We start from the raw sequence: 72,089 nt of genomic DNA on the forward strand, positions 1-72,089 counted from the left end.
AGGCCGAGGCAGCTGAAAGATGGCTGCCAATCAGTGAGAGGAAGTGGGCGAAACACAAGGAGCCAGAATTGGAGCAGTGCAGAGAACTCTGTTGATATTAAGGCTGACAATGAAAGAGATAGGGAGGGGTGAGGCCACGCACTGTTGGATTTGAAACTAGTAAAAAATTAATTTTAAAACTGAGACACCCAGATTGGAAACCAACATAAGTCAGTGAGCACAGGGGGTATAGGTTGTGGTGAATGCGATTCACACTATATATAGTTGCCAATATCTCCATGTATATATGTTCGTTATCTACCCATTGTAAGATCAATGCTGTATATAGTTGCCAATATAACTCCGTGTATATATGTTCACTATCCACCATTGTAAGTGCAGTTGCACTATCCAACCACCAGGGGGAGTCGCTCTGGGAGTACGCGAGAGTTTGTACTGGGCTCCACCCTTGTCTCCGCCCAGGGCTCCTCCCCCTGGGACCGATGTATAAAGATCAGTGCCTTAGAGCCAGCCTGCCAGTTCATCTGAAGTTCAACGATTAATAGGCTGGCTCTGTTGTAAGTGTATTAAAGCCTCTGTTCAGATCCAACTACACGTGTTCGCTGAATTGATGGTTCCATCATAGATGAATAACACTTACTACATTTTCAAGTTGGGGATGAGCTCAGATGTGAAGAGGGGCACATGGGAGGCCGGGCATGAGAGCATTGGAATAGTTAAGGTTAGAGATAACGAATGTCTGAACAAGGTTTCAGCAGCAGATGGGCTGAGGCCGGGGTGGAGGCGTTTTGTTTGGTGTACTGGCTAGATGGCACTGGCTGTGACTCGACAACCTGGACTTATGTTCCCTTGACTATAGAAGACTGAGGGGGTGATCTGATCAAAGTACTTGACACGTTAAAAAGATTCGATAGAATAGATAGAAAATATTCCCTATGGCAGGGGAATTGTCAACATTTCAAATTGAAGCGAGGCCATGTAGGGGATAACTAACGGAGCACTTTTTGAAACAAAAATCGCTTATTGTCACGAGTAGGCTTCAATGAAGTTACTGTGAAAAGCCCCTAGTCACCACATTCCGGCGCCTGTTCGGGGAGGCTGCTACGGGAATTTAACCGTGCTGCTGGCCTGCTTGGTCTGCTTTCAAAGCCAGTGATTTAGCCCAGTGTGCTAAACCACACAGAGGGTGGTGGGAATCTAGGATTCTCTTCCCCAAAAGAATGTAGGTGCCGGGAGACGATTGGAGCTGTGAAGAGCCATGGATAGACGTTTTGCTCAGTAAAGGTATCAAGGGCTAAGGAATAAAGGAGGAATTCGGGGAGGTAACTTGAACATGCCTGTGACAGTGAACATGGGAAATGGACACCTCATTCAGTACAGGGAGAGGGGAAAGAACCGACCGGACAATGAAAATCATTGAATCCCTACAATGCAGAAGGAGGCCATTTGTCCCATCGAGTCTGCATTCTTTGAATGAGCACTCTATCCATGTCCATTCCCCCTATCCCTATAACCAACATGTTTTACAACCAATGAAGTGTTTTTCAGTTATAGTCACTGCTCACTAAAGGTTGGTGGAGGTTTTGCACCATTGTTAGTCTGTTTGCCTACAGCTCAAAAAAATTGATACACAGATTGGACACAGTCCAAGGAAGAACTGATTCATTTTTGGTGCATTTCCGGATCCTGGCCTTTTTTTAAAGGTTTGTTAACATTGGGAGATAGTGTTGCTCTTTCATCTTTATTAATAATAACCACAAGACACAAGTACATTCTGTGTACTGGGCATAATTACCACACAACCAGTATATTAATTCAATTATTGTTTATTATTAAACACAGGCTTGGTTCTATGCGTAATAATCTACACGCGGCTACACATTAAACTATACCTAACATATAAATGACCTTTAGTTAACTGTTAAGTGTCCGGCTCTGTGCAGGTTAGACAAGGCCTTTGTCTGAATCCCCACGTGTGGCGGCTGGAAGTTGTCAGGTGTGGTGGTATGAATGGGAGCACTGCCATTGGTGCAGAGCACTGGTTCCCCATTGGCTCTGGCTGGTCATGTGCCTCTCATCTGATTGGCTGGGACTAGTCATGTGACTGCTCATCAATTGGTCGAGAGGCAAGTAGGCCCCGCCTCTGAGGTGGGGTATAAGTACCCAGAGCTCCCGGCAGTCGGCCTTTCTCTGTAGTCGACCACCGGGCTAACATCTAGCTGATTAAAGCCTAAGTCTGGACCTTCATCATGCCTCGCGTCCAATTGATGGTACATCAATTTAATCAGCTAGAATTTTGAAATGAAGCTACGCATCAAGCCTGACTGCCTCCGCACCAGCCCGCATGCTTCAAATGCGTCTGCAATCTTTAAACATTGGCAGGCGTGTTTCAACAGTTACCTGACGACTGCAGCCGGCAAACCCTCTAAGGAGCAGAAACTCCACATCCTTCCTCGTACGTGGGCACAGCGATATACTCAATGATTGAGGACGAAAATGATTATGACGCGGCCATGGATATCCTGAGAGGACACTTTCTCCGGCCGGTCAACGAAGTATATGCACGGCATCTCCTGACGACTAGACAACAGTTCCCTGGTGAGTCCCTCGACGAGTTTTACCAGGCCCTCACGGCTCTAGGGACAATTTGCGCCTGTTCCTAAATTTCTGCGACTGAGCACATGGAACTTTTAATCAGAGACGCTTACGTTGCTGGCATGCAGTCCCCTTCTATCCGCCAATGATTGCTGGAGAAGAACGCCCTCAGCCTAGCTGAGGCACGGACTCTTGCAACCTCCCTGGAGGTCGCCGACCTGAACGCCCGCGCATATGCCCCCGGCCGCGAAGCAACCCCTTGGACTTCATGGCATGCGCCACCTTCGTCCTCCGCTGACCCCGACCCCCCCCAGGCCTGCGCTGCGGGACGCTCCGACAAGCTATTGCGGCCCCGCTGCTATTTTTGTGGCCTCTCCAAGCACCCCCACCTGCGCTGCCCAGCCCGCTCCGCTCTGTGTAAGAGCTGCGGGAAGAAGGGCCATTACGCTGTGGTCTGCCAGACCAAGTCGGTCGCTGCTGTTCCGCGCAGCGACCGCGGATCGCCCCCCCCGGACCCTCCCAGGGCCCAGCGCCACGCACCGACCTCTCCAGCCTGCCTCCCGGCCCCCGCAACAGGCCCACGGTCCTCCATATCCCCGCTCCCAGCTGCCCTGACCGGCCCGCAGATGCCGCTGACATTGCCCCCAGCCGCCACGAGGTTCCCACGGGCGCCGCCATCTTGGGCCCCGGATGCCACGTGCAGGTAATGGACGCCACCATCTTGGGACCCCGGCTCCACATGCGGGTCCTGGGCGCCGCCATCTTGGGGCCCCGATCCCACGTGCGGGTCCTGGGCGCCGCCATCTTGGGATTACACGGAAGGCCCTGCCAGCGATTACTCTGCCACCGAGGAGGATCTGGAACTCTTGCCACGACTTGCTTCCATCACACTCGACCAGTCGTGACCACGCACGCTCGCCAAGACTACGACAATGATCCAGCTCAACGGGCATGAGACGAAATGCCTACTGGACTCCGGGAGCACGGAAAGTTTTGTCCACCCCGACACGGTAAGACGCTGTGCGCTCCCCATCCACCCAGTCAAACATAAGATCGATTTAGCCTCGGGTTCGCACTCCGTCCAGATCACCGGGTGTTGCATAGCAGACCTCACAGTCCAGGGGAGGGTTTTCAAAAACTACAAACTCCTCATTCTCCCCCGTCTATGCGCTCCAGCACTCTTGGGCCTGGACTTCCAGTGCAACCTGCAGAGCTTGACCTTCCAATTCGGTGGCCCTATCCCCCCCCTTACTGTCTGCAGCCTCACGTCCCTCAAAGTGGACCCCCCTTCCTTGTTTGCTAATCTCACCCCAGATTGTAAACCTGTCGCCACTCGGAGCAGACGATACAGTGCCCAGGACCGGACCTTCATCGGGTCCGAGGTCCAGAGGCTCATTAAGGAAGGAGTCATCGAGGCCGGCAACAGTCCCTGGCGAGCCCAAGTGCTGGTAGTTCGGACTGGGGAGAAAAACCGGATGGTCATTGATTACAGTCAGATCATCAACAGGTTTACGCAGCTGGACGCGTATCCTCTCCCCCGTATTTCCAACCTGGTTAACAGGATCGCAAAGTACAAAGTTTTTTCCACGGTGGACCTTAAGTCTGCCTACCACCAGCTCCCCATCCGCGCGAGTAACCAAAAGTACACCGCGTTTGAGGCAGATGGATGCCTCTACCACTTCCTCAGGGTTCCATTCGCTGTCACAAATGGGGTCTCGGTCTTCCAACGGGAGATGGACCGAATGGTCGACAAGTACCGTTTACGGGCTACCTTCCCGTACCTCAATAACGTCACCATCTGCGGCCACAACCAGCAGGACCATGACATCAACCTCCAAAAATTCCTCCGAACCGCGAAACTCCTTAATTTAACTTACAATAAGGATAAGTGCGTGTTTAGCACCGACCGTCTAGCCATCCTTGGCTACGTAGTGCGTAACGGAGTGATAGGCCCCGATCCCGAACGCATGCGCCCCCTGATGGAACTCCCTCTCCCCAACACCCTCAAATCCCTCAAACACTGCCTGGGCTTCTTCTCCTATTACGCCCAGTGGATCCCCAATTACGCCGACAAAGTCCGCCCCCTCATTCAGTCCACCTCCTTTCCCCTGTCGATGGAGGCCCGCCAGGCCTTTAGCCGCATCAAAGTGGATATCGCAACGGCCACGATCCATGCTATCGACGCGTCCCTCCCATTCCAGGTCGAGAGCGACGCGTCTGACGTACCTCTGGCGGCCACCCTGAACCAAGCGGACAGACCCGTGGCTTTCTTCTCCCGGACCCTCCACGCTTCCGAAATCCGCCACTCCTCAGTGGAAAAGGAGGCACAGGCCATAGTTGAAGCTGTGCGATATTGGAGGCACTATCTGGCCGGCAGGAGGTTTACCCTCCTCACAGACCAACGGTCAGTAGCTTTCATGTTCGATAATGCACAGAGGGGCAAGATCAAGAACGACAAGACCTTGCGGTGGCGGATCGAGTTGTCCACGTACAACGACGATATCTTGTATCGTCCTGGGAAGCTCAACGAGCCTCCCGATGCCCTATCCCGCGGTACCTGCGCCAGCGCGCAGATTGACCGCCTCCGCTCCCTCCACAAGGACCTCTGCCATTCAGGGGTCACCCGTTTTTACCATTTTATTAAGACCCGCAACCTGCCCTACTCCGTTGAGGAAGTCAGGACCGTCACCAGGGACTGCCACGTCTGCGCCGAGTGCAAACCGCACTTCTACTGCCCCGAACGAGCGCATCTGATCAAGGCGTCCCGCCCCTTCGAACGTCTCAGTATAGACTTCAAGGGTCCCCTCCCCTCCAACAACCGCAACATATATTTCTTGAGTGTTATTGACGAATACTCCCGCTTCCCTTTCGCCATTCCCTGTCCCGACATGACCACAACAACCGTCATAAAAGCCCTCCTATCCATCTTCTCCCTGTTCGGTTACCCCGCGTACATCCACAGCGACCGGGGGTCCTCCTTTATGAGTGACGAGCTGCGTCAATTCCTGCTCAGCGGGGGCATAGCCTCTAGCAGGAGGACCAGTTATAACCCCCGGGGTAACGGGCAGGTTGAGCGGGAGAATGGCACCATTTGGAAGACCATCCTGTTGGCCCTACAGTCCAGAGATCTCCCTCTCCCCCGTTGGCAAGAGGTCATCCCCGACGCCCTTCACTCAATCCGGTCTCTCCTCTGAACTACCACTAATCAAACACCTCATGAACGTCTTCTTGTTTTCCCTAGGAAGTCGTCCTCAGGATCCCCTCTCCCGACCTGGCTGGCCACCCCCGGGCCCATCTTGCTCCGGAAGCATGTGCGGGTGCACAAGTCCGACCCGTTGGTTGAGCGAGTCCAGTTACTCCACGCCAACCCGCAGTATGCGTACGTGGAGTATCCCGACGGTCGGCAGGATACGGTCTCGCTTCGGAACCTGGCAACCGCTGGCGTGCGGCCTTCTCTCCCTACATCAACACCCCCCAACCCCAATTCCCCCCAGCGCCCCCTGCGCCCCCACGACCCAGCGCACAGACCCCCTCTTCCCCGATCACAGCGTCTCCACCACCGGCCCGGGGTACGGAGACACATTTACGACCAACGCTCCCGGAGGCAAGGACGACCATCGGCCCGACGTCACCGGCTCCACTGTGACGGTCCAACAGAACACCACGGGCACCCGACTGGTTGATCGTGTCCATCTGATGCAACCATGGGACTTTATTGGACTCTAGTGTAATTTGTTTTGCACCCTACTGTATTTAGTTTTGTTCATTTTGCCATGAGCCAGTGGGCAGCCCCATCTTCTCGATTGTCTCTACTCATACCACCAGTCCTTGCCCCCCCCCTCTCTCTTCCCCTTACAACACCCCCCCCCGCCTTCTTTCTCCACAAGGGGTGAATATGGTGGTATGAATGGGAGCACTGCCATTGGTGCAGAGCACTGGTTCCCCATTGGCTCTGGCTGGTCATGTGCCTCTCGTCTGATTGGCTGGGACTAGTCATGTGACTGCTCACCAATTGGTCGAGTGGCAAGTAGACCCCGCCTCCGAGGGGTGTATAAGTACCCAGAGTTCCCGGTGGTCGGCCTTTCTCTGTAGTCGACCACTGGGCTAACATCTAGCTGATTAAAGCCACAGTTTGGACCTTCATCATGCCTCGCGTCCAATTGATGGTACATCATCAGGTACGTCTAGGCTGTGGCTCGTCCTTCAGGTACCAGGTCCTTGAACTTGGCTGGCCGATGTGCTGCAGTTGGTGGGGCAGAGGCCGGTCCTAAAAGGGGCAGAGCGTTGGTCGCGCCGTTCCTCTTATCCTCCGATCTTTTGCGTTCTTTTGGGCAGTCCCAACTCGGATTCAATTATTGTATTTACTCATGGCTGTTGTATATATTATTGTATTTACTCACTGTTACTGTTGTTGTGTTGATGTTGTTGTTGGCTCCGCCTGTGGCTCCGCCCCTCTGAGAAGGTATATAACCCATTGATCTGGGACAGCCTCTCAGTGTGGGAGGAGCTACTGGTGGGCACATTCTAGCTGATTAAGACCATAGTTCTTGCTAACTATCGTTTCGACTGGATTGATTGGTATCAATATTGAAGTAGCATTTGAACACGCCGACTCCAGAGCCAGAGGCACAGTGGACACCACAGTACACTAAAATATTCCGAGGTACTTAGCAGAAACATTGGGCCTGAATATCCATGGGGTGGCAACCACTGCCCCACTGCCATTCTGTTCCTTTTTACTTGCCCAGGTCGGGAGCTGCACATTTCCCACTCACGCTCCCCTCCTGGTCAGAAACGTATAGCACTGTAGCCCCAGACTCCTGGCAGCAGCGCTAAGGAGGGTGAAGCCACGCACCTTTTTTATGTCCCTAGCTGCCGTGAACCAGATAGGTTTCAGCCCTCGGCCACTTTGAGACGGCAAGGTGAAACCCAGGAGAAGGTAAGTGTGTGAGGTAGAAGGGTGAGGGGTTAAAGGGTGGGTGGTCACGCTTCGGTGGTTGGGAGAGATTACTGGGTGGTGCGAAGGAATGGGTGGTCAAGAGAGTGGGGGGCGGGGGGGGGGGGGGGGCGGGGGGCGGGAGCACCTCATGAGTGAAGCTAATGTACAGCACTCCCAGGGCAAGCGAATGGACGGACACCACCTGCTCTGGATATTTCCGGCTGCACAAAAGCATGAGATGAGACAGGGGATACCCGATTTCTACACTACTATTTGCCCTGGCAATTGAGCCACTGGCCATCGCCCTCAGATCAGTGAAGGGGTGGAGGGGCATTCAGAGGGGAGACAGGGAGCATAGAGTCTCACTCTACACAGATGTCCTGCTCCTCTGGGTCTCAAACCCCTAGCCATGGGAGGGGGAGGGGAAGGATTATCACAGCTGGGAAACTTCAAGCTGGCCCAAATCAAATTTGGTACTTGGGGATCCAAATAGCCCACAACTGGACACGATCCACAAATGGAACCTGTCGAGTCTGATGGAGAGATACCTAAAGAGATGGGATTCACCCTACTCTCCCTGGTGGGGAGAGTGCAGATGATCATGGTGAAATGCTGCTCAGATTCCTCTTCCTATTCAGATCCCTCCCGATCTTCATCCCCAAGGTCTTCTTTACTAAACTGGACAGATCGGACATGTTGTTTATGTAGGGGGTGGAAGAACCCCAGAATCCACAAAAACATACTGTGAAGAAGGAGAAACATGGGAGGCCTGGCCTTTCCAAACCTCCAATCCTACCATTGGGCAGCAACCCTAGCGAGAGTATGGGGCTATGTCAGAAAGCCGGGAGCCGAATGGGTAAAGACGAAGGAGAGTTCCTGCACAGGAACATAACTCCAGGTACTGGCCAAGGCCCCACTCCCATTTCCCCCAGCCAAATACTCAAGGAGCTCAGTGGTGGTGGAGTTCGGAGCCTTCTCAGGTTACAAACTCAACCTGAGCAAGAGTGAGGTATTCCCCATGAACCCACAAGTGGGGGGGGGGGGGGGGGGGGGGGGGGGGGGGGTGGCAATCAGAGCTGGGAAACTGGTAAGTGTGTGAGGAGTATGTGGAACCAGCCCAGCACCACTTCAGACTGAGAGCAATGTATGCCATGGCCCCCGTCTGCAAGAGATAGGGGAGGACTCTGGAACGAAGTACTGCACAGGCCGAACTCCACTTCCTCGCAGCTGGAGGTGGAGGATAAATGTGAAAGGTGCCAAGGAGGCCCGGCCAACCACACCCACATGTTCTGGTCCTGCCCCAGACTGATCGGGTACTGGACTGCCTTCTTTGAGGCCATGTCCAGGGTTGTGGGAGTGAGGGTGGAGCCGTGCCTACTAGTGGCGGTCTTTGGGATCTCGGAACAGCGAGAATTGTTCATGGGGAGAGGGGCAGACGCCCTGGCCGTTGCCTCCCTGATCGGCCACCGGAGACTCCTGCTCGGCTGGAGAGCAGCAGAGCCACCCAGGACCATAGACTGGCTATCTGACCCAGCGGAATTCCTCAAACTGGAAAAAACATTCGGGGATCGGAGGAAGGCTTCCATAATAACACGTGGAAGCAATTCACCAGCCTGTTCCAACACCTGTTCGTAACCAGCAACCAGTGTGGGGGGCGGGGGAGGGGCAGATCAGAAGTTCTGGACCAATCGATCAAACCATTACACTGATCCATGCAGGGAGAATTCAAGGTAAATAACAAAATAGCTTGAACAAAGATCTAGACTTTAACGAGTGTCCTCAAGGAGAGAGATGCAGCGAGGGCCTTCCAGTATGGACCAAGGCCAGTTAAAGTCGCAGCTGCAATGGTGGGTTGAAGAAATTCAGGAATGCTCAAGAGGTCGGATTTGCGCAGGGAATTGGGAGGGCTGTCGGTCTGGAGGAGTTTACAGAGATAGGGAGGGGCATTACAATGGAGAGACAAGGCTGACAATTTTGAAATCGAGGTTTTGCTTAACCGGGAGCCAAAATAGATCCCCTGTCAGGTGATGGGAGCATGTGAATTGGTACGAGTTTGGTTTCAGGCAACAGAGTTCTGACAGACTCTGGCTTACCGGAGGGGGCGAATGTGAGAAACTGGCCAGGAGTGCATTGGAATCATCAAGTCTAGAAATCGGAGCTTTCATCTCCAATTGCCCATACTCTCTCTGGCCTGGGACGAGGAGACATCAAATAAGCCAGAGTTCCCACTCCTGCTCACTGTGCATTTATCAAGAGGATAAATTTTTTTTTTTTTTTTAAATTTTAGATTAGCCAATTATTTTTTCCAATTAAGGGGCAATTTAGCGTGGCCAATCCACCTACTCTGCACATTTTGGGTTGTGGGGGCGAAACCCACGCAGACACGGGGAGAACGTGCAAACTCCACACGGACAGTGACCCAGAGCCGGGATCGAACCTGGGACCTCAGCGCCGTGAGGCGGTCGTGCTAACCACTAGGCCACCGTGCTGCCCTATCAAGAGGATAAATTGAGGTCAACTGTGATGCCTCCTGTAGCTGAACATCTGCCAACTCTGCATACCTTGGCTTACATGCAAACGATACTCAATTGGGTTGGGTGGCAGAGGTTGGCGAGGGTCTGTGGCATTGGACCAGTGCTACTTGCTCTCCTCCTTCGAGGAAGTGCGGGGTGAGGGGTGGCAAGGTTAGATGGGAAATTCAAGGAACCACCTTCAGGCTGAGAGGGCCAGGTTACCTGATGCCATGGGGTGGTCACGTTGAAGAGAAAATTGATCTCTGAGCTCCGAGTTAATGAAACTAAACAAAGGAGGCCTGTGAAAGGCCAGGGAACAATTAAAACATCAAAGGCAGCAATTTGTAAAGCACCGCTTTAACATAATTTTTATTTCTGTACAGTCAAGGAACAGTCAGGCACCAGTGAGAGCCAAGCCCATTGCTCCAGTAAGCCTCTGTGAATGGTGGTGAAACAGTTCAGTGAGCAATTTATGATAGAAACACTACTGCGTCACCCCTTGAATGAATGTTTCCCAAGGACTATCTAATACCAAGGATTTACAGTCAACCTCAAAAGGTACATATTGAGTCAAAAGCTAATTAATTGTTCTGGGGACATTGTGACTGATACCGAGATTGGGGGAGTTTCAATGAATCAGCCTGTGAGTAATTTAGATTTTGACCGAATGTGAACCATGGACAATGTTCTCCTTGATTCATAGCCCTCAGCTGCAGGTGACTTAATAGAAGCATGTTTGAGCTCTCACGTTGTCAACCCTTGTCCCTCTCTTAGCCCCGGCTCTCTCAGAGCTGGAGGTCATGGGTTCAGGCCCCACGATAGAGGGACATAAGCTGGTCTGACATTCCCCAGTGCCAGGAAGTGCTGCATCGTGGGAGGGCCTACTCTTATTCTGAAATGTTCACCTGAGGCCTTCAACTGCCATCCACCTTCAGCTGGATGTTAAAGATCGCATGGAAGAGCTGGGGCGAGGTGGGGGAGGTGGGGGGGAGGGGGGAGGGGGGAGGGGGGGTTGTAGGTCACCTTGATATCATGGCCAATATTCAACTATTAACCAACCTCACTGAAAAAAAAAATGATTATCCGACTCTTTATCTCACTGCTCTTTGTGGGATCTTTGCTGTTTTGTGGGATCTTGCTGTGTGCAAATTGGCTGCTAAACTTCCTGCATGACAACAGCGAGGACAGGTGGGATTTTTTGACCACTCCCACTGGTGGGGTCTTCAAATCCTGTCAGATTCAACAGGGATTGAAGTGGATCGCCGCATCCGTTATGGAAAAAAACGGCCTCAACAGGGCTGGAACGTCTCGCTGCACACTTCAAAAGTACATCGTCATTTGCAAAGTCCTTTAGGATGTCCTGTGGTGTGAAATGTGCTCCCAAAGTGCCAGGCTTTTTTCTTTCTCCAGAGAGCAGAGGGCAGCACGGTAGCAGGGCAGCACGGTAGCATGGTGGTTAGCATAAATGCTTCACAGCTCCAGGGTCCCAGGTTCGATTCCCGGCTGGGTCACTGTCTGTGCGGAGTCTGCACGTCCTCCCCGTGTGTGCGTGGATTTCCTCCGGGTGCTCCGGTTTCCTCCCACAGTCCAAAGATGTGCGGGTTAGGTGGATTGGACATGCTAAATTGCCCGTAGTGTCCTAAAAAGTAAGGTTAAGGGGAGGGGGGGGGGGGTTGTTGGGTTACGGGTATACGGTGGATACGTGGGTTTGAATAGGGTGATCATGGCTCGGCACAACAACGAGGGCCGAAGGGCCTGTTCTGTGCTGTACTGTTCTATGTTCTATGTTCTAGATGGCCATTGAGATGAAAGCCGGGTGCAGTGGGAAATGGGTCAGCCCTGCCCATAGCCACTGAGCCATGAGATGAACATCATGCCCTGAGTGTGAGGCAAAAGGATAACGCAAGGATTTCCTCCTGAGGCTATTCATCTATCGCCTCTGAGAGAGCAATGCAAAGACGAAGTCAACAAGTACCAAGCAAGGTATCCATGACTGCCTTCGACTGTTTCTTAAAGGATCACTCAGCTGCCTCGGGAAATCTTTGGGCTGCATTCCCCTATGGAGGTATGCTGCGGCTGGATTCTACTCACTGCCCTGACCCCAAGTGACCCTGTGCCCTGTGCCACTTAACCATTTCGAGGCAGGGGAGGAGGTCATTACAGTGCAGGGTGAGTTCTCCTGGCAGTATCTCTACCTCAGAGGCGGAACCCACCATTGGCTGTCAGCAAGATTTAATAGGATACTCAGTGCTGTCCCAGGAGCAAGAGCAACATTTGAAAGGTTGCAGGAGAGTTTCATCTGCATTTTCATAAAGGTCTCAGAATGAGCCATGATCCTTGTAACTGAGGTCACGAGAAGTCAGTAGAAGAAGGAGATTGAGAGCCTCTCCCTCCATTGGGGCCATCAATGGTCTACCTGTTTCTATCCTGCCGCTCCTCACAATGCAGCACAGCAGCACAGTGTGTAGCACTGTTGCTTCACAGCTCCAGGGTCCCAGGTTTGATACCCAAACATACGCCGGAATGTGTCGCCTAGGGGCTTTTCCCGGTAACTTCATTACAGTGTTAATGTAAGGCTACTTGTGACAATAAAGATTATTATTATTGTGTTGCCGACTGTCATTGATACTTCGGCAAGAAGCCAGCCAGCCTGTTTCCCTAGTCCACTCCCACCACCCCCCTCCACCAACACCACCACCACCCCCGCACCCTCTCAAACACCACAACCCGCGACCCCAATCCGCAGTCCAATCGTGCATCATGTCTTCTGTCTTGCAGGGTCTCCTGGTGATGAAACGGGGGATGAAACGGGCCCTCCTGGTCCATCCCCGCACCCCCATCCTCACCCACAACCTCAGGAGGGGAGCAGTGAGGAAGAGGAGGGCACAGACACGGACGGAAGCCCTCGGCCCGCAGCCAGTACAGAACACCAGTCCAGGGACGACACTGACTTCCCGTCACAGCTGTCTCCAACACCCTGCACCATCCCAGAGACACACATCAGTTGGGCAGGTTAGTGAAGAAGCTCCTGTGCCCTCTCTGGTGCACACCACACACGTGCAGTTAGTGGTGCATCAGGTGGAACCCTGAGGAGGTGGCTGGTCAGAGGGCAGCCCGACCCCAGGGACTAGCTGCCACCTGGACGGGTTTCGGGCTTCTGGAAAGGTGGTCTATAGCGGAGATGCAGTCTCAGAGCCAGGTACTACATGAGGGGGTGTCGGCTACCATCCAGTGCCTGCAGGTGCAGTTGAAGGGCTCTAACTGCCTGTAGGGACAGGAGGTCCCTATTGTGCCGACCATGCATGCCACCCAGGCCAACACCGCACAGGTAGCGTCCATTTGCAGGCATTGAGGGCCATGGTTTCGGCCATGGGTCAAGACGTCCAAGGCCTAGGGCAATCTGTGGTAGTGGCCAAGTCCCAAGGCTGGACTGCACAGCCAGGGGCCACAGTATGCGGTCAATGGGGTGCACAGCAAGATGGCTGCCTTGCAGGCCGTACCAATGGTGGTCAGTGCCTGGACACCCTGATACCATGTCCCATCCCCTGGTCACCCCCCGTTGTTCCACCCCGGGGCCTGCCAGCAAACCCTGCCAGCAGCAGGACAAGTGAAACATGCCGTGGAGCACCGCGGACGTCATGGAGAATACCGGGTTTGGCCTGCTAATGATATGCGGACAGCATTTACTGGACGTATGGAGTAGAACGCATTGACGCCGCTGTCGAGGCACCGGAGCATGGCACTATGGCATGCGCCTGGCACCCGTCACGATTTTGGCATCATAACCGATTCTCTGCCCAATCGCGTTTCGCAATTTCGGTGTTGGCTGACGAAGAAACCCGCCCAGAGAATCCCGTCCATTGTGTTTATTTAATTACAGGCATAAATGACAATACAAATGGTGCTGAGGAGGAACGTGTGCTATTGACCAGATGGGACCTCAGTCTTTGGGACCAGCCTGTCACTGTCAAAACTCAAGGGTAACACAATCCCTCAGAATCAGCCTGCACACAAGAGATTTTCAAATTTCAGCTCAGTTTAATCTCTCAGAGTTTCAGAGCCTTATTACAGATATGGAAGTTTATTAACCCTTCGAGGATCAATGGAATGAAACACAAGTTCCACTTTTTCAGAGTAAACAAAGAGTCTTGATCAGAAGGTCTTTGATCCCAGGCCCAATGCCTTTTGCACCAACCAGCCTTCTCCATTTGGATTAATTAGATCACATTAAAGGGATACTTATAACCACAGGCCTGTGGATCTTGATTACATTTAATCTACGTGCCACTTCAATCTACCTGGTCAATCCAGGAACAACATATCATCCCATACTGCCTTCCCGAGAAAGGTGATAATTCAGTTGCTGCCTCTCACTGTCTGGCTGAGAACTGAGCTTCCTCATCCCAGGACTGCCTCTCAATCTATTCTAACCTGTGGAGTCATTTCTTTGGTTCCCAGTTGAAAGAAAATACGTTGCAGTATTCTCAAGGTCGCGGCTAGGTCTTTCTCTGTCAGATCCACAGAGAAGTCTGCCATGCCACCTCAAAGCAGGCATACGCCCACATCCGCGGCAGTGATCATCTCACACCAGGTGAACCCAGTTTTGGGCCTGCGCATCCATTATGCCTTCAGCACAGCAAGACAGAGGATGAAGATCTGCTTGACATCGCCACGGGCAAGCCAGCCAATCGGCAAATGGCGATGCCCTGGAAATTATTGTCAAGGTGTTACCTGCCGTATGTCTTTTCCTAATGTCTTTGCCCTGTCTGGTGTTCGATCTTTTGTCTAATACTTTTCCCAGCCCTTTGCCCAATTCCGATGAGTCAGTTGGTAGCACTCTAACATTTGGGTCAGAAGGTTCAGGGTTTTGAGCTCCAGTCGAGGGTCAGAGCATAAAAATCTAGTCTGACCTTCCAGTACAATATTGCGGAAGTGTCTTTTGGATGAGATGTTAAACCGTGGTCCGACCTGCCGTCTCATGCGGATGTGAAAGATTCCATGGAACTATTTAATGGAAGAGCAGGGGAGCACTTCCCAATGTCCTGGCCAAGATTTAACCTTCAACCAATATCGCCGTAATATATTATCTGGTCATTATCACATTTCCTACATCACAACAGTGATGGAATGGCAAAAGTACTTCACGGGCTATAAAACACGTTGGGGTACACTGTGGCCATGAAATGCACTATACAAGCGCGACTCTGTCTTTGGTTTCTTCACCCATTCCTTTCTTAAATCCTATTCCCATTTTTTTGCACCAGTTTTCATCCAGTTCTCTTCCCAATCCATTTCCCGGTCCATTTCCCAATCCCAGTCCTGTACCCGGTTATTTGTTCAATTCTTTTTCCAGTCTTTTGCTCAGACCTTTACCCAATCCATTTCCCAGTCCTTTGCCTGTGCAGGTACTTTTTAAAAAATTTTAAATTTCCTTATAAATTTAGTGTATCCAATTAATTTTTTCCAATTAAGGGGCAATTTAGCATGGCTAATCCACCTTGCCTGCACATCTTTTGGGTTGTGGGACGAAACCCACGCAAACACAGGGAGAATGTGCAAACTCCACATGGACCCAGTCGGGATCGAATCTTGAGGCAGAGCTAACCCACTGTGCCACCGTGCTGCCCTTGCCTGTGCAGGTATGATGGTTGTTCAATCTAACCACAGCTGAACAGAAGGCAAAACAAATCTAATCGCATTTGCACAGGTGCGTTCAGGAATTTAGAACTCGACCATGGAGTTCTGAAGCCCAAGCTGAGCTTACCCATGGAGCAGTGAGTTTATCATTCCTGATGTTTAAAGAACAGAGTGTAAATGGACAAAATCCATCAGTTGCCATCACCTCTGATCCATATTCGAAAATGCCAAACTGATTAACTGAAGTAGGCCTATGGCCCTCTGCTGGAGAGAGTGGCTTGGTACTGCTCATATATGACCAAACCCTGTGGTCAACTGACCAATGTAGAAGGTCAAATTGATAGCACTAAAGATAGTAAAAATAGGAAGAACTTGTATTTCCATAGCATCTTTCCTACTCTTAGGATACCCTGGATTGCTTTACACTCAGTGAAGTACTTTTAGAAAGGTAGCCATTAGGAAAGATGGCAATCAATTTACATTCAGCAAAACATCACCAACAACAAAGAGATAAATGCCCAGATAATCTGAATTATTTTAAAGTGATTGCTTGAGGGACAGGAATTGGCCAAGACACTGGCCATGCTTTGGGGAGAACTCTCTGTTCCCCATCCAATAGCCCTACAGAATGTTTATGTTCTAGGTTTTCAATATCTCAACTAGTTGGAGGATTTAGCAGCGGTGAATGGAGTTTAATGTGGTCAGATGTATTTGAGCAGAAGAAATGCCACCTTGGTGAGTCACGGGAAAGATGGAGTAGGAGGACAGCATCAGTACTTCTTATCTATCCAAAGTATTCAGCAAATGTGAGGCCCTTTGTTTTCTGTATATATGACATATATATCATTGGCATTAAATTATAAATCAAAACTGGGTAGCTTAACCCCATGTAACTTATTGACACGAGCAGATATGAACCAATGGGAGTCCTACTCAGGAATCTTTCCTCAAACCAATTCCAGGCACTGGGGCAAAGTTTGGTACTGTTGTTCCAAGCAAAAAGCAAAGTTACTGATCCCCATCTGAAAAACCCTGAGTTTCACCTTCAATCACTTTGAACATCCCAAACCTCGATAAGAGCTCGGATCAACGGACCTCAAGTGAGAAATGAGGTAATAAGATTTGCCTGTCCAACAAACTGACAGAAGCAGCTAAGGATGTCGCGCTGTGAAAATACAGTGCTGCCACATTTGGGGTGCTGCGCCCGGTTCTGATTTCCCTATTAGTGAAAGGGGTAGAAAGGCCGGCAAGGTAGCACAGTGGTTAGCACTGTTGCTTCACAGCGCCAGTGTCCCAGGTTCGATTCCCGGCTTGGGTCACTGTCTGTGTGGAATCTGCACATCCTCCCCGTGTCTCCGTGGGCTTCCTCCGGGTGCTCAGGTTTCCTCCCACAAGTTCCGAAAGACGTGCTTGTTAGGTGAATTGGACACTCTGAATTCTCCCTCTGTGTACCCGGAGAGGCGTCGGGATGTGGTGCCTCGGGGCATTGCAGTGTTTAGGTAAGCATACTTGATATTATTATAAAGATTATTGTTAAAAAAAAGCACTGAGGAGGTGCAAAAATGATGGGCGAGAGGGAGGGGGAGGGGCAGGCTACCGGGGTGATGTAGAGTGTCTGACCTGGGGGCACCAGCCTGCGACCATTCATTCACCCATCTCTCCCCCACCCCCACCACCCCCCACCTCCCCCCCCCCCCCCCTGCCCCCCCCCCCCCCCCCCCCCCTCCTCCCCCACCACTCCATTGCTCCTCCTCTGGCCAGCCCAGCTCAACCCATCTCTCACACCCTTCTGAACAAGCATCGAGGCCGTCTGGAAATCTTTTGCCTGGTGTTTAATTCACAAAATACGATGAACATCAATATAAAGGTTTGTGCCCAGCCCCTTTTTTGATTTCGATTTGATTTATTGTCACATGTACCAAAGTACAGTGAAAAGTATTTTTCTGCGGCCGAGGAAACGTACACAATCGTGTCGCGTCTTTTCGTCCGACGTCACTTCGTCCAACGACACTTCGTCCACGTCTTTTGGTCCAACGTCTTTTTGTCCGCCCGTCTTTTGGTCCAACGTCACTTCGTCCAATTATCCAATTACAAATTAACTCCGTATAAAACCATTTAATTGATAGAATGCAAGTACAATACAGCAAGTGAATTTAATTGCTAAAATGCAAGTAATTGATAAAATGCAAGTAAAATGCAAGCTGAAAAATGCAGTTAAAAAGTTAAAAAATCTAAACATGCAGTTAAAAAGATCTAAAAGTTTACTAAGGATGAATTCCCGAAATTACTTAAAATTGATGTAAATTGTAAGCAACATTCCTCAAGAAATCAACGTACATAGTAGACAAAAAGAATAATCAACAGAGAACATTGACAAATGGTACATCGACAAACAGTGATTGGTTACAGTGCGGAACAAGGGGCCAAACAAAGCAAATACATGAGCAAGAGCAGCATAGGGCATCATGAATGGTGTTCTTACAGGGAACAGATCAGTCCGAGGGGGAGTCGTTGAGGAGTCTTGTAGCTGTGGGGAAGAAGCTGTTCCTATGTCTAGATATGCGGGTCTTCAGACGTCTGGATCTTTTGCCTGATGGAAGGGTCTGGAAGAAGGCAATGCCTGGGTGGGAGGGGTCTCTGATAATGCTGTCTGCCTTCCTGAGGCAGCGGGAGGTGTATATAGAATCAATGTGAGGGTGGCAAGCTTGTGTGGTGCATTTGTCCCTAATACTGTCCTAAGTGATGCACCTGTGACTTCTTAACTGGTGTCTACCTTTCTGGCCTTATGGGCCCTAATGCATCTTGGTGGATCCCCAGATGGTATGTCAGGAGTGGAGGCGGCCTGCTGTAAATTCTACCCTGTGACCTGGGTCCCTTTTGGCGGCCATCCTCTGGAGTGACAGGGCCTGGATGGGCCCGGCTGTTGCTCGGGTGTCCCAGGTGCTGCCACCCTGTTCTGCCCATTGGATGCTCCAGTCACAGGAGGGGAGAGTCTGAGGCACTGTTCCAGCACCCCCCCCCCCCCCCCACCGCGGGGGTCACAGGCATGGTCCCCATCACCTCCTCCTCCCTCAGGGTGTCCGGTGGCCTCTGGAGCAAACTCCGGGGACGCCCCTGCCAACCGGCACCGTCAGTCCTGCAGGCCCGTCTGAACCAGGGTCTCCATGCTAGCGACCATGGGCCACAAGGTCTGGGCCACCTCCCTTTGGGACTGTGCCACCTCACGCATTGACTGTTCCATCTCCCTCCAGGACTGGCACAGGTCAACCAAGTTCTGGGCAATGCTGACGATGCCCTCAGCCATAATCCACTGTGACTGGACCAAGCTCAGGAGCGCCGCCACAATGTCCAGATGGTCCTGGTACACTGCTGCCTGTGACAGGGCAGCCCTGTCCTGTGTCTCGACCACTGCCAGCACAGAGTTTCCTAGACCTTCATCCCCAAGGCTTCCACCTCCTGTTCATTGTTGGCTTGGGTAGCACACATGGTCGGCGCCACCTCCTGCACCTGCACCCAATTGGACACCTCCAACTGCACTTGCAGGTGCTGGACAACCCCTCATGTAGTCCCTGGCTCTGTGTCTACATTTCCATTATCGATGGGACTGCCCTTTCCTGAAGCCTGAGACCCTTCCAGATGGCAGCTAGTCCCTGGAATTGGGCTGCCCTCCGACTGTCCTCCCACTTGGGAATTCCTACTTCCACCTGATGTACCGCAGCACGTGTGTGATCTGTACCAGATAGTGCCCCAGGAGCCTCTTCACTAAAGTGCTGAACTGAGTTGAGCGTCTCTAGGATGGTGGAAGGTGTTGGATACAACTGTGATGGGAAGTCAGTAATGTCCCTAGGCTGGTGCTCTGGGGTGTCTTGGACTGGTGTTTGGGGCCTCTCTTTAATGTTGTGTCCTCCTCAAAGCTGGTATACACTTGTGGTTAGGGTCGGGGATGGGGGACATCAAAAGAACCCGCCTCATCGCCATGTGATCTTACAAGACACAAGACATGACGCATGATTGGATTGCAGGTTGGGGTGGTGGTGGTGTGGGGTGGTGAGAGGGTGGGGGTGATGGTGGGGGGGGGGGGAGGGTAGGATAGATGTGGTGAGAGGGGACATGGGTGGTGCGGGGATGGGTGGTGAGGGTGTGTGTGAAGGTGGTCAGGGGTTGGTAAAGCAGGTGTGGTTGTGGTGAGGGGGGTAGTGAGGGGGTGGTGATGGGTGTGGGGTAGATGTGGCGAGAAGGGGTGCGGGTGGTGAGGGGGCAGGGTGGTAATGGGAGGGTGGGGATAGAGGTGGTGAGGGGTGTGGTGGAGTGGTGATGGGGGCTGGAGGTGGTGAGCGGGGTGTGGGGTGGTCAGGAGGGGTGGTGTGGGGATGGTGATGGGGGTTGGGATAGAAGCGATGAGGGGTGTGGTGTGGTGGGGTGGTGAGGAGGGCTGGGGGTGGTGTGAGGGGTGAGGGGATGGGGTGCTGAGGGGGTGGAGGTGGTGAGCGGGGTGTGGGGTTGGTCAGGAAGGGTGGTGTGGGGATGGTGATGGGGTTGGGATAGAGGTGGTGAGGGGTGTGGTGGGGTGGTGAGGTGGGCTGGGGGTGGTGTGGGGGGTGAGGGGATGGGGTGCTGAGGGGGTGGAGGTGGTGAGCGGGGTGTGGAGTTGGTCAGGAAGGGTGGTGTGGGGGTAGTGAGGGGGTGGGGTGGTGCCATGCATGCTATGGAGAACCATAATGCAGCGGGGTTTGTAACCAATCACTGTTTGTCGATGTCCCATTTATCAATGTACTCATGCAGCTTCTTCCTGCACCACTGTCTGGTCCTGGCGGTGGGACCCAGCATGCTCACGGCCTCTTCCACCAGGCCCGATGTACGGCGGCAGGTGGCAGTCTCCTTCCCACCCTGGGGAACATCCTCTCCTCCATGGCATCCAGCAAGGTCTCCAGCTCCACATCCACAAACTGGGGTGCCACTCTCTGTGCTGCCATCTTCTTGGCTGGATTGAGTGTGTGTGGGGAATGAAGTGCTCATGTGCTTGTCAGCCTCCCAAGTGTCAATCCTGTTGCCGGCGAATCGGACACCATTTTTGATTGGAATGGCTCGAGTTCCACATAGTGCCTATTCTAGCCCATTAATGGATTCTTAATTGCTCCTGGACCGGTGCCAATTTAGTTGTCGTGGAAGTCCAGCAATTCAGTCCCTTTCTGAAACGGAGAATCCCACCTAAATTCTCCCAAATGGAGAATCTCTCCCGAGGTGGTCACTTATTAACCCAATAGCAATCAGCAGAAACTTCCTTAATTAGTGTGGTTAAAATGTGAAACTCGCTATTCTGGGATACAATTAGTATAGGTCCATTTAAGGGAAAGCTGAATGATCACATGAAATGAAATGAAAATCGCTTATTGTCACAAGTAGGCTTCAATGGAGTTACTGTGAAAAGCCCCTAGTCGCCACATTCCGGCGCCTGTCCGGGGAGGCTGGTACATGAGGGAGAAAGGAATAGAAGGATATGTTGATGAGGTGAGGGGAAGTTTGTGTGGAGCCGAACACCAGGGTGGACCAGATGTGTTTCTGTTCTGCAAATTCAATGTAATTCTGGATGAAAAAGCTGCAGAAAGATCTGCTGAGGAAGGAGACAGAAGGTTGGATGTACAGATTAGAGCCACTTCTGCTGGGACTATTACAAGTTTTATCTGTGGAATGTGACTAGTCAGGGCGGAATAATGTAACTCATAATTTGGGTTATCTGCATGGTTGCCACTGGAGACGAGGTTGCGTTTCGTAATTATATTTCCTAAGAGGCATTATCTACTGTTCTTCAGCTCCCCCAGGATACTAAATAAACCCGGTAGACACCATAACAATGGAGCTTTATTTGGCATGTTGGAAAACATTTTGTTTTCATTCTTAGGATGTGGGAATCGTCGGCAAGGTCAATGTTTGTTGTCCATTCCCAAATGTCCTTGAGAAGGTGCTGGTGTGTCGTCTATGTGAATTGCTGCTCTCCACATTGTCTAGTTCCTCCTGTTGTGCTATTAGGAAGGGAGTTCCAAGATTTTGACTTAGTGGGCATGATAGAATGACCACGTCGCACTGGCATGAGTCTGCCTGAGCCGGTTAGATCGCAGGAGAGGCTGAAATTGGGAACCGTGCTGGGCGCCAATTGGTTTCCAATCTATCCGGCCCACTTCCTCTGGCAAGATCCGGATCCCGCTGCGACCAATAATCACCAATTAAGGCCAATCTCCATCCGGGATGGACCCCCTATCAAACGGCCTCCCGTGAGCTAACCGGCTCCCCAGTGAGTGGTCATGCGGGAGCCCTTCGTACACCTATTTAAAACCGTGAATGCTGCTATGGGAGTCTGAGGAGGTGAGCAGCCAATTTGGAAATTGGGAAGTCAGCCCGGTGCACCGGGGCTGCTCCACAGTGCTCAGGGTGGGTGGGGAGCCCGCCTGGGGGAAACGGGCCCGGCCAGGGGTGATCAGCCGTCATCGGTGAGAGCCGCCCCTGGGCGGGTCGGGGAGCGAGGGGCTCAGCGTCTGCGGGTCCAATTTGCCATCCCCTGGATCGTGTATACTAGCAGCAACTTCAGCTCCTGCCTACCCGTCCTACCAAACTCCTCCAAGACAGAGCCCCTTATGTGGTGATATGTGATGGTCACTTTAACCCCCATTGACCAAGGTGGCCTCTGGCCCAGCACCTCCGGGTTCTTTGCCTGTGAGCAAAGATGGCTACTCACCTCCTCGGCTCCCCGCAGAAGTCCATCCGCCAGATCCACGTTTTTAAAAAGGAGTACTGATCGGCTCCAGCGTGACCACTCGCTGGGGAGGCCGCTGAATGATGGGAGGCCACTGGACATGGGGTGGCTCTCATTAATTCTATGGAAATGGGGCTTAAGTGGTGACAATTGGTTTCTTGACACACTACAGTGAGATCCCGATTTTGCCTACGGGAGTGGACCGGTTCCATCGCAAACTGTTTGGCGCCTGCCACAGTTCTCGCTTTCAGCCTTTGCCGCTATTCACCGGCCTGTTTTCGCTCGAGTGAGAGCGCAACAAGGCCAGAAAATCGCGCTCATAGTCTAGTTACTTGCTGTAGGAAGCTGTCAAATCATGAAGAGAATGACATTTGTGGCTACTGTAGAACACAACGGATGGTGAACAACTGACATATCTGTGTAGAACAATGAGAGTGAAGCACAACACATCCCCTCGGTGACCCACCTGCATCTCTGGACCACTAAACTCTACTGCCATCTTCAGGGAAAAGATCAAATACAAAAAACACACAGGACCAGAACACGGTGGAAAGTCAATCGTAAATGAGTGAGAGGAGCAATGGGCAGATAAAACTTGAAAGGACAGATGTGTTCTCAATCATTCTAACCTCATGACTGAATGTATGATGGAGTACTGATCTCATTGCTTTTTAAAATATATATTTTTATTAAAATTTTCATTTAATAAAACTCAAAATAAACATCCATACAAATAAAATACCATTTACAAATCTCTACCCTTGGGGGAAAAAACCCCCCACCAACCACCCCCCCCCCTCCCCTCCACTTACCCTCCCTGCGACCCACTCACTGTGCTCAATTGCTAAAGGTGAAGACAAAGGTTGCCACCTTTGGTAGGCCCGGGCCCAGGACCCACCCAAGACAACCACCAACCCAGCACCAAAGACGAGGCTAAGAAAAGCCCTTGATCCTAGTCAGATCCCTCCCCCTTCTCCCACTTCCCTCCCCCTGCCCCAGCCCCCTCCCCTGCATAACCCTGAAAAAATCTTTCCAGAGGAAATACTCCCTCCTTTTCCCCCTTCCCCCACCAAATAAATAAGCGAGGCTAACTGAACCGTGCTCAAGCAGGCCCAACAAGCCGCAGCCCCTCCTTCCACCCCACTCCCGTTCACGAGCTGAAACTATACAGCTAGCGAAGGTAACCCCCCCCCACCAAGGGTGTATGCTCAAAGAGCAAAGGAAAAAAACAGTGCTCCCCAGCTTGTCCCAACTATGGAAGAGTAACCAAAGCCAAACATCCTTACAAGACTTCAATTCCACCTGGGGCCATATATTCCCTATTCCGTTGCCCTGACCACTATCCCCCGACAACCGTAGCCTCCTCAGTCCCAAACATACACCAGATACAAACTTCAACTCATCTCAAACCAATCCCTCCCAACCGTCGCCATTAATGTCCCAATTGGATCCATTCAATCAAGTCCAAGTCCATGTTCCTTGACAAAAGCCTCCGCCTCTTCTGACATATTTTTCGACCGTAAAGTCATTCTCAGCCTCGCTGGGTACACCACTCCAAATCTGACTCCACTCCTGAATAGCACTGACTTCACCTTATTAAAAGCCGCATGCCACCACGCCAACTCCGCTCCGTCATCTTGGTATTACCTGGTGATAGTTACTTCCCACCTTGTCCCATTGCAGAACTCTCTCCTTCTGGAAGCTGTGGAATCCAATAATCACCACTCGTGGCAGCTCATTCCTGAGGGTTCCACCAGAGTACTCAGTGGGCCCGATCCAACTCTGGAGGGGACAATCGCCAGTCCCCATTTGGCACACATCTGAGAAAAGGATTCACCCGTCCTCAAGCCCTCCACCCCTCCGGCAACCCCACGATCATGAAGTTCTTCCTCCTCGTCTGTTCTCCGAACCATCCACCTTTTCCCTCAGAGTCTTGTTCCTCTGCTCCACCAGCAGCATCTCAGCTTCCAACGAGGTGATTCGATCAGCATACCGTGATAAAGCTGTCTCCACGCCCTTCCACACCTCTCCATGCTCCTTCACCCCCTCGGAGGTTTTATCCCACTTCTCCCGGATCGGGCTAAGTGCCTCCTCAACTGATCGCTTCAGGGTTTCCGTCATCCCCTTCCCTGCTCCTCAAAATGCTTCGCACACTGTTTTTCGATCTTCTGTACCATTACCCCAGTCAGCATATCCACCGTGATATGGGCCCCAAGCCTACCGCCTTTCCTGTTGCTGAGCATCCCGGGCTTTCTGGCATCGTCGAAGGATTACCCCCTGTAATCGTCTTGCCACCAACCTTCTTCATAGATTTTGACGTACTGTCGCCGGCAAATTCCTTATTGCATACAATGGGCTGGTTTTGGTAACCAAAATGCTTGGAACCGGTTTAAAAAGCCCAAAATATAAAGACCCTAGCGGGAGCTACCTTACGGGCGACCTTTTCCTGCCAGCCGTCACCAGAAATCCCGATCTCATTGCTATTGGTTGGATGTTACTCGTATGATTATCACATTTGCTGAAGTACATATAATGTGTAGCACAGAAACAATCCACTCAGCCCAACTGGTCTGTGCTCATTTATATGCCTTCCGTGAACCTCTGCCCTACCCTATCTTTTTATCAGCACAAACTTCTTTTAATTTCTCCATCATGTGCTCATTCAAATTTCCTTTATGTGAATCTATACTAACTTCCTCAACTACTTGTGGCAACAAGTTCCACAGAACAGACAGCACAGTGGCACAGTGGTTAGCACTGCTGCCTCACAGCGCCAGGTAACCGGGTTTGATTCCGGCCTCGGGTGACTGTCTGTGAGGAGTTTGCACCTTCTCCCCTAGCCTGCGTGGATTTCCTCTAGGTGCTCTCGTTTAATCCACAGTCTAAAGATGTGTAGGTTAAGTGGACTGGCATTGCTAAATTGCCGTTTAGTGTCCATAGATGTGCAAGCTAGGTGGGATTACGGGGCTAAGGCGGAGAGTGGGCCTAGGTGGAGGGCTCTTTCAGTGGGTTGGTGCAGACTCCGTGGGCCGAGTCTGCACTGAAGGGATTCTATTCTAGGATTCTAATTGCTCTCTAAGTAATGACTTTCTCCTGAATTCCTTGTTAGATTTGAGAGTGATTGTTTCACATTAAGGAGCGCTAGTTTTGGTTTCCTCAGCAGTAGAAATCACATCAATCAGGTCACACCTCAGCCTTCACTTCCTTAGAGAAAAGAGCCGCGATCTATCTTTCCCGATAGGTACCACAGGCGGGATTCCCTGACCCCCCCCCCCCCCACTGCCGGGTCGGTGAATCGCCGGGGGATGGTGTCAATTCCTCCCCGCCACTTCGACACCACGGTGGCTTGACCCACAATCGGGGCCCACCGATCTGCGAGCGGGCCAGTGCTGTGGGGGCACTTTTTCCCTCCGTGCCAGTTGGCATGGCGCCAACCCCTCCAGCGCCGGCCTAGCCCCCGGAAGTGCAGAGGATTCCGCACCTTCCTGGCGGCCCGACGCCGGAGTGGTTCACGCCACTCTTTGGCGCCGGTACAGCCCACCCCGCCGATTGCGGGAGAATCCCGGCCCACCTCTCAACTCTGGTATCTCCTTGGAAATCCTTCTGGAACACTCGCCAATAACTCTTATACCAGAGAAATAACTTCTGCACTTGAAAGAACATTTTTATGATGAAACAATTTAATTGCAATGATTATCATTTATATTGCAGCTTCAATGTAGATAAACATCCAACCACGCTTTGTGGAGGAGGAATCGGGATGCCCAAGACAAATAATGAGATATTAGGAGGCTTCGATCAAAAGCTCAACCAAAGAGATGGGGTTTAAGGCTGTGACTTGAAGCGAGACAGGACAAATGTAGAGGCAGTGAGGTTGAGGGATGGAATGCGGGGCCTCGACCCATTGGTGGGAGGAATTGGGGTGGAAGAGAACATGAACAGAGAAAGGGATACCTAGGAAAGGTAATCACAAAGCAAACAGATAAAAGAGAGTGAAAATTATTTTAAAAATAGGAAAAGGGGGCAGAAACAAAAATATGAATAAGAAAGAAGAATGAGAGAGCGAGGAAATGAGGAAAAACTAAGAAAGAGAAAGGTAAAAGAAGAATATAAAAACAGGGAAAGATATGGAGAGTGAAAGTGCAAGAGGGAAGGAGCAACCCGATGTGAAAATTGGGTGTCCAAGAGATGAGCGTAATGATATCATTTCAAACTAACCCGAGTGGATCAGGTAACATGGGTTCAAGCTAAAGGCAGCTTCGGAAACGATATCAGGGAAGCTACATGAGTAATACTCATGGTCCTGTTCTTTGCAGACAGAAAGAATATACACACACTTGGCGGGATTCTCTCAGCCAATACGCGATTCTTCGCAGAGCGGAGAATCGGTGCCATTGGGGCCAGCGTGGTCGGCGCGGTGCCGGTTGGTGTCCGCTCTACGCGGTCCCCCTGCCGATTGTTGGCCCGGGATGGACCGAGCGGCCGTAACAAAAAATCCGACTCCCGCCGGCGCTGCCTATGTGTGGCCTTACCCGGCGGGGCCTTGGCGTCGAAGGGTCTGGGGGCAGCTTGTCGGGGTGGAGGGGCTCCGACCCGGGGGGGGGGGGGGGGGGGGGGGGGTGGGTCTCCGCTTTGGCCTGGCCTGTGATCGGAGCCTACCGACCGGCGGGCCGGCTCTCGGGCTGGGGGCCTCATTTCTTCCTCGCCGGCCCCTTTAAGAAGGTAGCCACTGCGCATGCGCGTGTTGGCGCTAGTGCCTCTGCGCATGCGTGGACCCCGTGGCGCTCATTTGACGCCGGGATCAGCAGCTGGAGTGGCGTGGGTCCAGTAGGGGCCAAAATTGCTGATCCTGAGGTCATGTTGACGCCGTTGAGAAACGCAATTGCGTTTACGACGGTGTCAACACTGAGCCTCACGATCAGAGAATCCTGTCCATTATGCCTGTTTCAGCTGAACAGAACAGTGGCAGCTGGTTCATTCATCAGGCCTTGACCAATCAAGGCCAATGTGCTTGGTTTAAATTTCAAACAATGCTTGGCAGGTAACTGTCAGTCACCATCAACAGGTACATTGGGCGCAATTCTCCGCTCCCCACGCGGCGTGGGAGAATCGCGGGAGTGCCCCCCGACAAAATTCATGCACCCCTCGCGCCCCCCGCGAAATGCGGCCGAGTTCACGACGGCCCTCCCGATTTTTCCGGAGAATTCCGCCCTTTCTCTATGGCAACACCGCTACAAATCAGAGTCCACTTGCCAACCAATCATCACTCTCTTCTCATGCAGTATACATTTGTCGATTTCCCTGGCATAGCATTTTTGCAAATGTCCCAAAGATGAAAAGCCTTGACAGAAAATGTATTTTTTTTCAGCAATATCACACAATGAGAGATCCAAATGTGGTACAATAATGTCCTGAGGTCATTTACGAACATTTGATGTGGTGAGAATGTGGGGCCCTGGGACGAGTGACTTTCCTCATCGGGACTTTTCTACTGAAGAAGAAAGTTGGTGGTGATGTGAAGAGTGCCACAGAGAGATGAGACAGAACGACTGAGAGAAGAAAGAAAAGATAATGGCCAGAATGCTCCGGCCGTTGCGATTCACTTTTCCCACCGGCAGCGCACCACTGCCCAAGGGTTTCCCATATGGCAGCTTCAATGAGAAATCCTGTTGCTAAGTGACGGGAGTATAGAATCCCGTTGCCGGCGAATGGTGTGCCACTGAGAAACGGAGAATCCTGCCCTATGACAGCAGACAAAAAAAAGGGAACTGAGTCAAGCAGAATGTGTGTGAGAAGAAACAGATATAGGCGGGAATGCCAAACAGACATTGGTCATTTATTTTCTCGCCTCTTTTTCTTCTCAATTGGAGAGAATAAATTAGCTAGACTTCCTTGGGAAGTCAATCCACGGCCAGGGAGTTGATCACGTGACGGTCACCTGATGTCTTTTCAGTCCTTCCTTTGGGAATTTTCCTGGTCTCAGTTTGGTAATGCTATAGAAATGGCAGAGTTCCCAATCGCATATTAACCCTGTGCTCACTGACTGACATTGGCTTCCGATCCAATAATGCCTCAAATTTTAAATTCTCATCCTTGTTTACAAGTCCCAACCACGGCTTCTCCCTTCCCTATCTCTGTAATCTCATCCAGCCATGTAATCCTGCGAGATCACTGTGCTCCTTCGATCTGTCCTCTTGCCCCACTTACTTTGCCCCATTATTGTTAGGCGTGCCTTCATCTGCTTAAGGCCCGCAGATTGGAAATTCCCTTACTAACCTCTCTGCCTTCTCTCCTTAAAACCTAACTCCATGACCACGTCATATAATGTCTCTTTCTTTGGCTTGGTTGGTGGCAAACTCTGTCTGATGCCATGTAAATGCAAACTGTTGTTATACTCATGTTGGCGAGAATGACAGACATAAATCAGACAGCACATAGATCTGGGGCAGGCGGAGAATCCCTTTTTACGACTGAATTGGAGATGGTGCCTGTTTTCGGATGCTCCGCCCCTTCCAAACGCCGTTGGGACGGCCTCAGGATGTTACCTGAAGGCCCTCCCCCGATGCCCCACCTTCAATGGGCCAAATTCCTGACCGCGTGGGGCACATGTGGTCTCAGCGGTCGGGAACCCTGCGTAGCAGCTGCGGACTGTGCCCAGCGCTGCCGGCACAGTCGGGCGGGAGCGGGGCACCGGGCCGGGGGGATTCGGCGAGGGCTGGAAGGACTGGTGGGAGGCTGCCCAGGGGTAGCGAGGGGGGCACTACCTGGCAGGTCAGGTCCGCGTGCGGCCGGTGCCATGTTGTACAGAGCGACCGCTGCAGGTCGTCACTGGTCACATGCGTGGCACGGACCCGGCAATTCTCCGGCCGTTTATGTTGGGAAGGCCATGCATTTTACATGGCGCGGCTGCTAGCCCCTCACCGGTCAGAGAATCAATTTTTCCCATATAAAACGCCACGGATCATCCGGGCATAGCCCCAAAATCAGAGAATCCAGCCCCTGGTGTAGATCCTATCACACTTCCGCCAGCAATTGTGTGACTCACAAAATCTCAATGAGGGTCGCAGAGTGTGGTAAACAGGCCAAATTCCCGAAAACAAAATATTGTTGTAGAATCGGTTAAAAAAAGCAGAACTTGATTGGCTAGCTGAAAGAAGAGAGTATCAAAGGATATATGGGGAGTGGGATTAGATTAGGTTCACATCGAAGAAAACACCAACACAGTCTGAACATGAAGTTGCATTTATGTTGCACCTACCAGCAGCCAACTTGAATATGATATGATCCCACAAACATCAATGACCATGAAAAATAGTTTTTAGCTCATGATTAAAGGATAAATATTGTTCAATATTGTCCCCTGCCCCCACTACCGCTGTCTCACCTGGTTTCATTTCTTCCATCGATCCATTTTTTCTTCACCATTGTCTCCCCTGCCCCACCCCACTAGGGGCATCAGTTCCCTGTTCCAAGTTGTCCTTTCACAAACTGCTTATCCCTGTTCTGCCATTAACACATTCTGATCTCTTAATATGCCACTATCAGCACCCTTCTCAGTCATTATCACCGCCATTTACATCCCCTTTGTCCTTTTGTCCACAACATCTTTGTCAAACTCCATCTATCACTGGTCCTCCATCCAACCCACTGCTCCATGAACCCTCCCCACCTCCGCAACAGTATAAATCTCATCCTATTTCCATTTCTCTCCAGCTTTGACAAAGAGTGATCCAGACTCGAAACATTAGCTCCATTCGTTCTCTACAGATGCTGTCAGAGCTGCTGAGATAGATTTCGGGCGGAATTCTCCCACCCACGCCGGGTGGGAGAATCGCCGGGGCACCGCGTGAGTCTGCCACGCCACCCCGGCACCCCGGATTCCCCCCCCACCCCAAACCGGCGCGGCAAGTTTCACGGCTGGCCGCTGGGAGAATTGCCGCTTGCCGTTTGTAATGGGAGAGTGGCGATTCTCCGGCCCGGATGGGCCAAGCGGCGCCCCAACACGACAGTTTCTCGCCGGCACCGTCCACACCTGGTCGCTACCAGCGGGAACATCCAGGAACGCTGAGGGGGGGGAGGTGGGGGGGGGGGGGGGGTCCTGTGGGGGGGTGAGCGGGTTCTTGTACCGGGGAGGGGCCTCAAAAGGGGTCTGGCCCGCGATCGGTCCCCACCGATCGGCGGGCCGGCCTCTCTGAAGGAGGACTTCCTTTCCTCCGCAAGATCCATCCGACATCTTCTTGTGGCGCGGCCACGGGGAGGACGGCAACCGTGCATGCGCGGGTGATGTCATTTACGTGGCGCCAGCCGCGTCATTTACGCGGCGCCGCTTTTACGACGCCAAGGCCTGGCGCGCGTAAATAACGAAGCGCCGCTCCTAGCCCCCTGGGGGTGGGAGAATAGGGGGCTGGGAGCGGCCTCAGACGCCGAAACACTGCGGTTTTTACCCTGGCACCGGGACTTAGTTTCCCGATGGGAGAATTACACCCATAGAATTTACAATGCAGAAGGAGGCCACTCAGCCCATCGAGTCTGCACCGGCCCCGGGAAAGAGCACCCTATCTCCACCAGCCCCAACCAACCTTTTTTGGACACTAAGGGCAATTTATCATGGCCAATCCACCTAACCTGCACATCTTTGGGACTGTGGGAGGAAACCGGAGCACCCGGAGGAAACCCACGCAGACAGGGGGAGAAAGTATAAACTCCACACAGATAGTGACCTAAGCCGGGAATCGAACCTGGGACCCCGGAGCTGTGAAGCAACAGTGCTAACCACTGTGCTACCGTGCCGCATTTTCTGTTTCTGTTTCTGGTTTCAGCATATTCCGGAGACAAGTCAGTATCAATCACTGTTCAGTAGTCCCTTGTGTGATGACTGAATGGTGATTGATGTTAACTAAGGGTTGGAATTGATGTATTAGGCAGATTGGTTCGACGTTGACTGCAACTGGATGCAGGGAAGCTAGAAACAAACGTCTGACACAGAAGATGATCCAACACTGTTTTATTTAACTAGTGGACTGCTGTACATGTTCAGCTGTGGGTTGACACTCTACTAATCCTACTGATAATCTCTTACTGGCTTGACCAGACTTACTAGCTACCACGTGGTAATAGTGCTCACTAACTTGTGTACTCTGACTGTCTCAGTATCTGGGTCCTGAGAGAGCGGGAGTCTTAATGCCCTGTGGCCTTCATAGTGGTGGTGTCCTGTCTGGTGATTGGTTGTTCTGTGTTGTGTGTTCATTGGTCATCCTGTGTGTCAATCACTGCCTGTCTGCATCACATTATATACATGAGTGGATATTATGACAGGAATGATGATTAATGTTAATCAAGGGTTGGGTCTCTGCTTGCCCAGATCCTGTCTAATTTGATGAAATATGTCGAGGCCTGACTCCCTTCATATATTAACCACAATGCTTCTCGATGTGATACATCATTGTATCAATATATCCAAACCCCTGACACACCTGGACTGGCTCATTCTCACTGATCGAGCAAAGGCCGTTAACCGCGTGGTGTTGGGGATGGCCTGTGGGAAGAACTACAAAAGGCAGGTACAGGTTCTGCTAGCATTAGCTATTCACCCCTTGGGCTGTGAAAGAGACAAATAGCACCTTTCTTTACGAGTGAATCCCTTATTATCGGCTTGACTCTACCAGCTCAGGCTTGTATAACCTGTGACGTATCTGACATGATGCCCCACATATTGATGACTCTTATTATCACAAACCTCCATTGACATCCTATTTCCTAACACATACAATTCAAAACACTTGCCAATTAATTCCTCCAAGGCCTCACTGCAATCCTTCTTCAGCCCTAATCTAGTTTTCTAACTGGCTTCCTTTACATCTCTTTTCCCTCTGTTCCACTATTGTTGTCAGTTCTTCAGCCACCTCCGCTCAGTCTCTTTTGCGATTCCCTCCCTAAAGATTTCATTCACTATCCATCAAAGTCAAAAAAAGGGATAAAACCAGAGAGACCATGGGCATTGACTGAGACATTGGAAACGGCAGCGGCACAACGTTCCCAGTCATTCCTGTAAAGCCTTTCCCACTAACATTTGTCACCTTATACCTAAACTGGGAAAACTGTCCCACAGACCAGTCAACGCACCGTCTGACCTAGTCACACTCACAGAGTCGGTCCTTACAACCATTGACCTAGATATCCCCATCACATTCACTGGGTATGTCCAGTCCTACCAGCAGGACAGACTCACTCTGTGAGGGGTGGCACGGTGGCACATTGTTAGTGCTGCTGCCTCACAGCTTCAGGGACCCGGGTTCAATTCCGGCCTCGGGTGACCATCTGTGTGGAGTCTGCATGTTCTCCCCGTGTGTGCGTGGGTTTCCTCCGGGTGCTCCGGCTTCCTCCCACAGTTCAAAGATGTGCAGGTTAGGTGGATTGGCCATTCTAAGTTACCCCTTAGTTTCCAACAGTTAGGTAGGGTTATGGTTTTACTAGGGATTGGGCCTAGGTAGGGTGTTGTTTCATAGGGTCGGTGCAGACTCGATGGGCCGAATCACCTCATTCTGTACTGTAGGGGTTCTATGGATTCCATGATTCACCAGAGGTGGCAGCACAGTGGTCCAGAGTAGGGAGGGAGTCGCCTTGTGAGTTCCTCAATATTGACACCAGACCCCATGAAGTTTCATGGCATCGAGTCAATGTGGGCAAAGAAGCCTCTTGCTGATTACCCTCTCTGACCTGGTTAATCAATACTCCTCCATGTCGAAAACCATTTGGAGGAAGCATTGATGGTTGAAAAGGGGATGGAATTAACTCTCGGGGGGACTTCAATGCACCTTACCAAGAGTTGCTCAGTACCCCCATTACTGGTTGAGCTGACCAGGGTCTGATGGACATATCTGCCAGCTGCAGGTGGTGGTGAGGGAACCAACAGGTGGGAAAAACCTATTTGACCTCACCCTCACCAATCTACCCATCATAGATGCATCTGCCCATCACAGTATTGGTAGGTGTGACCACCACACAGTCCTTGTAAAGACAAAGTCCCTTTTTCACATCAAGGATATCCTCCACCGTGTTGTGTGGCATGAGCACCTCGCTAAATGGGATAGATTCAGAACAGATCTAGTAGCTCAAAACCAGGCATCCATGAGGCGCTGTAGGCCATTAACAACAGCAGAATTGTAGTCAACGACAATCTGACATATCCCTCACTCTATCATTACCATCAAGCCTGGGACCAACCCTAGTTCAATGGGTGCAGGAGAGCATGCCAGGAGGAGCGGCAGGCAAACATAAGGATGAGGTGATATCCTGCTGAAGCTACAGTACAGGGATACTTGTGTGTTGAACAGTTACAGTCCCATTTGTCTACTCTCAATCATCAAAAGACTGATGGGAAGTATCACAAGTGCAACCAAGTGGCACTTACTTAGCAACAACTTGCTCACAAGTTTTATTGTATTATTTAAATTTTATCTGAGTGACAAAGCCAATGTGCAGAGTGGACTGGGCATATCCCTTACTCCTTCTCCGTGCTTAGTCCAAAATCCAATTCAAATTGAATCCAATTCATGGTTCCCACAAAAGGGACAAACTGGATCCAAGCTGACAAGAACAGGCATTACACCTGATCTCAGGCTTGATCCTACACTTGAGCTTAACCATAAAGCTGAGAAGCGATGCTCATGATGCTCCGCTTGGGTCCCACCAGGGGCATTGAGCTCCTGACATCTAGGCTTACTCCAAACATGGTCCAATTACAACCTCCATCTAAATCAGACTGATTGCAACCTCGATCTAACTAGTTGCTCTTCAACGAAACATTGGATATGACAGTTAGGAATATGACTCACCTGCACAGGGCAGTCCAAAAACTAATAAAGTTAAGGGAACATCCATAAATTCTCTCTCTCGGACTAATTAGTAGCTGTCACCCTAATAGGTGGACATATTATGTGACGTAACGTAAGTCACTCAGAAGAACAACTCCTAAGTTTGATGCATCATCAGTGCTTTTTTAAGCATTCATTGTCTGGATGAGGGTAACTCTGGCAAAGCCGTCATTTTATTGCCCATCCCTAGGTGCCCCAGAGAAGGTATCCATGTTTCTACTGTCCCATTTATACTATGAGTTCTAACTTTGCTCACAAGTCTGTTCTGCGGTACTTTATCAAATGCCTTTTGGCAGTCCACATACATCACATCAACAGCATTACCCTCATCAACCCTCTGCTACATTCTCAAAAAATACAAGCAAGTTAGTCAAGCACAAATTGCCCTTAACAATTAGATAAACAAAATACTATGGAATCTGACACAAGAACAGAGGGTTTGCAGCATCTGTACAGAGTGAAAACAGAGTTAAGAGTCTCGAGACTGTTTGGCTCATCATCAGAACTAAAGAGAGGGAGGATGTGTTAGATATTGAAGTGTAGCTGTGAGAGATTGCAACAAAAAGTAGCAATTTTTGGAGGAAAATGTAGCTGGTCTGATTAGTAAGTTTGCGGATGGCACCAAAGTTTGTAAAGTGGCAGATAGTGTTGAGGATTGTCAGAGGATCCATCAGGACACAGATAGGTTGGAGACTTGGGCAGAGAAATGGCAAATGGAGTTTAATCCAGACAAACGCGAGGTAATGATTTTGGGAGGTCTAACATAGAGAGGAAATATACCGTAAATAGCAAAACTCTTAGGAATATAAAAAGATCTGAGCGTGCAGGACACAGATTTTTGAAAGTGACAACACAAGTGGACAAGGTAGTCAAGAAAGCATACGGAATGCTTGCCTTCATTGGACGGGGCATTGAGTATAAAAACTGGCAAGTCATGCGACAGTTGTATAGACCCCTTGGTAAGGCCGCACTTGGAATATTGCACAGAATTCTGGTTGCCACACTACCAGAAGGATGTGGAGGCTTTGGAGAGGGTGCAGAGGAGGTTTACCAGGATGGTGCCTGGTCTGGAGGGTGTTAGCTATGCGGAGAGGCTGAATAGACTCAGACTGTTTTCATTAGAATGACGGAGGTTGAGGGGCAACGTGATAGAGGTCTACAAGATGGATGGAGTGGATGGGCAGGCATTCTTCCTAGTGTGGAGGAGTCAGTCACCAGGGGGTATAGGTTAAGGTTTGGAGTGATGTGAGAGGCATGTTTTTTACACAGAGGGTGGTGAGTGCCTGGATGCGTCGCCAGGAGAGGTTGTGGAAGCAGATACATTAACGGTGTTCAAAAGGCATCTCGACAAATACATGGAGAGCATGGGTATAGAGGGATACAGCACAAGGAAGTGCTGAAGGTTTTGGCAAAGGTTGATATCATGACCAGTACAGGCTTGGCGGGCTGAAGGGCCTGTTCCTGTGCTGTATTGTTCTTTGTTCTGTAAGAACAAGAGACTGACTGGCTGGTGTGGGAGAAGAGTGGTATGTATTGAGGCAATACATGCACGGGATATTTGTTTTAAAGGCTTTATGGTGGAGGAGGAAGGTCACAATCTCAATGTTGAGACCCGAGGGCCGCACCGTGTCCAATCAGATGAGATGTTGCTCCTCCAGCTTGAGCCTGGCTTCACTGAAGGCGGCTGATTGGCTGGCGACGGGATCTTCCATTCCCGCCGCTGCTGGCACCCTCGGCCGCAGGGGAACCCATGGCAGGGGGTCACCTTAGGCAGGATTGGAAGATTCCGTTGGCGGGAACACCTGGCCGGAAGATTATCTGTCCTGGTTTTTAGTCTAGTTGATGCAGGAAAATGGTTGACGGTGAAAGGGGAATGTTTGGCTACAAACTGTGGCTCACTGAGAGGAATCTGATTTGACTTGCACAGAAGGAACTGAATGAGGAAGACTGCCCAAGGCAAGGAATGTAAACCTCAGCTCCACTTATACATGAATGTGTGCTGTTTCTCCCCCCTCGATTTACAGTAAATGAGACACAGACGTAGCTCGCAGGCTTCCACCAGGGATTACAAAAAAACCATAAAATCCTCGGCAAATCCCTCCCTTCCCTCTTTCCACAAACACTTTTTCTGCATGGTTTGACTCAGAAATGACATAATTCCAAAATAACATCTGTCATTCATACTCCGCCGATGCCTTACAGTTCCAGAGGAGGGATAGGGCCTTCCAACCACGTGCTGCCAGACTCAAGGAGCCTGCTCTCCTAACGGAATCACCACCGTACTGGCGTGCTGCTTTTTGATGTATAGGTCGTGTGTGCCATGTCGTGACCTCAAAGGCAACTTTGTAGGTTCACTGAGGGATGGAAATCAGTTGGGGGACCTAGAATCAGCCAGGATCCTAGAGTCATGCTGCAATTAGGCTCCTCGGGATAGTATCGAGAGCCACTCAGGCTCCAAGAATCACTCATGCTCCGAGAGTCACTCAGGAGCTGGGCTACAGTGTCAGAGACTGGGGTACAGTCACAGGAGCTGGGGTACAGTGTCAGGGACTGGGTTACAGTCACAGGTGCTGGGGTACACTCACAGGAGCTGGGCTACAGTGTCAGGGACTGTGGTACAGTCACAGGAGCTGGGGTACAGTCACAGGAGCTAGGGTACACTCACAGGAGCTGGGCTACTGTCTCAGAGACTGTGGTACAGTCACAGGAGCTGGGGTAAACTCACAGGAGCTGGACTACAGTGTCAGAGACTGTGGTACAGTCACAGGAGCTGGGGTACAGTCACAGGAGCTTGGGTACAGGGTCAGGGACTGGGCTACAGTCACAGGAGCTGGGGTACAGTGTCAGGGACTGGGGTACAGTCATAGGAGCTGGGGTACAGTGTCAGGGACTGGTGTACAATCACAGGAGCTGGGGTACAGTGTCAGGGACTGGGGTACAGTCATAGGAGCTGGGGTACAGTGTCAGGGACTGGGGTACAATCACAGGAGCTGGGGTATAGTCACAGGAGCTGTGGTACAGTCACAGGAGCTGGGGTACAATGTCAGGGACTGGGGTACAGTCACAGGAGCTGGGGTACAGTCACAGGAGCTGGGGTACAGTCACAGGAGCTGGGCTACGGTGTCAGAGACTGTGGTACAGTCACAGGCGCTGGGCTACAGTCTCAGAGACTGTGGTACACTCACAGGAGCTGAGGTACAGTGTCAGGGACTGGGGTACAGTCACAGTAGCTGGGGTACAGTGTCAGGGACTGGGGTACAGTCACAGGCGCTGGGCTACAGTCTCAGAGACTGTGGTACACTCACAGGAGCTGGAGTACAGTGTCAGGGACTGGGGTACAGTCACAGTAGCTGGGGTACAGTGTCAGGGACTGGGGTACAGTCACAGGAGCTGGGGTACAGTGTCAGGGACTGGGGTACAGTCACAGGAGCTGGGGTACAGTGTCAGGGACTGGGGTACAGTCACAGTAGCTGGGGTACAGTGTCAGGGACTGGGGTACAGTCACAGGAGCTGGGGTACAGTGTCAGGGACTGGGGTACAGTCACAGGAGCTGGGGTACAGTGTCAGGGACTGGGGTACACTCACAGGAGCTGGGGTACAGTGTCAGGGACTGGGGTACAGTCACAGGAGCTGCGGTACAGTCACAGGAGCTGGGCTACAGTCTCAGAGACTGTGGTACCGTCACAGGAGCTGAGGTACAGTCAGAGGAGCTGGGGTACTGTGTCAGGGACTGGGGTACAGTCACAGGAGCTGGGGTACAGTCACAGGAGCTGGGCTACGGTGTCAGAGACTGTGGTACAGTCACAGGCGCTGGGCTACAGTCTCAGAGACTGTGGTACACTCACAGGAGCTGGAGTACAGTGTCAGGGACTGGGGTACAGTCACAGTAGCTGGGGTACAGTGTCAGGGACTGGGGTACAGTCACAGGAGCTGGGGTACAGTGTCAGGGACTGGGGTACAGTCACAGGAGCTGGGGTACAGTGTCAGGGACTGGGGTACAGTCACAGGAGCTGGGGTACAGTCACAGGAGCTTGGGTACAGGGTCAGGGACTGGGCTACAGTCACAGGAGCTGGGGTACAGTGTCAGGGACTGGGGTACAGTCACAGGAGCTGGGGTATAGTGTGAGGGACTGGGGTACAATCACAGGAGCTGGGGTACAGTCACAGGAGCTGGGGTATAGTCACAGGAGCTGTGGTACAGTCACAGGAGCTGGGGTACAATGTCAGGGACTGGGGTACAGTCACAGGAGCTGGGGTACAGTCACAGGAGCTGGGCTACAGTCTCAGAGACTGTGGTACCATCACAGGAGCTGAGGTACAGTCAGAGGAGCTGGGGTACTGTGTCAGGGACTGGGGTACAGTCACAGGAGCTGGGGTACAGTCACAGGAGCTAGGGTACACTCACAGGAGCTGGGCTATTGTCTCAGAGACTGTGGTACAGTCACAGGAGCTGGGGTAAACTCACAGGAGCTGGACTACAGTGTCAGAGACTGTGGTACAGTCACAGGAGCTGGAGTACAGTCACAGGAGCTTGGGTACAGGGTCAGGGACTGGGCTACAGTCACAGGAGCTGGGGTACAGTGTCAGGGACTGGGGTACAGTCATAGGAGCTGGGGTACAGTGTCAGGGACTGGTGTACAATCACAGGAGCTGGGGTACAGTGTCAGGGACTGGGGTACAGTCATAGGAGCTGGGGTACAGTGTCAGGGACTGGGGTACAATCACAGGAGCTGGGGTATAGTCACAGGAGCTGTGGTACAGTCACAGGAGCTGGGGTACAATGTCAGGGACTGGGGTACAGTCACAGGAGCTGGGGTACAGTCACAGGAGCTGGGGTACAGTCACAGGAGCTGGGCTACGGTGTCAGAGACTGTGGTACAGTCACAGGCGCTGGGCTACAGTCTCAGAGACTGTGGTACACTCACAGGAGCTGAGGTACAGTGTCAGGGACTGGGGTACAGTCACAGGCGCTGGGCTACAGTCTCAGAGACTGTGGTACACTCACAGGAGCTGGAGTACAGTGTCAGGGACTGGGGTACAGTCACAGTAGCTGGGGTACAGTGTCAGGGACTGGGGTACAGTCACAGGAGCTGGGGTACAGTGTCAGGGACTGGGGTACAGTCACAGGAGCTGGGGTACAGTGTCAGGGACTGGGGTACAGTCACAGGAGCTGGGGTACAGTCACAGGAGCTTGGGTACAGGGTCAGGGACTGGGCTACAGTCACAGGAGCTGGGGTACAGTGTCAGGGACTGGGGTACAGTCACAGGAGCTGGGGTATAGTGTGAGGGACTGGGGTACAATCACAGGAGCTGGGGTACAGTCACAGGAGCTGGGGTATAGTCACAGGAGCTGTGGTACAGTCACAGGAGCTGGGGTACAATGTCAGGGACTGGGGTACAGTCACAGGAGCTGGGGTACAGTCACAGGAGCTGGGCTACAGTCTCAGAGACTGTGGTACCATCACAGGAGCTGAGGTACAGTCACAGGAGCTGGGGTACAATGTCAGGGACTGGGGTACAGTCACAGGAGCTGGGGTACAGTCACAGGAGCTGGACTACGGTCTCAGAGACTGTGGTACACTCACAGGCGCTGGGCTACAGTCTCAGAGACTGTGGTACACTCACAGGAGCTGGGGTACAGTGTCAGGGACTGGGGTACAGTCACAGTAGCTGGGGTACAGTGTCAGGGACTGGGGTACAGTCACAGGAGCTGGGGTACAGTGTCAGGGACTGGGGTACAGTCACAGTAGCTGGGGTACAGTGTCAGGGACTGGGGTACAGTCACAGGAGCTGGGGTACAGTGTTTGGGACTGGGGTACAGTCAGAGGAGCTTGGGTACAGTCTCAGGACCCGGGTACAGTCACAGGAGCTCGGGTACAGTCTCAGGACTCGGGTACAGTCACAGGGGCTGAGATACCACCTCAGAGAATTTACAGAATCATAAAATTTACAGTGCAGAAGGAGGCCACCCGGTCCATCGAGTCTGCACCGGCCCTTGGAACAACCATCCCACTTAAGCCGACACCTCCATCCTATCCCCGTAAACCAGTAACCCCACCTAATCTCAGGGCAATTTAGCATGGCCAATCCACCTAACCTGCACATCTTTGGATTGTGCGAGGAAACCGGAGCACCCGGAGGAAACCCACGCACACACGGGGGGAACGTGCAGACTCGGCACAGGCAATGACCCAAGCCGGGAAGCGAACCTGGGGCCCTGGATCTGTGAAGCAACTGTTCTAACCACTGTGCTACCGTGCCGTCCCTCATGAGCTGTGGGTACTGTGTCAGAGACCGGGGTACAGTCTCCGGAGCTGGGATACAGACTCAGAATACGGGGTATGGTTTCCAAGAGAATGGGATACAGTCTCAGGTGCTGGCACACAGTTCCCACAAACTGGGATAGTCACAAGGCTAAAGTACTGTTTTCTCGGCTTAGAGGCACAGTGACAGAGCTGGCCTACACTGCCAGAAGCTGGTGCACAATGGTTAGGATGCTGATTATCTGCCTCGTGCCAGTGTATTTGGGGAATTACCCCCGTGTCATTATATGAGGAAAATGATCCCCTCCCCCAAGTGTCAGTATAATGGGGTCAGTACCTCACACCCGGTGAGGACACTGGGTGGATGCGGTGGAGGATCGGCTCGTGTATCTGGCCTGGAAGGATCCAGGGGTTGAAGTAATGGCACTTGTCTTTGTCAGGACATAACCTGCATTGCTAATTGATCCCGTCTCCTATACTTTACGGATGAATCTAATTTTATGAGTAGTGAAGGATAAATGGAGCTGCCACTCCAGTCCTGGGAAAGCTGTATACAGCACCTCAAGCTGAGTTGACTGAAGTTCCCAGGCCACAGGCTGCTGGGCCGGGTGACAATGCGTCAAGTCTTGTACCACAGCTCCGACTAGTGGTAAGGTTCACTCATGACATACACACATGATATCGACTCAGGAGTCATTCACCATGTCTGCCCCCATTATCTGCTCAATTATCACTGGCTGGTTGGCATACTGCTCACGTAACTCGGAGACGAAGTTCCCTCCGACCACGTGGCAATTCCATTCGGTGGAGGTGAGCAAGGCCTCAGACGGGAAGCCTACCCTTGCCCAGTTGAGTACCTAAAGTAGACAATTAATGGGAACTTGCCTGGGGGAAAGGCCAAAAACCAGAAGAGTGACTTCTCTCATTAGAGTTTATCGATGTGATTCCACAGATAAATATGAGCTAATCGATAATTTGTAATGTTTTATTAAACCTAAGCTGGGGCATGGGGCAAAGAAACAGACTATTAAAAGCTAACATTAGTGCTGATATTGGAAAACGGCGCACACTGTGGGTGAACAATGCTCAGAATGGATTCCTGAGCAGAGAAATGGAGGCAAATTCCCTGGAATCATTGCGAAAGCGATGAGTAAAGCACATTGGAGCATTCTGAAATCTCGAGAAATGTGACATGACCACGAGCTGTTTGTTCTGTTTCACATGAGAGCAGGTTATTTACAGAGGAGGAAAACCATGCGGCCCATCTTAACCCATCCCTAGAGGGGGATATGGGGGAAGGGAGACATGGGGGAAGGGGGATATGGGGGAAGGGGGGATATGGGGGAAGGGAGGATATGGGGAAGGGGGATATGGGGGAAGGGGGACATGGGGGAAGGGGGATATGGGGGTAGGGGGGATATGGAGGAAGGGGGTTATGGGGAAGGGGGTTATGGGGGAATGGGGATATGGGGAAGGGGGATATGGGGAAGGGGGGATATGGGAGAAGGGGGGATATGGGGATATGGGGGAAGGGGGATATGGGGAAGGGGATGTGGGGAAAGGGGGGATATGGGGAAGGGGGATGTGGGAGAAAGGGGGATATGGGAGAAGGGGGAATATGGGGGAAAGGGATATGGGGAAAGGGGGTATATGGAGAAGGGGGAATATGGGAGAAGGGGGTATGGGGGAAGGGGGATATGGGGAAGGGGATATGGGAGAAGGGGGATATAGGGGAAGGGGGATATGGGGGAAGGGGGATATGGGGAAGGGGATATGAGGGATATGAGAGAAGGGGGATATGGGGAAAGGGGGATGTGGGGAAAGGGGGGATATGGAAGGTATGGGGAAGGGGGATATGGAGGAAGGGGGATATGGGGGAAGGGGGATATGGGGGAAGGGGGATATGGGGGAAGGGGATATGGGAGAAGGGGGATATAGGGGAAGGGGGATATGGGGGAAGGGGGGATATGGGGAAGGGGATATGAGGGATATGGGAGAAGGGGGATATGGGGAAAGGGGGATGTGGGGAAAGGGGGGATATGGAATGTATGGGGAAGGGGATATGGAGGAAGGGGGATATGGGGGAACGGGGGATATGGGGAAAGGGGGAAAGGGGGCAGGCAGTGGGGGGGTCTCACTTGGCGCTGTGCAGCAGGCGGCCATTTTGCTGGGTCTCGGGGGGGCGTCTTTTGTGCAGTGACGCCGTGTCACGTGACGGGTGACGTCGTCGTGAATGCCGTCACGCTGCTACTAGCCTAATCCCGGCCGGAGAATTTGCGACGTTTCGGGGGCCCAACGCTGGAGTGATTGGCGCCATGTTCGGGCCATCGCGCCGATTCACGGAGAATCCCGCCCTAGTTCACTCAGGATCTAAAAACCATCAACCGCCAGACTATTATAATCACTGAACCATTAGGTAGATATGACTCACTTCTAATATCTTCCAGCACACAGCCCTGTCTGATCTGCTGGGGAATTCCGAGGGTGCCCCGCACCATTTTATGTTCCATTAATATTATCGAATGTTCTGTAACACAAGAGTTACATTGTTAAAAATCACCTTGCATTATACTTAATACCATTGAGAAAACCGATGTGAATGTTTGGGAGAGAATAACAGCAATGGCACATTTTAAAAGCTTGAGTATAAGTAAGCAGGGTTGTATAAGAAGTATCCCGTCATCACATCCTGATATTTTTTTTAAATATAATTTTTATTGAAATTTTTTACAGAAAATATAACAACAAACAATAACAAGCAACAATAAAACAACATAATAAGTATAACACCCCCAAGACCGTAGCAACGCATGTATCACACCCCCCCCCCACCCCCCCAAACCCAGTAAACAACAAGATAACTTAAAAATAAATTAAAATTAAATAAACATAGTCAACACCACCCCCCAACTTCTCCCCCCCCCCGGGTTGCTGCTGCTGCTGACCCAGTACCCTATCGCTGAGCCAGACAGTCGAGGAAAGGTTGCCACCGCCTAAAGAACCCTTGTACCAACCCCCTCAGGGCGAATTTGACCTTCTCCAGCTTAATAAAACCCGCCATGTCATTGATCCAGGTCTCCACGCTTGGGGGTCTCGCATCCTTCCACTGTAGCAAGATCCTCCGCCGGGCTACTAGGGACGCAAAGGCCAGGACACCGGCCTCTTTCGCCTCCTGCACTCCCGGCTCCACCGCAACCCCAAAAATCGCGAGTCCCCAGCCTGGCTTGACCCTGGATCCTACCACCCTTGACACCGTCCTCACCACCCCTTTCCAGAACTCCTCCAATGCCGGGCATGCCCAGTACATATGGGCGTGGTTCGCTGGACTCCCCGAACACCTGACACACCTGTCTTCGCCCCCAAAGAACCTACTCATCCTAGACCCGGACATGTGGGCCCGGTGCAGCACCTTGAATTGGATGAGGCTAAGCCGCGCACATGAGGAGGAAGAGTTAACCCTTTCCAGGGCATCAGCCAATGTCCCGTCTTCGATCTGTTCCCCCAGTTCCCCCTCCCACTTAGCTTTCAGCTCCTCTACTGACGCCTCCCCCACCTCCTGCATTACCTTGTAGATATCAGATATCTTCCCATCCCCGACCCAGACCCCCGAAAGCACCCTGTCCCTCACCCCCCTCGCGGGAAGCAAAGGAAATCCCTCCACCTGCCGCCTGGCAAACGCCTTTACCTGCAGGTACCAGAACATGTTCCCCGAGGGGAGCTCAAATTTCTCCTTCAACTCCCCCAGGCTCGCAAACCTCCCATCAATGAACAGGTCCCTCAGCTGTCGGATGCCCGCTCTGTGCCAACCCTGGAACCTCCCATCAATGTTCCCCGGGATGAACCGATGGTTCCCCCTGAGCGGAGCCTCCATCAAGCCCCCCACTTTCCCCCTATGTCGCCTCCACTGCCCCCAAATCTTGAGGGTAGCCGCCACCACCGGACTCGTGGTATACCTCATAGGAGGGAGCGGCCACGGCACTGTTACCAGGGCCGCCAGGCTTGAGCCTCCACAGGACGCCATCTCCAACCGTTTCCATGCTGCCCCCTCCCCCTCCACCACCCACTTACGCACCATCGACACATTGGCCGCCCAATAATACCCCGAGAGATTGGGTAACGCCAGCCCCCCACCATCTCTGCCCCGCTCCAAGAAGACCCTCTTCACCCTCGGGGTCCCATGCGCCCAAACAAAGCTCATGATACTGCTGGTCACCCTCCTAAAAAAGGCCCTAGGGATAAAGATGGGCAAACACTGAAAAAGGAACAAGAACCTCGGGAGCACCGTCATTTTGACGGACTGCACTCTACCCGCCAGCGATAGCGGCACCATGTCCCACCTTTTAAATTCCTCCTCCATCTGCTCCACCAGCCTGGTAAAATTAAGCTTGTGGAGAGTCCCCCAACTCCTGGCCACCTGCACCCCCAGGTATCTGAAACTCTTCACTGCCCTCTTAAACGGGAGCCTCCCAATTCCCTCCTCCTGATCACCCGGGTGCACTACAAATACCTCGCTCTTGCCCAGATTCAGCTTATAGCCCGAAAAGCTCCTAAACTCAGCCAACAGCTCCATCACCCCCGGCATTCCCCCCTCTGGGTCCGCCACATACAGCAGCAGGTTGTCCGCATACAGCGATCATCACATCCAGATATAGGAACAGCTTCTTCCCCACAGCTACAAGACTCCTCAACGACTCGCCCTCGGACTGATCTGTTCCCTGTAAGAACACCATTCACGAAGCCTTATGCTGCTCTTGCTCATGTATTTGCTTTGTTTGGCCCCTTGTTCCGCACTGTAACCAATCACTGTTTGTCGATGTACCATTTGTCAATGTTCTCTGTTGATTATTCTTTTTGTCTACTATGTACGTATTGTGTACGTTCCCTCGGCCGCAGAAAAATCCTTTTCACTGTACTTCGGTACATGTGACAATAAATCAAATCGAAATCAAATCAAATCAAACTCGGTCAATATGAGTGAGGAATAATCAGGGATCAAATTGTCATTTCCTGCCCATCCTAACCTCAGATGCCAAGGTAAATTGCAACAAGAGTGATGACAAAGAGTCATCCAGTCTCGAAACGTTGGCTCCCTTCTCTCTTCACAGATGCTGTCGGACCTGCTGAGATTGTCCAGTATTTTCTGCTTTTGCTTCTTTGGGAACTGGGTTGACTGATCCCTTGGCCTCTTCACCATGAGGTCAGATGGTCTAAAGTTGCTGGGGATCTGGTTCAGAGGGACTAGGGCATGCCTTACAAACTGGAAGGAGGGAGTAGATATAATGAACCAAAAACTGGGTATTAGGGAGTGATGCTCCATCTCCAATACCTGGGAGCATTTCTTCACATGAAGGGCGGTAGAAATCGGGGGCTGGATTCTCCGATTTTGAGGCTATGTCTGGAGGAAGTGTCTATTTTTACGATGAAAAAGTCAGCGGCGCTCCCCCACTGATGCTCCGCCCGGTGGGGGAGAAACAGCCGCACCACGTAAAACCCCCAGCATTCACGACATAAACGGGTGGAGAATTGCCTGGTCCGTGGCCGCGCATGTGCACGGCGATGACCTGCAGCGGCTGTGACGTACAACATGGCGGCCACCGCGCACAGACCAAGCCGGCCAAGTAGTGTTGCCCTGGCCACTCTCCCGCCACCCCCTGGACACCCTCCACCAGTCAGCCCAGCCTTCGCCGGAGGCCCCCCTGCCAGCAGGACGGCTCCTGCTCAGACCACATGCAACCCTCGCGGTCAGGAACTCGGCCCAGCTGGGGCGGAGAATCATGGGAGGGCCTCAAAGTGACTCGCTGACGCCATCGCAACAGTGTGAGGAGCGTGCCGATTCGGAGGGGGTGGAGCATCCAAAAAACGGCGCCGGCCCTGATTCGGTTGCAAACATGGATTCTCCGCCCGATGGCCGAGTACGATTTCAGCGTTGGGCAACAAAGAATCCGTCCCCCGGTATTCTCTCTCACGAAAAGCAGTTGCGGTTAGAGGGTCAATTGAACTTTTTGGTAGGATTGAGAATTGCAGAGCTAAAGCGTGTAAATGGAGTTAAGATACAAATCATTCACAATCCAGCTGAATGCCAGAGGGGCTGAATGGCCTCCTCCTGATTTGACCTCCCTACAGTTGATTAACTCACTCTTCCAAGTTTCACTTTGCTGAATGGTGCAAAATCATTTGGGTTCAACGCCAGTTTCTGAGAGTAAGATTTTTTTTTTACAAAAAATATACTTTATTCATAAAATCTATAATAAACATTGCAGAATATTTCAAATTGTGGCTGTAAATTTGCATCAAAGTTACACGTTCCCTTGACTTTCTTCCATTCAATTGGGATGACATTACACACATATCCCTCTTTCCGTTACAAATTATTTCTTAAATATGTACATTGTCATGTTTCTTTTATACATTGGAGTAAGATGTCCATGAAACACGTGAGCCCAGTCTTTTATGTAGCCTGATTAGCGCAGAGGTTCTCAAAGAGGGACAATGACAAGCATTTTACTTATAGATAAAAATGCTTCATGTCCATGTAAAGTTCAGCTGTACAGCTACTGAGGAAAATTGATTCTTGTGCAGTTCTTTGATGTCCCGACCAGAAAGCCTGCCTACTCTTGTGAGATGGAAACAAAGTCCCTCAAACACAAAACCAAATGCTGTTCCAATTACACTAATCAGATGCTCAAGCCGGCTAGAAGAAGCTTGTCACAGAGGGGAGAAGGCAACTCATTAACCCAGATCTCCCGATTCACCCCCAGTCCTTGAACACCACCTTAATTTCTTTAAATGACTTTGTCTAAATTTATCGTTTATTTATTTTTTCTTTATTTACGGGATGTGGGCATCGCTGGCTGGACCAGCATTTATTGCCCCCTCCATTTCAGGGGCATTTGAGAGTCAATCGCATTGCTCTGGAGTCACATGTAGGCCATACCAGGTAAGGATGGCAGATTTCCTTCCCTAAAGGACATTAGTGAACCACATGGGTTTTTACAACAATGGATTCACTTTTAATTCCAGATTTTTATGGAGTTCAAATTTCACCATCTGCCGTGGTGGGATTTGAATCCGGATCTCCAGATCTTACTCTGGGCCTATGGATTACTCGTCTAGTCTACATGCCTACCCCCATTGATGAACTCCTGCACCAATGAACAGAGTATTAAGATCCAGGAACCAGCAATAAGAAGAATGTAGGGTTTAATCAAGATAACATAAAGTCTGCCCACGGCAGAGAACTCTTTACACAGTAAAGTTCTGTTGGGACAACCAACATGCCGGTCCCTGTCCATTCTTACGAGCCCCAGCTGAGAGACCCATGGGGAAATCAATCACGGTTTACCTGTGGGCCTTGAGGGGATTATTTACACACAGAGATTCGGTTGCTCGTTGTGCTTTACTTAATTTGGTCTGTGAGACCTGAACTGAGTTTACTGGGGTGCTTTCGGGGGGGTTCCAAAAGTAACCATGCCTGGAGCCTGCTTTAGCCAATACGTCAGCTTTTACATTTCCAGGTGGGGAAGAACGGTGGTGACTTCGAACTTTTATAATTCCAAATGTCCTGTCCTTTGCTTTGTCTAAAATGTGGCGGAGTAATGGGGCTGATGGAAGGGGTTTCCCGTCTGTGGAAACAAATCCTCTTGCTTTCCACAGGGGTAGGAATTCTGCAAGGATCTTGCAGACATAGAGGCTGTCTGAGTATATGTCTGCTGGGCTGGGGAACGAATCGGGGTGATCTACTATATATGCAATGGCTGCCAGTTCTGCTGCCTGCGAGCCTAAATGTCCAGGTAGCTTTAATGAAATTTTCTCTAGGGCGCGTCCCTGTGCGTCCTCTACATAAATGCCGCATCCTGTAATGCGTTTCCCGTCTAATTTAGTGGAAGAACCATCCACATATATTCTCAAGGGTGCGCACGTGTCTGTGTGCTGGGGGCTCTGGGGTGAACTTCCTATCTTCTTGGGGCCTGTGTTGTGGTGCGGTGAGATAATCTCACATTCATGGGTGGTGCCTGGGTACTGTAGGTTGTCGGCTAGGAAAGTATGGGTCTTAGTCCTTTTAACAGTGATGTCCCGTCCCTGCAAAAGAAGGGTCCATCTGGCTGCTCTGATCTGGCTTACTGTGCCATCCTTATGTCATCCGTCTAAAGTTGTGTGGGGGTGTGTTCCGTGAGGATTGTGATGGGGTTTAGTCCAGTGATATATGAAAAGTATTCAACTGCCCAGAAAACTGCGAGCAGGTGCCTTTCACAGGCCGAAAATCCATGCTCCACAGGATCTAAAACTCTGGAGGGGTATGCCACGGGTCTTAACTGTTCGTGCCGTTCCTGGAGGAGCACGGCCGAAAGGGTGCGATCTGTGCTAGCTACCTCTATAGCGTAGGGGGAGAGTGGGTCTGGAACCTGTAGTGCAGGGGCTGCAATGAGTGATCTTTTCAAAGCATCCACAGCATCTGTATGCTGCGGAAGCCATTCCCAAGGGGCTCCTTTCTTTCGGAGGTCTGAGAGGGGTGCTGCTTTGGTGGCAAAACCGTCTATGTGGTTTCGGCAGTAGCCAATCAGTCCTAAAAACGACCGGAGGGCTGATACATTCTGGGGAAGGGGCAATTTGACAATCGAATCAATTGTGCTCGATCTCGAGTTTCCCGTGCGTGATAATCGTTCCCAAACATACCACTTTGTTTTCCAAAATTTGGGCTTCTTGGGGTTCACTTTACATCCAATTTGCTGTAGGAGTTCTAGGAGTTCTGACAGAAGCGAGATGTGCTCTGCCTTGGTGTCTGTCTGCAGTAATAGGTCGTCTACATACTGGACCATACATTCAGGGCGAGAAAATTTAGATAAACCATTTGCCAGCTGTTGGTGGAAAATGGAGGGGGAGTTGTGGAATCCTTGTGGGAGGCATGTCCACATATATTGCTGACCTTTAAAAGTGAAGGCAAATTTGTACTGGCACGCGTTTGCCAATGGAATGGACCAGAATCCGTTACTGATGATCAAAACCGTAAAATATCGTGAGTGGAGTTCCTGTTTGAGCATGGTCTCGGGACTTGTGGCTTCCATGGGGGCTGCTACGGGGGTGACTTTGTTGAGTTCCTGGTAATCGATGGTCAGTCGCCATGATCCATCGGGTTTTCTCACTGGCCAAATCGGGGCATTATTAGTGGAGGCTACTGATCTTAGCACGCCCTGTTCTAATAAACTATCAATAACTTTTGAGATTTCTCCCTCTGCCTCTTGGGAAAATCCATGTTGCTTTTGGGGTCTAGGGTCAGGTCCTGTAATCTGAACCGAGCCAGCCATCCTGCCACAGTCATGTTTATGATGTGCAAATGCTGCCCTGTTTTTCTGCAGAACTGCCCTAACCTGCTTGTCCATGCTAATTGTGGTCGGGTCAAACCAGTATTCGCCGACTGCGCTAATCTTATTAGCATACTCTCCTACTGTCAGCGTGGCGGGGGCTCTTGCTGATTTCGCCATTTTCCAGACACATTTGTTCATTGGATCGAATGACAGGTTGTGGGAACTCATGAATCGTTTCCCAAAATGTGTTCTGCTGTGTGGGACAGATCGACTAAAACTATGGGGTGTTTGGTTGTAATGTTGCCTATCTGAATGGAGACAGGGGCTGTTATATGTCACTGTTGTGAGTGGCCTGTAAAGCCACTGAGGGTGATGGTGTCTGTAGTGGGCCACGTGTCTTTTTGGAACATGGTGGAGGAATTAATTGTGGTGCGGGTCCCTTCTGTGTCCCAGAGAAATTCAATGGGCTGTCCCCGTATTTCCGCTGCAACGACCGGTCGGCCGGACCTATCCCAAAGGGTGTCGCAGACCCAAGTTGGGGAGCCCGAACATCGTCAGTCTGTGCCGTTCATGTCTGTCTGGTCTGAACGGGCGCTTACACTATGAATAGGCTTTGTCCTATTCCTATTTAGAGTGCCTGTCTGCTGGGCTCTCTGTGGCTTTTGTGGGGCATTGCACTCTCGTGCAAAGTGACCTAATTGTCCACAGTTAAACCATTCCTGCGGTTTCTGTGGGGGGCTATTCCTGCCTTTGTTCACCCATTGCGGGGTTCTGTGCACTTTAATTGCCTGGATATCTGCATCTGCCTGCGCTTCTTCGGGTTTTCTAAACGCGGGTTTATTGTGGACGGATTGCTCCCAAGCGCGGGACAACCTTTTTAAAACCCATTTTTCGTTGTGGGCCTCATCTGAGGTGTCATAATTAGCACAAGCTCTTTGTCCTGCCTCTGTGGCATGGGAGATAAGGGTTCGGGTCCATTTGGCCATGTTGTCTGAGGATAAATGGGCGCGGTCTAAGTTTCCGAAAACGGCTGTGAAATGGATCCACAGGCGTCCAGCAAACGCTGTGGGGTGTTCTGTTTTCTTCTGCCTGCACTTATTCAGGCCTTCTACGGGGTCACCTCTATTATATCCGATCACATCTAGGATCTCCGTGTGCATCTCTGCAAGGGTGCCTCCTCCTACATTCTGTGGGTCGGGGAGGGCTGCTACAACAGAAGGGTCTAGGCTTAAAACTGTGAGCTTCACTTGCTCTCGCTCATCCAGGCCGTACATGGTCGCCTGCTGCTTCACTCAAGCAAAGAATTGGTGGAGGTCTGAGGTGGGGAGGAACGGTGTGATCTTTTCGCACGCGTCCCGTAATTGGGTCACAGTTAAGGGGGTTGTGTACAGGAATTCCGCTTCTCCGTCCGATGCGGCTCTGCGGTGGGTGGTGACTGGATTCATAGGGGTGTGATCTATCTGCTCTGTGGGGGGGTTGGGGTGCTCTTCTCTTTTGGGACTTTTCCTGCGCACATGTTCCCTGTACATATCTATGCGCTGTTTCATTTAGTTCTTGCCAATCAGGGCCGTCTTCTTCATCTAATTGGGATCTAAATGTGCTTTGGAATCCGTTTTGGACTGAAAGCAGAGACTGCAGTTCTGCAATCTGCTTCCAGCACTCTGCATGACCTACTGCACTTTGTCTCTGCTCCGTGGTGACAGCATGGAGTGCTCGTAACGCTGCTTTCAGATCGCTGCACTGCTTTTGCAATGCCTCTACCTGTTTCTCTGTTTCTTCTCTTACCAGGACTGCACGTTGTGTGTCCTGATAGGCCTTATCGTATTGGGTTTGGAAGCTGCTCAGGTGCGCTAGACAAGACTGATGTGCCCTCTTGGCATCATCCACCTCTCTGTCCTTTGCTGCCAACTTCCTTTTTTATTCCATGTTCTCTTTCTTGATCTCACTGACATCGACTTTACTCATTCGATTCCTCTCATCTATCTCTTTGCGGAGCGTCCTAACGACCTCCTCTGTGCCTCGCAATTGTGCCAGACAGGACACGATTGCCATCAGCTTGCGAACTTTCCCTAAGCTCTTCTTATGGATTTCGCTCGGGTTCTCCCACCAAGTATGTCCTATACTCCCGGGACCTGTTTCCTCATTTGAACAAAAGTCACTCCAAAGGGCATCCCTTCCCTTTGAGGTACCTTCTAATCTCAACTTTCCAAACGGGACACTGTCCTACTCGGCTGGTCGCTGCGACCACGAATTCTTGAGGGTTCATGAGGCGTTCCATTGCCTTCATTGCCATTTTTCCTTTCTGTGCTCTTTTAAAATTTGGAACGAGGGGTACTGAGGCGGTGCTGCAAACACGGGTACGGCTTTCGCTATTTTACGGAACAAAATCTATCAGTTTTACTTTATATCCCTGTTATTACGCATGCATTAACACACTTCCGAATTCTGGAGGATTGATCAGAACTGCTTGAACACTTGTGGTTATATCTGTTCCCAATTGGATTCTAATTCAAATTTTTGGGTTCTCTCGGAGTGGGGCGGCGGGGGGGGGGGGGGGGGGGGGGGGGTCACTTCTAAGTCGAATCCCACCAGAGTCGCCAATAGATGTTGCTCGTTGTGCTTTACTTAATTTGCTCTGTTTAATCACCTTGCTGTAGAGTCGCCAGGTATCTTTATGATACCACCACGAGGTTCAAGTTGAAGTGCTGATCAATAATTCAATACACCAGTTAGTAAGTTTCAAATCAAAACACATTTATTATATGCACAGTCAATCACTACTCATGCATAAAACTCTACTTACTAGACTATCTCTAACACTAAAAGGCCTATACTTAGCTTTGGAAATGGCCCACCAGGTCAGGGGAACAATGGCCTTTCGTTCGATTCTGAGTCTGCAGGCTTCAAGCTGGTATGGACTAGTAGCTAGGAGCGCCTATCTCGTAGCGTGTGTTGACTGGAGACTTACTTGGTTGGTGCAGCAGCTAGGCAGGTCTCTCATTGTTGAGAGTCACGGTCAAGAGTTGTTTCGAGCTGCTGAGTGACCCTGCCAAGAAGAACGAACTGAACTTGGGGACTCTATTTTATAGTCCCCAGGGGTTTTGCGCCCTTTTGGGCAGACCCCGTACCTGGTTCCAATTGATTGGACTAAGTCCCAATCGTTTTAATCGATTTCTCCAATACTGGAGCTGTTCCCTGATCGCTGGGCGGTTCCTATGTGTCCGTTAGCCTTCCTTTGTCCTGGCTCCCGCTGGCGCCGGGGAGTCTCGTTTGGTCTCGACTGCTTTAATGTTTCCAATTGTTCCCGGGGAGCGCTCATTAATATGCAGATAGTTGCAGGTTTCAGTTCTGTCTGGGTTTCTGCAATTCCTAACAGGAAACCTTGTACCTGCTTGTTTCCCTGTGTCTGCCAGTTTCCCCTGCATTCTTAGCGGGCTTCCATTTTTCGACCCCAACTTCGGGAAATCTAACATCAGAGTAGCGAATGCAAGACCGCTCCAGAAAGGGAAATTTGGACAACCAGGTCTGGCAGCAGCTCAGTTTGAAAATTCTAATTTTTATTTTCAAACCCCTATATATCCCAGCCCCACAACCCTCGGAGATAGATCTTTGTGTTCCTCCAGTTCTGTATGTCTTTCACATCCCTGGTTTTGATCGATTCACCACTGGTGGCTGTGCCTTCAGATGCTAAGGTCCGTAGCTCTGGAATTCCCTCCGTAAATGCCACTGTCTCTCAACATCTCTCCTCTCCTCTAAGGTGCTCCTTCAGACCTGGTTATTTGGTTTAGCTTCTGACCGCCAGTTCGAATATCTCCTTATTTGGCTTTGTGGAAAATGTTGCCTGAGAATGGTTCTATGAAGCTCCTTGTGGTGTTTTACTATGTTGAAGATGTTACATGAATGTAGGTTGTAATTGTAATGTGGGGGTTGGGGGGTGGGGGGGGGAGGGTTGGGGGGGGGGGGTGGGGGCATGTGGCTGTACAGAGGTTCTGGAGATTAGAGCCCTTGCTTTCCAGTCACAACTCGGGTTGTGAAAGATTGATCAAATTGGGGGCGATCTATCCGAATGGGGGAAGAGTCCCGTAGCGCGAGATTAGCCAGGCGTTTCCCGGCGCTTGGAGTCCCAAGGTCTCTGAGGCGAGAGGGTTAGATCCCACGCCTTGGTTAGATCTTGGGAATGCATATCAGAGTGAGACTAGCTGTCTCAATCTAATCAGCAGATTTGCCAGGAAGTGATCCAGCCCACAAGCATGTTAGATCCCGCGAGGTATGGTGAATCGAGTAGATCCCAGAAGTGGGATATCCCGGCATTAACCAGTTGTGTTGCGTCGGGCTGCCTTTTGCGCACAATGCGGCCAGTAGATCCTGCCCATTGTCCCTCCAAGCATTGCAGGAGATGTAAGCTAGTTGTAAATTGACCAATCATAGAGCAGTTAAATGGGCGGTAGTATGCTAGCTGTACAAAGTAGTACACAGTGTGGGTGCTAGTCCTGTTTTTGTCCTCCCATGCAGATAACATGGGAATGTCCAAGTGTCCCGAGTGTGCATACACATTAGCCTCTGTAACCTCAGGAACACCATCATAATCCCGTGATCATATTTGCCCCGCTGTATTGGAGCCCAAAGGGCTGTGAGGTCAGTATCCAATTTCAAAGAGAAATAGTTTGGGGCCTTGTTCTACTACCCGAAGGGCTGTTGACCTCCAACCCCATGAAAGCTTTGATGGATCATTAAGCGGGCCCAACGGATGAGGGGTAGATCCCATTCCCCTTTCGTCTCATGAGTTATCAGCTGGACAAGCAGTGAGCAAAAGTGAGGTTGCATTCCCCACAGGACTTTGAGTCCCCCATTCAAAACCTCAGTATCTGGTGTGGTTATATCTTGGAACAGGGAGTCTGTGGAGTTATACAGTAAGTAACGATAAAATCTCAGGCGGCCCAAGAAGGTTAAGTTGAACAGTATTTAATTAAGCAACATAAAGCAAAGGCAGCAACGCAGCTAACAGCTCCAAGGGTCCAATCGGGACTATCAATGACGCTAGTCGCAGTTCAGGTTGGCCTTTACAAGGTACATTTACAAGCCCCTGTTGGTGGGCTTGCACCCTTTACTGGGGGAGATCGTATTATATGAATCACACGGAGAGATCAATTGAGGTGTCCACCTGGGTTTCATAAGGGTTACTATAGTAACCTACTGAATAAACAGGGTCTATGTACAGTGACACAGTGAGTTATCCCTACCCTGCTAAGTAAACAGGCACCATGTATAGTTAAAATCTTTAACCGATGCTCAGTTTGTATTCTCAAACTCCACACAGTTTTGTGGAATGGGGAAAGATTCCACACAACTAATCAACTCATACCATAATTATGATTTCGAAAGTTTAAAACCTCTGCAGCTGCAATACGAACAACAGGAAGTGACAGCCCTGGTTGTAGGCTCTTCCTCCAGTCCATTTCAACTGTCCCATGACAATAACTCCCAAATGATAAGTGGGTGTTGGAGCCTCCCTAATACTGTGGCTTTGGCACTCATCACCAAAGGCTGATTCTTACACTGAAAACATTGTTCCGAGGGAGATTTATGAGTCGGTTGTGCCCGCCCTTAGGAATATTTCCACGTTGTTGATGCATTGCACCCTGAAGTGTTTGCAGAATGAAAACAAAGCCGGTGTGATTGGGAAACAAAGACACTGAATTTCCTCGAACATTACACTGTCACAGAGCTCTGCGCATCAAAGATATACCAGCGCAATGATGGACGTCTGAGGAAAATCCAATCCACAGGGTGTCAGCTGTCACCTCTGAGGCCATTTCCCCCTTAATCTAAGCTGGCACTCGAGTGCTGCCCTGGTCAGTATTTCAAGTAGAAGAGAAGCTGTACTTTGTTTTGGTGTGTACTCTGTGAGAACTTTATTGAACTGACCTTAAGATGGCTGCCTCTGGAGGTCGACACATGGCATAGTCACATGGCTATGGCAAGTCAGTTAACCATGCGGTGCAGAATCGTTTTTCCAAAACACAAACATTCCCTTTTCCATGTAAAAAAAGACTTTAACATCCTCTTTATCCCAGTGAGCAAAAAACACATCTGCATGTATGACCCTGTGTCGTCCACGTTACCTGCTATGGCGGCCCGATCTCAGAGTTCTGCACCTGGCGATCTCTCGAACCTGCCCGCTGACGTGACCCCCGAACACCTTCCAAGCCCCAACTCACTGTAATGGGGTCCATCCCCCCCCCCCCCCCCCCCCCCCCCCCCAACACACAGGGCACCCCCCGCCGATCAGTGCCATGAAAATAATGCCAGTTTGGCACCTTGGCAGTGCCAGCCTGGCACACTGGCAGTGCCCCTGCCAGCTAGTCTCAATCTAATATGCATTCCTGATATCTAACCAAGGCATTGGACCTAACCCCTTCGCCTCGGAGACTTCAGGTGCTCAATGCATCCTCATTGAGACTTCAAACGATTGTTTTGCTCGTTCAGCCAACCCCTTGGAAGCGGGATAGTAGGGGGCCGTACGTACATGGTGGATCTAGTAGATTTGAATCAGTTGAAACTCCTCGGCTGTGAAAACGGTGCCATTATCTGAGACAATCACATCCAGGCTGCCGTGTAAATCCCCGCGGGGGGTCGGAGAAGCCCGCTGATGGTCCGAGACGATGGTGAAGTGGCGGCCATAAACATATCGGTGGAAATATTTGACGGCATATATGACTGCCAAACTCTCTTTATTTATCTGGGAACGCTTCCTTTCAGCATCCGACAAGTTCTGAAACTAAAAGCACCAGGCTGCTCCCCAACATCCTCCATCTTATGGGAAGGTACCGGCCCGACGCCATAAGGCGATGCATCACACGTCATGATTATAGGTTTGTCAGGGCAGCACGGTGGCCTAGTGGTTAGCACAACCGCCTCACGGCGCTGAGGTCCCAGGTTCGATCCCGGCTCTGGGTCACTGTCCGTGTGGAGTTTGCACATTCTCCCCGTGTCTGCGTGGGTTTCGCCCCCACAACCCAAAAACGTGCAAGCTAGGTGGATTGGCCACGCTAAATTGCCCCTTAATTGGAAAAATGATTGGGTACACTAAATTTATAAAAAAAACAAAGAAAAAAAAATGATTATAGGTTTGTCTGTGATAAAGTGGTCAATTATTAGGCCTGTTTCACTTGGTCAAAAGGCTTTCTCTGGGAATCTTCTCACTTCCGTTGTTGATTCTTCTTTAGCCGTTGGTGCAGAGATGCCAAAACTGTAGATACGTTGGGTAAGAAAAGTTCATAATAGTTGACCATCCCGAGAAAGGACTTCAACTCAGTCAGTTCCTTGGTGCTCGCATCCCTTTTTTAAATCTCTTTTGCCTTGTGCTTCAGTGGATGTACGTTTTTAGCATCGACTTTGAAATCTAAATACGTAACTTCATCAGCCTGAAATATTACTTTTTCCACATTCCAGGCATATGCCAGCTTCTTTGAATCTCCTGAGGTATTCTTCCAAATTGACATCATGCTTTTCGACTGTTGCCTCCATTACCAAGACATTGTCCAGATACACGGCAACATTTGGGAACCCTTGTAAAAGGCTCTCCATCGTGCGCTGAAATAAAGTGCAGGCAGATGAAATATCGAAGGGCAACCTCACATATTGCCATAATCCTTTGCGTGTGTTTATGGTGACAAAATTGATTCTTCCTCCAAGTCAAACTACTGGTACGCATGACTTAGATCTAAGTTAGTGTACTTGAGGCCTGATACACTATCAATTACGACGAGACGAGAGTAGAATGAAATCGAGGCTTTATTACACAGAGATGTGTAATAAATGGCTGCTGTATGGGGAGCACACATATTTATACTCAGCCTACTGGGTGGAGCCAGCAGGCAGGGATCTACCCCCGTACCTGTAGTACAGGGGCCTTACCGTAAAGCAGCTATATATACAATATATACATCAGTGGTGACTACCACGTTCACCCCCTGTTAAAAATGAGTCCAGCAGGGGTGGTGGAGAACTATATACAGACAAGTTGCTTTTAAAATCACAGAGAACATTACAAATTTAGACGATCCGGCGCCTTGATCTGTAGCCGAGAGCGCTGGAGTGCTGGTGGCGACTCAGGTGTCGGCTTGGTCTTCGGTGACTCCGGGAGCGTGTCGAAATCCTCTTCATCCCCGGGTGGGACCAAGGGGAGGACGGATTGTCCCGGAGCGGGGGCTGCGGTGGGGTGCGCCGGGGGAAAGGGAGGGTGGCGCCGGGACAGAGGGGGGTGTGTGTGTGGAACCAGCTGGTGCCTGGTCCCTGAGGGAGACTGTGTCTTGGCGACCATCGGGGGACACTACGTAAGCGTACTGCGGGTTGGCGTGGAGTAGCTGTACCCTCTCAACCAACGGGTCCACCTTGTGGAGTCACATGTGTCTACGGAGGAGAACGGGTCCTAGAGCTTCCAGCCACACTGGGAGCGAAACCCCGGAGGTGGACTTCCTGGGAAAGGCAAAGAGAGTTCATGGGGGGTTTCGTTAGTCGTGGTGCATAGGACTGACCGAATGGAGTGGGGTGCATTGGGGAGGACCTACTACCAGCGGGAGGCCAGGAGATTTCTGAACCGTAGGGCCAGCTGGACAGCCCTCCAGACCGTCCCATTCTCCCGCTTCACCTGCCCGTTTCCCCTGGGGTTGTAGCTGGTCGTCCTGCTTGAGGCAATGCCCCTGTTGAGCATAAATGAGGATCCCCGGTCGCTGTGGATGTAAGCGGCGAAACCAAACAGAGCAAAGATGGTGTTGAGGGCTTTGATGGCAGTAGCAGACGTCATGTCGGGGCATGGGACGGCAAAGGGGAATTGGGAATATTCATCGACCACACTAAGAAAGTACGTGTTTCGGTCGGTGGAGGGGAGGGGCCCTTTGAAGTCCACGCTGAGGCTTTCAAAGGGGCGGGAGGTCTTCACCAGGCGCGCATGGTAGAAGTCCGCGCAGACCTGGCAGTCTCTGGTGATAGCCCTGACTTCCTCGATGGAGTAGGGCAGATTGCGGGCCTTAATGAAGTGGTAAAAACGGGTGACTCCTAGGTGACAGAGGTTGTCGTGCAGGGTCCGGAGTTAGTCCACTTGTGCGCTGGCACATGTACCTCGGGATAGGGCGTCTGGGGGCTCGTTGAGCTTACTGGGGCGATACAAAATCTCGTAATTGTAGGTGGAGAGCTCAATCCTCCAACTCAAGATTTTATAATTTTTGATCTTGCCCGCTGTGTGTTGTTAAACATGAAGGCAACCGACCGTTGGTCAGTGAGGAGAATGAATCTCCTGCCGGCCAGGTAATGCCTCCAATGCCGCACAGCTTCAACGATGGCCTGGGCCTCCTTTTCGACGGAGGAGTGCCGAGTTTCAGAGGCATGGAGGGTGCAGGAAAAGAATGCCAGGGGCCTGCCTGCCTGGTTGTGGGTGGCGGCCAGAGCGAATTCTGATGCATTGCTCACGACCTGGAAGGGGAGCGTCTCGTCGACATCGGGCATCGCGGCCTTGGCGATGTCGGCCTTGATACGGTTTAAGGCCTGGTGAGCCTCGGCCGTCAGGGGAAAAACGGTGGATTGAATGATTTGGCGGGCCTTGTCCGCATAGTTTGGGACCCACTGGGTGTAAAACGAAAAGAACCCCAGGCAGTGTTCGAGGGCCTTGGGGCAGTGATGGAGGGGGAGTTCCATGAGGGGGGGCATGCGGTTGGGGTCGGGCCCTAGCACTCCATTCTGAACCACATAGCCGAGGATGGCTAAGTGATTCGTGCTGAATGCGCACTTCTCCTTGTTATACGTTAGGTTGAGGAGAGTGGCGGTGTGGAGAAATTTGGAAAGGTTGGCGTCATGGTCCTACTGGTCGTGGTCGCAGATGGTGACATTGTCCAGGTACAGGAAAGTGGCCTGCAGTCTGTACCGGTCAACCATTCGGCCCATCTTGGGCAGCACGGTAGCATTGTGGATAGCACAATTGCTTCACAGCTCCAGGGTCCCAGGTTCGATTCCAGCTTGGGTCACTGTCTGTGCGGTGTCTGCACATCCTCCCCGTGTGTGCGTGGGTTTCCTCCGGGTGCTCCGGTTTCCTCCCACAGTCCAAAGATGTGCAGGTTAGGTGGATTGGCCATGATAAATTGCCCTTAGTGTCCAAAATTGCCCTTAGTGTTGGGTGGGGTTACTGGGCTATGGGGATAGGGTGGAGGTGTTGACCTTGGGTAGGGTGCTCTTTCCAAGAGCCGGTGCAGAATCGATTGGCCGAATGGCCTCCTTCTGCACTGTAAATTCTATGATTCTATGATCTTCCGTTGGAAGACTGAGACCCCGTTGGTGACGCCGAAGGGAACCCTAAGAAAGTGGTAAAGGCGGCCGTCTGCTTCGAACACAGTGTATGGGCGGTCTGCCTTACGGATGGGGACCTGGTGGTAGGCAGATTTCAGGTCCACTGTTGAGAAGACCCGGTATTGTGCAATCTGATTGACCATATCAACTTGGGTCACTGTCTGTGTGGAGTCTGCACATCCTCCCTGTGTGTGCGTGGGTTTCCTCCGGGTACTCCGGTTTCCTCCCACAGTCCAAAGATGTGCAGGTTGCGTGGATTGGCCATGATAAATTGCCCTTAGTGTCCAAAATTCTATGATTAACTAGGACAAATGTTTGGCACAACATCGTGGGCCGAAGGGCCTGTTCTGTGATGTATTTCTCTATCTATATCAGATGTGCATGGGAGGGGGTACGCGTTGAGATGCGTGTAATGATTGATGGTCTGATTGTAGTCAACGACCATCCTGTTTCTCTCCCCAGTTTTCACCACTACCACTTGGGCTCTCCAGGGGCTGCTGCTGGCCTCGATGATACCCTCCCGAAGCAGCCGCTGGACTTCAGACTTCATGAAGGTCCTGTCCTGGGCGCTGTACCGTCTGCTCCTGGTGGCGACGGGTTTGCAATCCGGGGTGAGGTTCGCAAAAAGGGAAGGTGGGTCAACTTTAAGGCTCGCAAGGCCGCAAACGGTAAGGGGTGGTAGGGGCCTGCCGAATTTCAGGGTCAGGCTCTGGAGATTGCACTGGAAGTCCAGGCGGAGTAGCAAGGCAGGACAGAGGTTGGGGAGGACGTAGAGGCGGAAGCCGCTGAACTCCACACCCTGGATGCAGTACTCCCGGATCGCCACGGAGTGGTATCCGGAGGCCAGGGAGATTCTCTGGTTAGCGGGGTGTACCGCGAGAGAGCCTTACCGTATTGGGGTGAATGAAGCTGACAGTGCTCCCGGAGTCCAGCAGGCAGGAGATCTCGTGCCCGTTGACCTTCACCTTTGTCGAAGCGGTCGCGAGGTTGTGCGGTCGAGACTGGTCAATCGTGACCGAGGCGAGACATGGCTGGTCGGCGATGGTTGTAGGCGATGAGCGGCCTGACGGGGGGCAGGGGTCCTGAAGCGGGTAAGATGGCGGCGTCCACGGGTCGTACGTGGTCCAAGGAGGGGAAGATAGTGGCGCCCACTGGCCGCAGGTGGGGGGTGCCGGGACAATAGCGGCGATTGAGCTGGCCTGGCACACTGCAGCAAAATGTCCCTTCTTGCCACAGGCCTTGCAGAGCGCACTCCGCACCGGGCAGCGCTGCCGGGGGTGTTTTGACTGTCCACAGAAGTAGCATTTGGGTTGGTTGGCTGCCGCGCGGCGCAGGCGTGGAGTTGGCTGGGAACTGTCGCTGATGGAGTCCATGATGGGGTGGCCGTCGGCAGGGTCCATGATGCACAGGGGGGTGGGCCATGCGGTCGGGGGCATAGGCCTGAATGTTCCGTGAGGCGACCGTAAGCAAGTGCGCTAGTTTTTTGGTCGCCGCAAGGTCAAGCCCTTCTAAGAGGCGCTGGCGAATGTAGTCAGACCCTATGCCCGTAACGAACGTGTCTCTCATCAACAGGTTCGAGTGTTCAGTGGCCGAAATGGCCTGGCAGTCACAGTCGCTAACTAGGGCAAGCATGGCATGCCAGAAACCTTCCACAGACTCACCGGGAAGTTGGCGCCACGTGGATAGGAGATGCCTGGCGTAGGTTTTGTTGGCCCGCTGAGCGTAATTTTCCTTCAGTAGCGCCATGGCTTCTGCGTAGGTCGGCGCATCCTGGACGAGGGGAAAGACGTTGGAGTTCAGCCGCGTGTACAGAATCTGGAGCTTCTGGGATTGGGTCTGGTGCAGACCCGATGTATGCTTCAAAACAGGCTAGCCAATGTTCGAAGTCCTTTTTGGCGTTGTCTGCTTGTGGATGCAGCTGCAGGCGATCCGGCTTGATGCCGAGGTCCATCTCTGAAAAATCTCTGTGTAATAAATTGATGCACTATCAATTACGACGAGACGAGAGTAGAATGTAATCGAGGCTTTATTACACAGAGATGTGTGGCCTCCTACACAAAATGGCTGCTGTTCGGTGAGCACACACATTTATACTCTGCCTACTGGGCGGAGCCAGCAGGCAGGGATCTACCCCCGTACCTGTAGTACAGGGGCTGAGATGGTACTGATGTTGACAGGTGCCCTTTATCTTTAGGGCCTCCCCAGTATAGGTTGTTATAGTGGCCCTTGTACTGCTGAGGCTCAAGGTTGCAGCCCTCCTTGTGGATACTTACATGTCTGCTCTCCTATCACCGTGGCTGCAGCACATGTAGCAACCTCCATATTTAATAAACAGCTGTTAACAAAAAGGACAATTTTGATGGGGGTGTCTTGTTTAACTTCACCATGTTGCGCTTATAAACTTCAGACTTCTCTTCGGCAAGCGTATTCAATCGCCAATTTTTTTTTCGGAACTAGGTGTAGTCTGTCTAACTCTTCAAGTGGCTTGTATATGGCCTTTTCTATTGCACCGGAAGCAAATGAACTCTTTATATTTGCATCTGTCTTGGTCTCCCCCACAACACTAACATGCCTCTAGGCCCTGTGACTGATGCTCACTCTTCCTTTTCTCAAACTCCACCGCACCCTCATGACGGGTACTTTGAGTAGCCGCCGCTCCCCACCCTAGCTGATTTACCTCACTTTGCATGCCTTGCAGTTAAAAATCACTTTCAGTTCTTTGAGCCAGCTCAACCACTTTGTCTCGGGATATTCTGCTTTCTGCCAGCAACTTCTTCTGGATGTTCAAATTATTGATACCCACAAACCAATCGGTCAGGTAACGTATCACTGAGAGAGGGACCGAATTCGCAGTGTTCAACCATTTGGTGAAGCCTGGCTACGAAAGCAGATACTGATTCACCAGGACCCCTAATGGCTGAATGGAATTTATAGTGTTGCATTATAATGGAGGGCTAAGGGTTATGGTGGTCTCTCACTCGTTGCATTTGAGATGTTAGGCTTCTCACAGGGTTAGATGTTTGTGGGCCGAAAACTGTGAGCAATCTAACTTTTGGCTTCTGTCATTATTTCATTGTCAGCAAAAAAATATCGAAGCCTTTAATCATATTGACCCCAACTTTCAACCTCTGAATCCAATGGATCGATTTTTCCGAATCGTGGCTCAGTGATTCAACTGTTGTTAATTCTTTACCTTTTTGCAGGACACCAGGAGCCCACTCTTCCCCCTTCCAAACGCTGACGGCTTTTCCTTTCAACTGGTCTGATTTATTCTCATCGCCAATGTTTTTTTTTAATAAATTTAGATTATCCAATTATTTTTTCCAATTAAGGGGCAATTTAGCATGGCCAATCCACCTACTCTGCACATTTTTGGGTTGTGGGGGCGAAGCCCACGCAGACACGGGGAGAATGTGCAAACTCCACACGGACAGTGACCCAGAGCCGGGATCGAACCTAGGACCTCAGCGCCGTGAGGCGGTTGTGCTAACCACTAGGCCACCGTGCTGCCCCTCATCGCCAATGTTGTAGGTCAAAGTAATACGACTAGGCAGTGTTAAATCACAATGGTAATTTATTAACAAAGGAAGAACTTCATGCATCCAGATTAACACAACTCCGACACAGGACTAGTCCCCTAGTCCCAGGCTTACTCCGATGAGTCCCACGCTACCCGGGCCCACGCCCTGGCCCAAAGAGGCCCAGGTTCATGCACTCTGCTCCCATAGGTTCCGGGGGCGGGGGGTCATGTGGCCGGCGAAGGATCACCTCTTAAAGGGGCCATGCTGTCACAGTTGACATCAGAGAATAAATGATATTTATTCAAGCTTGATATATGCTCATCCAGTTTGGGTTGCCTTGCTGGTTTAATTAGACAGTGGTATTTCCTCTTCTTCCATCTCCAGTTCCATGGCGGGGTTAAGCTGCTTGCAAGCAAAGAACAATCACACTCCAAACGTGGTTGTTGTTGGTTGTTGAGGTGTTCCTAACCTCATGGTCGAAAGAAAGAACCTGCATTTATGTGCCATCCTTCAAAACATCAGGGCATCCCCTGTTGTAAGGTCAGAAACTGAAGCCAACTTATGCACAGCAAGATTCCACTATAATAACAATCTTTTTATTGTCACAAGTAGGCCTACATTAACACTGCAATGAAGTTACTGTGAAAAGCCCCCAGTCACCACATTCCAGCGCCTGTTCCGGTTCACAGAGGGAGAATTCAGAATGTCCAATTCACCTAACAGCACATCTTTCGGGACTTGTGGGAGGAAACCGGAGCACCCGGAGGAAACCCACGCAGACACAGGGAGCACCGAAAATTTGTCTCCATTTTGTGATGTTGATTGAGAAATTAACATCGGTCAGGACACCCGGAAAAACAGCCCTTTTTCAAAATAGTCCCATGTGGTTATTTACATCCGACTGAGTGGGCAAATCCCAGAAGGAAAAAACAGTCCAGTCCAGTATTATTTCGCCCTTTCACTGGTGTTCCATTTTAAAGCATTTAAAGCCTGTTCAGACTAGTATTCTTATTTCCACGTACAATTTTTTCCTTCTGGAAGCTGGAGAGACTCAGTAACTCTGGCAGCTTCTGTGGAGAGGGAAACAGAGTTAACTTTTCAGCCCAGGGGCCTCCACTTAAGCTCTCATCTGAAAGACAGCAGCTCCAACAGTTCAGCACTCCGGCAGTGCGGCACTGGAGTGTCAGCTGGGATGTTGTGCTCAAGTTGGTATGGGGATGTGAATCCATTACTGCAGGGGGCCAGCATGGCACTGGAACGGTTCACGCCGCTCCAGCTGCTGATCTCGGCGTCAATTGGGCGCCGCGGGATCCGCGCAGGCGCCGTGGCAACGGCGCCAATTCGCGCATGTGCATTGGCTTCCTTCAACGCGCTGGCCCCGATGCAACATGGCGCAGGACTAAATGGGCCGGCGCAGAAGAAAGGAGGCCGCCAGCCAGAGAGGCTGGACCGCCGGCCGGTGGGCCTCGATCACGGGCCAAGCCACATTGGAGGCCCCCCCCACCCCCTCTTGGGGCCGGACCCCCCCTCCACAGGCCGCCCCCTGCCTTCCACGCTGAGTTCCCGTCGGCTGAGAGCAGGTGTGGACGGCGGCAGCGGGACTCGGCTTTTTTACAACGGCTGCTCGGCCCATCCCAGGCTGAGAATTGGTGGGCCGGCTGCGTAGAGCGGCCCCCCGACCGGTGCCGCGCCAACCACGCTGGCGCCAATGGTGCCGATTCTCCAATCTGTGGAGAATCGCGTGGCGGCGTTGGGGTGGCGTCGTGCGATTCGTGCCAGTCGCGGGGATTCTCCGGCCTGGCCCTGGATTGAGAGAATCCCACCCAGTGTTACCGGCTGAGCCCAGGGCTGACACTTAGTTAATGTGAGTGGAATACGACACAGGTCTGCATTATTCACACCATTGTTTTTCTCCCATCTGCTCTCTGGACTGACAATTCCAGGAGTAAAGGTGCTCACTGCAAGAACCACCCCCACCCTGGCTAGGCCGGGATCACTGCCTCACTCCCAGCACACCCCCCCCCCCCCCCCCCCTCAAGATAACTTGTGTTTTTTTTTTACAGGTTTTAGCCGCCCTCTTGTACTTTGCCTGCGCGGCCTTTCTTTATTTGTAAAGTCTACTTGTGAGGGAGATAATCAACCATGGGGCGGAGGGTTGTTAGGGGGTAGGTGTTGGGCACTATAATTGAGCACAAACTGAATCAACGAGGTTCCATCTTTCCTCCAGAGGCACGGGAATGTGGTAGCATCAAATAGGTAGAGAGTTTGAGAGAGAAATTCCACTCCTGTGCCAACTTGAAGGCCTTGCATTTATGTATCACCTTCCACACCCGCAGGCTGTCACAATCCCTTTGCAGCCCACAGGTATTTCCACATGATGGTTATATACCTGGACTAGTAATCCAACAGTGGTGTGGAAATCCCACCACGGGAGAAAATGTGAATTCAGTTGTTTGAAAGACAAAACTGGAAATGAATATTTGGTAACCGAAGCTGCCAGATTGTCTAAATGGACCTATATAGAACACAGAACAGTACAGCACAGAACAGGCCCTTCGGCCCTCGATGTTGTGCCGAGCAACAATCACCCTACTCAAACCCACGTATCCACCCTATACCCGTAACCCAACAACCCCCCCCCCTCCCTTAACCTTACTATTACGACACTACGGGCAATTTAGCATGGCCAATCCACCTAACCCGCACATCTTTGGACTGTGGGAGGAAACCGGAGCACCCGGAGGAAACCCACGCACACACGGGGAGGACGTGCAGACTCCGCACAGACAGTGACCCAGCCGGGAATCGAACCTGGGACCCTGGAGCTGTGAAGCATTTATGCTAACCACCATGCTACCGTGCTGCCCGTAAATTTAGAGTACCCAATTATTTTTTCCAATTAAGGGGCAATGTAGCATGGCCAATCCACCTACCCTACACATCTTTGGGTTGTGGGGGTGAAACCCACGCAGACACGGGGAGAATGTGCAAACTCCTCACGGACAGTGACCCAGGGCCGGGATTCGAACCCGGGTCCTCAGCGCTATAAGCAGCAATGCTAACCACTGTGCCACTGGTGCTGCCCTTAACTCCAGTATATGTAACTCCAGTCGAAAACCAGATCTTCTACAGTGCTTTAATCGCCCTTTTGAAATGCAATCACTGCTGCGATGTAAGGAACATGGAAACCAGCTTGAAGAGAGCATAAAACAGGGACGTGATAATGGCCAGGTCAACTGTTCCCAGCGGGAAAAACAGGTCGGATCAGTATTCCTATTTCTCCGTTACACTGTTTTTTCTCTCTCTTTTTTTAACGATGTTGATTGAAGAATAAATATATTGTCCAGGACACAGAGGGCAAGCTCCCTGCTCCTCTGCAAAATGGTGCCGTTGGATCTTTCACATCTCACCAGAGAGGGTAGACAGTGTTGTGTTTGGTCCTTCATGAAGGAACTCACCAAACACTTCGACTTGTCCAAACCAGAATCTTTGATTGAGTCTCGTGTTGTAAGATAGCAATCGGATACAGAGCACGTTATCATGGAGTCTGCTAACTACTCCTCTGGAACTTGCATCGAGCACTGACCATTCACGTATGTCTGATTAATCTCTTAATCATCTTCTCAAGGTGGCCGGATGTGTCTCCTTTTATATCTGAGTCACAGGTCACATGACCTTGGTCCAGAGAATGCATGGTGTGCCTGTACCACCACCTGCTGGTTGGAGGTTGCACACCTTCCAACTATGATATAGCCCACAGGTATCTCACCTCAGTTTAATGCACCATTCGTAAAATGGTCACTGACGTTTCAAAGTAAGCAGGAGTCACAAATAAGGCTGCGCATGACGCTACAGGCCGATTGCCACTCCATAGCTGCACTTCAGGACTCTTGGAGAGCACAAGAGGGGAATTGAACAAGCTGATCATCAGTATTGTATTATTTCTGGTGACCCCCTTGGTTTTTGATGGCATTTTCCAGTTTAGTAAATGCCTGCTGGTGTTTGCTAGGGTTGACATTCACATGAGCCGGAGGCAATGATGAGCTCATTAGGCACTGGTCACTAAAGTCCTATAATAACTGAGAAGAAATGTTACACAATCCTTCATTTTGTTTGTAAGAAAAGACTTTTAAAGCTTCAGCCTTTATTGCTGGTCCAATGCTTGCAGTTTGATGCCAATTGGCTTAGATTTAAAAAACACAGTCTGACAGAACAAACCGGAGAGCAGTTTTACGCTGATTGGTTCTCACTTTCATAGATTGGGATTGCCAGACCTCGGTGACAGGTCAAGGTTGAGGGCAGGACTACAGCAATAGTGAAAGTTGTGGGAGAAAAAGACAGGAATTCATGGTTTGGTGTTGCCAATTAAGATTGTGTGGATTTAAGGCAGCACAGTGGCAGCACAGTGGCGCAGTGGGTTAGCCCTGTTGCCTCACAGTGCCGAAGTCCCAGGTTCATAGACATAGACATAGAATTTACAGTGCAGAAGGAGGCCATTCGGCCCATCGAGTCTGCACCAGCTCTTGGAAAGAGCACCCTGCCCAAGGTTAACACCTCCACCCTATCCCCATAACCCAGTAACCCCACCCAACACTAAGGGCAATTTTGGACCCTAAGGGCAATTTAGCATGGCCAATCCACCTAACCTGCACATCTTTGGGCTGTGGGAGGAAACCGGAGCACCCGGAGGAAACCCACGCACACACGGGGAGGATGTGCAGACTCCACACAGACAGTGACCCAAGCCGGAATCGAACCTGGGACCCTGGAGCTGTGAAGCGATTGTGCTATCCACAATGCTACCGTGCTGCTCCTGGCTTGGGGTCACTGTCCATGTGGAGTTTGCACATTCTCCCCATTTTTGCGTGGGTTTCGCCCCCACAACCCAAAGATGTACAGGCTAGGTGGATTGGCCATTCTAAATTGCCCCTTAATTGGAAAAAACGAATTGAGTACTCTAAATTTATTTCAATTTGGGTACTCTAAATTTATTTTTTTTAAAGATTGTGAGGATTTTGGAGCAAGGAAACAAGGCGTAAGTTTTGAGACCCACTCTAAAGGAGGCATTTTACCCCAGCTGTCTTCCAAGCAGGTAAAGGTGACAGAAGAGTTTGTGTCACTTTCCTGTTTCCATCCACTGCCATTTTAAGTTAGCTGAAGCCAGGCAGGGAAAGGCCTCAGAGGATCAGGGGCCTAATTTAAAAGGCAGCGTCACCTCTTGATGGTGTCATCAGGATGCACCGTTCATTTTAACTAAGGGCTATCGAAGGGTTGCACAGTCCTGAACCCGTCAGCAAAGGCCAATTTTAGGCTGCAGCCTGGCCACACGAGACCCAGTTAACTTGGCTTATTTATTTTGCTTAAGGAACATAGAAAGAGGATGTGATGAATGATTACTGTATTACTGTACCCTTATCATCATGTAAGGTGATGTCCCCTTTAAGACCGGGCTTGGAACCCTGGGGGACTCCGCGTCCTGCTCCGCCCACCAGGGAGCCGTATATAAGGGGCTGTTCTGTAGGCGGCACCCAGTAAGCACCCATCTCGGCAACAGGCTAGTTCTCAGCTTATTAAAGCCTTCTTTACCATTCTACTTTCTTGCGTAGTTATTGAGGGTACTACAATTTAATAAGCTAAACTACGTTAGGATGGACGCAGGTCTCAAGCCAGAGAAGCTCGACCTGGAAGCACGGACACCGAAGGCCACAGCAATTTTTAAGTACTGGCTCCGCTGCTTTGAGGTCTACCTGGACTCCTCGGAGACCCCCATCCCAGGGCCACGCAAGCTGCGCCTACTCCACGCCCGGGTGAGTCACAGAATCTCTGCCTCGATCGAGAAGGCGACTACTTATGACGAAGCAGTCGAGATCCTACGCAAGCGGTTCGTCAAACCTATAAACAAGGTACATGCCCGGCATCTGCTGTCTACCTGTTGGCAGCGCTCAGGGGAAACGCTAGACACATTCGTAGAAAAACTCACCGCGCTCGCCAGGAACTGCAATCATCAGGATGTGACGGCGGAATAGGGAATAGATAGGATAGATGCGGGCGGGTTGTTTCCACTGGCGGGTGAAAGCAGAACGAGGGGGAATAGCCTCAAAATAAGGGGAAGTAGATTTAGGACTGAGTTTAGGAGGAACTTCTTTACCCAAAGGGTTGTGAATCTATGGAATTCCTTGCCCAGTGAAGCAGTTGAGGCTTCTTCATTAAATGTTTTTAAGGTAAAGATAAATAGTTTTTTGACGAATAAAGGGATTAAGGGTTATGGTGTTCGGGCCGGAAAGTGGAGCTGAGTCCACAAAAGATCAGTCATGATCTCATTGAATGGCGGAGCAGGCTCGAAGGGCCAAATGGCCTACTCCTGCTCCTAGTTCTTATGTTCTTATGTTTAAGTCTATATGAACCTGTACATCCGAGATGCTTTCGTGTCCGGCATCCGTTCGACCTACATCCGGCAGCGTCTCCTCGAAAATGGAGCAAAGGACCTCCAGGACACGGTAACGCTCGCCACCTTGCTGGAAGTGGCCCGCCACAATCTAGGCATGTACCCCGCGGACCCTGCGAGCCCCCCTCGGACTTCCCCAGACTCAGCCAGGCCAGCGCCCGCGGCGACCCACCCAGACCGGGGGCACACCGTGCTATTTCTGTGGGCATGGCCAGCACCCATGTCCACGCTGCCCAGCCCGCTCCGCCATCTGCAGCGACTGCGGGAAGAAGGGGCATTTCGTGAGGGTCTGCCTGGCCAGGCCCAAGGCCCAGAAACAAAAAGATCATCGGGCCCGGAAATCAAGCTCACAGGCCCGCAGGCCTCGCAACACGGCTGCGCACCAACCGGACACGCCCCCTTCTGATACGTCATCGGCCTCGTGCGAGTCATGGGGGTAGCCATCTTGGCGGCGGCCATCTTCTCGACCCGACACGTGCGACCGACGGCGGCGGCCATTTCGTGAATCCGACTCGGCTGAGGACTCGGACTACCTGCAACTGGGAATGATTACACTTGACCAAGTGTCCAAGACATGACTTTAATAAAGTCAGAGGTACAGCGTTTACTGGCAGAGGGGGTCATCGAGGCTAGCAACAGCCCCTGGAGAGCACAAGTGGTGGTAGTACGGTCCGGGGAAAAGAAACGGATGGCCGTGGACCATAGCCAGACCATAAACCGCTTCACGCAGCTCGATGCGTACCCCCTTCCTCGCATCGCAGAAATGGTCAATCAGATTGCCCAATACCGGGTATTTTCCACTGTCGATCTCAAACCTGCCTACCACCAGCTCCCTATCCGACCGAAAGACCGCCTCTAGGCTTCCGAAGCAGCCGGCCGGCTCTTCCATTTCCTCAGGTTCCCCTTCAGCGGCACAAATGGGGTCTCCATCTTCCAGAGGGTGATGGACCAAATGATGGACCAGTACGGCTTACGGGCTACGTACCTGTACTTGGACAATGTCACCATCTGCGGCCATGATCAGCAGGACCATGACCCGAACCTTGTAAAGTTCCTCCAGACTGCCCCAGCCCTCAACCCGTCTCGCCATCCTCGGCTACGTTGTGGAAAACGGGGTCCTAGGTACCGGCCTCGACCACATGCGCCCCTTAAGGAACTCCCCCTTCCCCGTAGCCTCAAGGCCCTCAAAAGGTGCTTGGGGCTTTTCTCCTATTACGCCCAGTGGGTCTCCAAATATGCGGACAAAGCCCGCCCACTCATAAAGACCACGACTTTTCTCCTGATGGCTGAGGCCCGGTCGGCCTTCAGCCGTATCAAGGCCGACATCATTAAGGCCACTATGCACGTGGTGGATGAAACCATCCCTTTCCAGGTAGAGAGCAATGCGTCAGACATCGCCCTGGCTGCTACCCTCAACCAGGCAGGCAGGCCAATAGCTTTCTTCTCTCGGACCCTCACCACCTCCGAGATTCGGCACTCTGCAGTCGAAAAGGAGGCACAAGCCATTGTGGGGGCCGTGCGGCACTGGAGGCACTACCTAGCCGGTAGGAGGTTCACCCTCGTTACCGACCAACGGTCGGTAGCCTTCATGTTTGATAACGCACAACGAGGAAAAATTAATAATGATAAAATCTTGAGGTGGAGGATTGAACTCTCCACCTACACGTACGATATCAAGTATCGTCCAGGGGAGCTCAACGAGCCCCCAGGTGCCAATGCACTGGAGGATCGTCTGCAGGCCATCCACAATGACCTCTGTCACCCGGGGGTTACCCGGCTCGCCCACTTTATCAAGTCCCGCCACCTACCTTACTCCACCAAGGAGGTCAAGGCCATGACCAGGGCTTGCCAGATCTGTGCGGAGTGCAAACCGCAATTCTACCGGCCAGACAAGGCTTGCCTTTTAAAGGCCTCG

This window comes from Scyliorhinus canicula, chromosome 2, assembly GCF_902713615.1.
Source record: "Scyliorhinus canicula chromosome 2, sScyCan1.1, whole genome shotgun sequence".
Lineage (NCBI taxonomy): Eukaryota > Metazoa > Chordata > Chondrichthyes > Carcharhiniformes > Scyliorhinidae > Scyliorhinus > Scyliorhinus canicula.